The sequence below is a fragment of the Dryobates pubescens genome, chromosome 19 (genome assembly GCF_014839835.1).
Source record: "Dryobates pubescens isolate bDryPub1 chromosome 19, bDryPub1.pri, whole genome shotgun sequence".
Taxonomy (NCBI): Eukaryota; Metazoa; Chordata; class Aves; order Piciformes; family Picidae; genus Dryobates; species Dryobates pubescens.
In genome coordinates, this window is record NC_071630.1 from 21,641,745 (window position 1) to 21,713,833 (window position 72,089).

The following is a 72,089-nucleotide window of genomic DNA, read 5'->3' on the forward strand; positions in this document are numbered from 1 at the left end:
CAATTTAAATAGCCTCTGCTGATCAGCAAACAGCTGAGTTTGTATTAAAACAGACCACAAGTGTTTCTGCACATCTTTGCTGGCAAACAAATACACACATCATACCTTGGGCCAAATCAATATGATGCCCAAAGTTTCCTCTGTAGCTGAAAGTAAACCAAATACTGGCCAAGTCTTGTGGGACTAGTTATAACAAGGCCATGCTCATTAAGAGAAATGTAGAACAGCTTCTCCTGAGTACCTGGTGAGGTTGAGCTGCTCCTTCTCACTGCCTTCATTCCCACTGCAAGTTGCTGCAAACAAAACAGCCAACAAGTCAGGGTCTACCTGAACCTACCACTGTGTACCACCTCCATCAGGGAGCTACCAAACTAAAGAATCAACTCAGGTTTCTTGGCATTACTCTACAACCCTTCAGCAGCTGCGGTATTCACTTACCTCACCTCCTACCCTCAAACTCACCAAAACCCAATCCTCTCCTAGAAGTTACAGCAGTGTGAGGAGTTAAAGAAATCCCTAATCCCTAGGACAGTAGAGTCACTCTCTTCTTTGTGCTTCCAATGCACTCTACTAGAGAGGAGATAACAAGAAAAAGATGAACCCACAATAGACATGCATCTGAAATTGCCATGGAATAAAGTACTTGTATCCCTCCAGTCTTCCAAAAGCACCTCTTGAAGAGAGGTAATCTTTTCCTCTGAGGCTTATAACAGCCTAATGGCAGTCAAGCCAGGAAAAGACATCCACTGTATTTGAGAAGAACCATGTGCACAGCCAGGGCTGATGCTGGATGTCAGTGATGTAAAGCTCCAACTACTCATCCCACCACAAATGAATGGTACCAGTGTGGCAAGCCTGCCACACGGAGTTTTAAAACAGCCCAAGAAGGTCAACAACTGCAGTGGGGGTCCAAGACCCCTGCTGCTGAGCCAGGCCTGAGGCATGATGGTGCAAGATGAGCATACTTTGGTGCCACCTCTTGGTTTACACCCACATACTACTGTACTGTTTGTTCCTGCTCTGCTTCATGTTTAGTAGTTTCAACTACAAAAATTTAATCAAGTGCATACACAAAGGAGAGTGACATGCCAGCCTGGTAGCTTTCCAGAGTCCATATTTCAATGATGCCATTCCTGAATCACCTCTTCTACAGCCCTTCTATGCCTCATTTTCCTTCACAGGTGCCTCTCCTGCACACTTTCTTCTCCCTCAGCCCATTTGGCTCCAGCAAATTGAGCCAGAAAAAGCTCTATTTCCATTTATAACCATTTATATTATAAACAATAATTTTTATGCACCAAAACAGATCTTTAATCCTCCTATTTCCCTCCAAAATACACCCAGACATCCTTATTCTCAGTAAGCCCAGCCAAACCAAACAAATCAAGTTTCTAAGCCAAGCTTTCAGCAGTAAAAAATAAGTCCAAAAGTATTAAAATAAATTTCAAAAGAAAAATTGCAGCCAACATATTTAAAGTATTTCCATTTTTTAAACCCTCCCCAGCTTTTACCCAATGCTGCAGAAGACATTGCTTCAGAAGGAAAGATGTTGGGACTATTTTTTCCCCGCAGAAAGAGAGAAGAAACTACATTGAAAATGAGCTTTAGAATAAAGGAGGTGCAACCTTAATCACAAAATAACATAAGGCAACATAGCAGAAGACTGCTCCCAGTTCCATCATCAAAACAGTGAACAACAAAACAAATGAAATCATCATTTCCCACCTTCATACCTCCTGACACCCCTACACACACCACTTCTCACTGACTGAAAACTGCTCCTACCTTCCCCCTTATGAAGGGCATCTGCGACTGAACAAGCCCAAACCAGCACCTGAAGCCATTTAACTTAATCATTATTAGTTGTTTGGAACTCCCTTGACACTGTTGGCCAACAATGAGGCCCCCAGGTACCCTGTAGATCCTTAGGCATCAACAGTCTTAGGAGGGCACATTTCTACCTGCAGCAAGATTTAAAACTGGCTTTGTAATAATTAAAAAAAAGGGGGGAGTGGGGGGTGTGATGAAAACCTTGGGAGCTCTTTCTACAATTACTAATTTAACAGACAAACTATGTTTTATTGATAGTTCAGTAGTAAAATTGCCTTCCATACACACTGCTGCTGATGCCTAAAATAAGATGTGCAAGAAGAGATAATCTTGTGCCTAAGGCTTTCTCAGGATAATACTCAACACAAGCTTGCAGCAACTCATCCAAGAGATATTCAATAGGGCAAGGGCTGTTCCTTCCCTTTCGGAATCAGGGAAGGAGCTGCGTGTTTCTGCATCTGTGCTGCTATCAGCATCCTGCTCAGGCAGCCCAAAATCACAAGTCAGTCCTGCAGGTGTATTCAGGAATCAGATTTTGCTTTAAGGAAATCCTTAGTGTGACAGCACTGTATGGCTCTTAAGATCATAGAATCATAGAATAGGGGTCAGAAGCAACCTCTGAAAATCGAATTCCACCCCCCCTGCCAAAGAAAAACCACCTAGGGCAGGTCACACAGGAACCCAGCCTGGTGTTGAAAGTTTCCAGAGAAGGAGACTCAACAACCTCTCTAGACAGCCTGTTCCAGTGCTCTGTCAGTCTTACTGTAAAGACATTTTTCCTCATGTTGACATGGAATTTGCTGTGTTCCCGTTTGGATCCATTGTCCCTTGTCCTATCACAGGACACAAGCCATTAGAAACGGAGGTGCAGACCGCAGCAAGCCTGCACCACGAACACGGCACCTTCCGCTGGAGCAGTATTACTTAACAGGGACATAAAATTACTCTGTATATTTTGAGGGAAAATATTACCCTTTAATTCTGCAGGTGAATGAGCAGATTTGGAGTGCCTGGGGGTGAGTGGGATGATTCCAGCCGAAAGTCTTACTTGGGAACTTCCAAGCCCCCTGACTCGTGTCATTGCGGCGCTGACACCTCACACCTCGGTCAAACAGATGCCACAGATGCCAGTTTCATGCGCACAACTGCACCCGCTTTGGCTCTCCTCCTATCCCAAGTGCTCGCTGCCAGCTCAGCTGTCAGGGGGAAGTTTTTGCAGCTGCAAATAACCCGGGTGCTGTTAATCTGCAAACACAGCTTTCTGCAGCCTTTTCCTTGCATTTCAATTAGTTTCACTTGACAAAAAAAAGAGAATGCGTTTGTTTTAGCTAGGCTAACTAGTCAGCGATGTGTTTGGCTGGGAACATGTTATGTTCTGCTACTTTATCATCTTGCTATTTCCATGTTCAAAGGCTAGTTAAATTATTTACGCTACACTTCATATATTGTGTACAACACTTGCCTTGACACAAACAGCAGCAACTGCAAAGCCAGCTTCCTTGAGCCAGTGCTTCAGAGTAACACTCTGCTTTGTGGGGAATGACCTGTTCAAAGCCTCAGCTCTCATTCCACCCCAAAATCAAGAGCCACAGGGATGTGAACTATTTTCAGAGCTTCCGATAGCAATGTTGATTTAATTCTGAAGGACGTTACAAAATAAAGAGTATAAAAGGAATAAGCTGAGCATTAGTACAGTGCAAGAGCCCATCTACCTCTAAAATTCACCCTGAATGATAAATTGCTCTCAGCAAATAACACCCAACGCTATTTTAAAATGTATATTACAGAACATGTACTTCAAGAAGCTCTGTGAATATTTTATTACACCATCCCAATCATTTACACTGTGTGATATAAGTCTCACTGTAGTTGCACTCCACTTTAAGGTACAGTTTGATTTCCTCCCAGTCTTTTTATTTATTTAATCATAACTCAATTGAATCACCATTTATTCGCTCATCAGTGACTAGGCTGGGCAGAAGAAGCTTCAAAAACTCTGGAGGTACTGTGGCCAGAAAAAGAAAACCTCAGAGGCATGAGCACACACTCAAGTGACCATCTCTTGCTAAGGGAGCACAAACACCTCCATCTTGCCTTTTTGCAGTTATCACCTAGCAGCAATGCAAGAGGGCAGGGTTGTGGCAGGGCTCTACAGCTCTGCCACTGCAGCAGCTTACACCAGGGTTCCCTATGGACATCTAATGCACGGCAAGCCCTTGCTCATGCTTTTCCCTGGCCAAACAGCACCAACCATCCCTGCAAACTGGAGGATGCTTTTTCAGTGCCACCACATTTTCTGCTGTACTCCAGCTGGCTCTGGCATTTCCTACTAAAGCCAGAGCAATAAGCTCAGCACAAACACCAGCGCTTGCTCTCCACAGTGGATGCAATGTTGCCTGTCTGGGATGCCAGTGGAGATCAGCAGGGTGCTGTACAGACATGCACTGCAACACAGTTGTTGCCTAAGGAGTTCCCAGCTTCATTTCCTTTCTCTGTTTTTCAGTTTATTGAAAACAGTAACTTGTACATATAGCAGAACAGGGGTCAAAGGCTGTGGAAGGAGATTATAAACAAACCAAATATGACTCCACTTTCCATACTGATCAGTAATCCCAGATGCTGCCATGTGCCTTACTGTGTATTATTAAAATGTAGTTAAGAGGCATTTTACCGAAGCAGGTCAGGGCCTGAGTGCTCCCTCCAGTTCAAGCCTTGATATTGCACAGGTCTTGAGAACTGAGTCACAAATATCAAGAAACATAACACGCCAGATCAATATTTTATAGCCTTCACATAAACTGTAGTCTGAAACTACCAGGATGGTGCTCTGAGCAGAAGCATTAGCAGCAGCTGAAATAATTTACACTAACAAGGTACTGACCCATGCAGTCCATAATGATCATTTAGCTCAGGCAGTATTTTTTACCACTGTTGAGCTGCTTGGGCTTGCAGCTTTTTCCAACAGAAAACTCCTACATCAGATTAAGGACACAAGCAATAATCTAACCATAAGACTCAGTTTTGTTCCATGTAAATTTGTTCCAATTATATGAGCTGCTAAATTAAGAAAGGAGGTGTTTAAAACAAAGGGGTTACAAGAGAGCCACAAATACACAAACAAACATCACAGAAAGTCTTAATTCTGTTTCTTGCCTTGTTTGCCTATTGAAGTGCCATATGTTGCTGCAAGTGCTATGAAAATATCATAAGATCATAATTATAAGGTTTGTTGAATTATAGAGTAAAGAAGCCACTTATTTACATTTAAATATGAACAGTGGTAATTGAAATGTCAGATGCTTCTCTGTTCTTAACTCCAGAAAAATATTTATCTACCAACAGCTTGATGTGCTTTCAACAAGAGCCTGGATTCATGAAAGGGACTGTTACTCACATCACTTACTGCTTTTATTTATCTCTCCCTTCTGGTTTAAGAACTCAAACAGGGGCTCTTGAAGCGCTCAGGCACTGATGTAACAGTGAAGACACCGCAATGCAAACAGGATTGTTACCAAGTTGATGTTCAATAATTCTTTGCCTTGTCAATATGGGAAGCCCTGCCATAGCTTTAGGAAATCAATTTTAAATTGACCTCACTGAACTGATGCAAAAGCCAGCTGCAGATGCATTTAAACTGATTAGCTCTTGTTAACGTCTGATAACAAGTAAACTCAGGTCAGGCTGATGTTGAGTACACACAGAGAGGGTTTACAAGAGTTTAAAATTAAAATTGCATTAGCTGAACCAGGATCTCTTTAAGGGTAAAAAGCACCTAGAGGCAGACCCAGTGAAAGCACTGCAATCCTCAGTAGATTCTGCTGTGCCAAACTGGCTTATGAATGAGACTGGAAGCTTGACCCTCCTTACACTACCAATGTCAGCACAAAGCCTCAAGAGGTTCAGTTGCACTAAGCAAGCTGGAAAAAAAAAAAAATCAAAACCCCAAACCAGAGAAAAGTAGCTCGCTGTGAGCAGTGCAGTGCTCCTTTCCACACAGGGAGCAATGAGCGGCTGGTCCTAGGAAAGCAGAAGCCAGACTTCCTGCACACTTGCTTCTTGCAGATTTACTATCACCTATCCTGAGAAAGGTTCTCTAGAAGAATCCCTCAACTGGCAAAACTTTAGCCTGAGCCTTCTCCAAGGAAGTTCAGCGTCTCACTGAAGGGACTCAGAAAACCTGCTCCCCCTGAGGAATGCCCCGAATCCAGTGTCTGCGGCTGTCGCAGGGAGAAGCTTGCAGCACTAGAGAGGGGCATCAAATAAAAAGAGATCCCAGCTTTCACTGCCTTGGCCTAAAGAAAAAGAGAAATCATCATCTATTTTGCATGATCCAGAAATTTTGCAAGTGATTTTTGTTAAATGTTTTTCTTGTTTGTTAGACAACCATTCTCAGCATGCAAGGACTCAAATCTGGAGCTTTCTTTTGCAGGTCTTTCTCCAAGAGGACTATTCCACTGTACTGCATGAAAGCCTAGGGGGTATTACTAGTTCTATGCAACAGCCACAAACTCCACTGCCAAGTTAATGGCAAAGCTTTCAGTTAACAGAAGCAGGTTTAGGCTAATACTAACCAATGAATGTCAGTCACATGCTCTGCTTCCCTCTGTGTTTCCCAAAACATTCCTTGTTTTCTGGTTTAATAATTAAATATACCAGGACCTTTTCTGAAAACTGAAGAAGAAACCACGCTGACCAGATTGTTGTGAGAACAGGTCACACTCAGGAGAGAAGAAAGAGAGCTCTTTGGGAGCAGTCACAACTTGTATTGACCACTAACAGAACTCCTCAAAGCCATCACATCAAAGAGCAGCAGAGCTGGGTCTCTGCAGATCTGTGTTACCCAGCCTGGGGGAGGGCACAAACTCTGTGGTGGCAAGAACGGCCAATACCCAAGAACAAGAACAGCATCTCCAAAGCAGTGGGTCAGTAAACAGCATAATGAAATGTGACAGTAACTTCACTTGTAAAATACACACTCAAGTTATCAGGGCAAAAGTGCTAATATCAAGGGCAACATTTGCATAATTGCATAATGCATAATGCACACTGACTTTAAGGCTCTGGTTTTAGATTGACCTAACAATGGCTCTCACTGGTGCAAACCACAGCGGACTCTGCTGCTCTGAGCTGCCTTGGGCCTCGGCTGCTCACCATGCTAGATCACACACAGTGATCCAACACTCCAGTGTAACACCAGGCACCACTGGCCAAATCTGACATGAAGGATGCTGGGATTCAAATTTTCTGCATTTCTTTGATGTCAAAGATCAGCCAGATAACCCTCCCTGTTACCCCTCCTTCTCTAAGCTCTGACTGTACAAGTCTGCTGCATCACTATACCACACAGGTTAAGCTGGAAGGACAAACACGGAGCAAACTAACAGCACAAAAGGAGTACAACAGCAGACTAAACTGATGCTACCTTACACCAAATAAACACCACACCATCCTTTGGCACAGTAAGGACAGTTTGCCCACACCAGTTTGAACCATTCCCTGTGGGGTTCACTCGCTGTGTCTACAGACATATGGTTTTACCAGTTTTGACTGCTGCTCCCACAGCTATGGCACCCTTTAACACTAGAGAGACTACCTACAGGCTGCATGCCCAGGCCTTATTTGGCACACATGACCAAACCAAAGGCATAAAAAGTGACAGAAAGCAGCCACTGCAGTCACGGTGCTACCCAGCCCCAAACTTGGAGACCCCCCAAATTAGCAGCCTTCTTACAGGCAGAGTCACACACACCCCTCTGGGCACAAGTTGTTAGTGAGCAAAACCTACCTGGCCAGGGCTGCAGGGACAGATTTACTGACGTTCACATGGAGCTGTAATGCCAAGGGCCCCTGGGAAGTTGATGCAGAGCCCAGCCTGCCCAGCCCCTCCCCAGCACAGCACATGAGGAAGGCAATTGCTGTTTCCACAGTGAAATGCCATGCCAGGCTACAAGCAGTGGAAGCAGGCTGGATAAATATTAAGACTCAGCAGAAGAGTATGGGTAAAACAATCCATGGGGCAAAATTTTTACTGAGTAATTTTACACAGTAAAACTCTGTGGAAAGAAAAAAAGAAGCACAAGTGAGCTGGGCAAGGACCTCACAGCAAGGCTACTCCTGTGCTGCTCACTGCCCACTGCACATTTACTCAGGCTTGTTCTAGCTCTGCATAATCAAGGAGACACTGGGAGCTGATGCACATGGAACAAACTGAACAGAGGAACAAGCCTTTGTCCATTATTTAGGGTTCACCTTGTGGGAGCCTGGGATGCTACATGTAAGTGGAACCCTCGAGAAGCAGCACGTCTCAGGGCCATGGAATGAAGTCACCTCCACCACAGGCTTGCTGATAAAAGTGTTATCCACAGGCATTTTAATAAAAGTTACATTGCTGATTATTACTTCCTAGGAGAAATAATGGGGTCTCCTCATTTTGAAAGTCCATCAGTGAAAACATAACCCAGGTCCTGAGTGAAACTGCTCACTGGAACTTCTAAACAATTATTCAGCTCCTCTGAAATTTCTTTCATGGGATTGAAAGCTTTTCCCTGTATCAAATTATCTGGATTTCTCATGGATTATGCATTTCTCAAAAACACACTGTTTGCAGATTAAAGAGAGAAAGGAAAGTTAGAAAGGACACAATAGAAAAAAGATCAGTAAAGAAAAATATTTTAAATATTAATGACCAAGGGGGAAATGGAAACACATTAAAGGCAAATGTGAGAGCTTTTAAATATGTTATTAAAATTGATTTATAAATGAGACTCTTCTTTAACCAAGTGCTTTAGCCTTCACTACTTATTTCCTTCTGCTGTCTCTCCAAGCATTGGTGTCACCATCCAAAGCCTATGGCACTAAGGAAAGATATCCAGAAAATAATTAGGCTGGCAACGACTATGGCCTGTTTAAACAGGAAAACATCATTATATCAAGAATCTCAGAGAAGGAGATTAAAAGATGGCTATTTTCAACTCTTGCAGAGCCCCAGGCCCTTGTAGGAGATCTGTCCCAGGCAGGGGTGGAGGCTGGGGGGTCACTGCCTGGGACACAGCCAGGGGCTACTCTGCTTATCCTGGAGTCACCGATGAGCCTTGGCAGGAGTTGAGTGAGGCAGAGAACAGGCAGCAGGCAGGCAATGAGCAGGCAGGTTTGGGAGGAAGGATGGACCACCCAGGTCCACAACTACAGACACTTAACTATTTACAAACATGAAAGAAGAGATTTCCCACTTCTATCTTCCTCCCCACACTTCCTGTGCATGGAAGCCAGGCCAATGGCCAGTATGGTTGCGTGCTAGCCCCAGTCAGGCTCTGGAAGCTGCTCCACACACCTTTCAAACGATGCACCATGCAACCAGGACAGCAGATTGCAGCTCACAACTGCTGCTGGCATGTCAAAGAAGAAGCCACTGCAGCTTCCCAAGCAATAGGCAGCAGAAGGTGTATCTCCAAACCAGCAATGAGAAGCACGTGAGATCATCAAGCTCCCGGATCACCTTTTATTGAAGAAGAGAGCAGCGAATGTGTATCACACAAACACAGCCAACATTGTGGAAATTATCCCTGAAAGGAACAAATTCTGTGCAGGAATTGTGTAAAGGGTGGGGGGGGGAGGGGGAAATGCTAGCATGTGTTTAACATAATGGTCTATTTAATTTTTGTTCAGCTATAAAAAATGCTTTATTTCAAAGCTGTTTATCCATCATAAACAGCAACATTAGAGGCAAAAACTCCAAAGCAAAACTAGAAAACATCATGAAAACTATAGATCTCCTTCATTTGATTTTGTGGCAAGAACGGTCCACCAAACTCATTCTGAATGTCCTCATAAGATCCTCTTTACAGCAGGTCATGAATCATCACATGATACCTTTAAATGGATGATCAATACTATATTTTCCCATAAAACGTTTGGTTTGAAATCCGATTTTAAGTGCATTAGAGTTTTTGTGCACCGAATGAGTGAGTGTCATAATAAATTGTCATCAAATATGAAAGAAATACAGCTTAGATTAATTGCCATATTTATTTATGAGTCTATGAAATACGTTGTGAAAGTCCTGGCACATTTTTGGGATACCAGCTTGAACTTTCTAGAAAGTTAAAAGCATTAAGCAAGGCTGAAAGTAGATTTATTATTGGAATGTTTTTAATTGCAGTTTCAACCAGACTCAGGTATTAGAATGGCTGTGCCCTTAATGGCCATGTCTCATGTGGGTTTTTTTCTTTAAAAATTATATACTTTCCATATTTTTATTGATTTTGTAAGATTTACTGTAGATTAGTGCTGCTTGTGTGTGAAATCACAAGCGGTCCCAGCTTCCCCAGAGTAGCGGGCTGCAGATGGCCCCTCGCCACAGCAGCCCTTCCCCAATGCCCCCCCAGCACTCAGTACTGCCTGAAATGCTGTGAAAGGAAAGGGCAGAGTTACCTAAAGACAACCAGCAGTGAAGCACCCAGGACACCCTGTTCTGCACTCCTGTCTGCAGATACAAAACAGAAAGGATCTCGAGGGGAGTCAAGCAGAGCCCCTTCTTTTCTCAGATGTTAACTAATGAAGATGTTTTAAAGCCAACTGACTTGATGGGGCCAGGATGAACTCTCCTGGGCTAAGTAGTGTCTGATTTTGGAATAAGCTATCAATTCTCCATGTTTGTAATGTACAACCAACTCAGCTGGGCTTTTGTAAATTAGAAATGAAAGTACCTAAGGAAGCAGTTCTGCTTTAACAGCACAGATAAGTCAGTGACAGCTCATGGAGAATAAGGTACTGTAGCACATAACCTGCTCACCAATTTAAAAATAGATCCTGGAAATTCCAGCAAGCAGGACAGTAAGGGGATAACACTGTCATTAACTGCCACAGAACAACAAAGGCAAACTACCTTGGAGGTGATATGAAATGAAAAAACGTCAGCTTGGCAGCCAAATGACTCCTCCACACCAGCTGCACATCAGATGATACAAAGGCCACAAAAGCACAAACACAGCTGGGTGGCTGGTGAGCCCAACGTCCTACTCAAGATCTTTGAGGTCTCTTCCAACCTTAGTGATACTGAATACTGAATACTGAATACAAGAGTGACCACTGATGCAGCCTGAATGTGAGTTGTGACACTGCCCTGACCTTGCTGTAAATTAACCCACATCTCAGCAAAGCACAAACAAGTCCTCAAAGGTGAAGCTCTCAAGAGTTTTGCATATATGCATCTTCACTGGCTGAACTGATAGTTTATAGAACAATCTCCAGATAACCCACAAAAACCCCAACCAACAACTGGCACAGAAGTGCTGGATTACCCTGATGCAGAGCACTCTAACACAGGAAGCTGTTTCTTCATTAGCCAATTACTGTTTCAAAAGCCAGGTTTAGTGATGGCCCCGGATCCCAGAGAAAATCCCACCCAAGTGCATGGCAAAGATCCAAGTCCACCCTCTTGGCTGCATCCAGGCATAGAATGGACCAGATTAAAACCCCAGGCCCTTGAACTGCAGAAATATGGAAGTCACAACGCAGAGGACTGTTAGGAAGCAGCAGCTTACTGGCACATAAAGAAGTCCACACACAAGTGGTGCTTAGGGATCCCTGTGAATATTAATACCTTTGTCTCTCTCTTAATTTCCTTTAAGCCATCCACCTAAATGAGAGGGTCTGGAGAAGTCAAGTAAAAGCCCACTCATGTATTTCTTTCACTTAGCAGAGAACAACATCAGAGTGAAATTGTGGAGCTTCTTGGATTAACTAGCCTATGTATACAGCCCTCCAGAAATCCACTGACATCTTTTTCTATGTTCCCTGTCATAAGGAAGGTGCCAAAAGGCAACCAAAGTTATTCCTGATATATTTCAAAAGTGATCTAGAAAAAAAAAAAGAGAAAAAATCTACTTTCAGGCTTAGCCTTCAGCTGGCAGGGTACCACAAGTTATCTCAGCAATTACACCTTGCCCCTAAACCAGGGTATGCCTCATGCTTCATTATGCCAATTTTCCCCTCTATCCTGAAGACAGTTCTTCCTATTTTCTGCTTGTGTGCGAAGCAATTAAAATGCTTTATCTTCAACAAGATATTAATCTTAATTCTGTCCTAATTTGTTTCATCTTTTTCCACCCCTCATGCAGAAATCTGTCTTGACAATAGCCACTGAGATAAGAAGAGTGCCAGCAAGCTTCACAATAAACCATCATATACACTATTTTAGTTTGTCAAAACAATTAGTGTTCATTTTGGCTTTATTCAGTTAAATCTGCAGTGACTGATCAGTATAAATTATGTATTAGGCTGCCCAGCTGTACTTGTTTATTCATGCATGGACTTGAAGAATTTTCATTTTCTCAGTACAAAAAAGCAACAGCCAAAAAATCCTCCCATACTCTCAAATATAAAGACACTTTCTTCTCAGCCACGTTTCTGCTACATGTTTTTGAAGCTGCTTTATTCTTACCCTTCTCAGAAAATTATTCTTCCCCTCCAGAAATGATACTCCAATGCTCATTTCAATTAACTTATTATTTCATTCCCAGTTATCAGCAACTGCATTTGTAATGGTGGGAAGCCCGTACCATTGCTTTCACCCCTTGCAGTCACCTCCCAAGCAAAGCAGAATCAGAGCTAAGCCAAATTACGTTGATTTTACAAGCATCAAACATCACATTGTAGGATATGTTTGAACTCCTGCCGTGTTTCAGGAGGAACCGCTCACAGAAATGTTTACAGTTAAGCCTCACACTCCTCTCTTTCAAGAACAAAAGTTTGTGAATCAAGAGAAATCCTTTTCTGGATTTGCTGGTGTTTCTAGTCCCACAGTCCTTACCAGGACAACTGGGTGAAGGCGACACCTGCTGCAGGGGTGGGATGGTACATGAATGCAGGGAGAGAGATGGTGCAGGTAGAGATAAAGGAAAGCAAAATCGGCAGTGACCACATACAATTGGTTAGGCTCCTTTGAGATGCAATGTATGAGCAGAATGGCAATGCAGCTGTTAAAGCAGTTTCCCTGCAATGGAAAGCAACTGCACACTCCTTCCCCAGAGCTGCCCTCCAATAAGCCAGGTTCAAGAACCTGGTAAGACAGCCTATGCCAGTATCTGCAAGTTGCAGGAAGATGTAGCAGTTTTGCCATGGCGAGTCCAGTCACTCAGTGACAGACTGACAGGATGAATGATGGCACTGCTCAGAACACAAACAGACAGTGTTTGTGTCCTCCTGAGGAGCCGAGGAGCAAGGTACAACTTCTATTTGTTCACAGGAATGCCATTTAACATCCCAGGTTGTAAGGGCAATTAAAAGGGTGATCTAGGGGCCGTGTATAGAGCAAAGTATGCCACAGCAACATCTCCGTAGGACAGAGTGCTGTAAGTGGAGAGATGGGCTGCAAAAGGCCAGCTCCCAAAGCAGGGCTTAGCTCCACCATACCTGACAGGGAACTGACATGCTTTCACACTGATTGTGCACAATATTGTCAAGCACAGCGTTTGCATTGCTCTGCTTTATGTCTGCTGTAAAAGTGCTTTTGGAGAATGAATTCTGCCCTGGGTTTGGTGGCCGCTGTACCTCTCACATTGGCAAGGAGGTCAATAGCCCTATATTCAGCCTGCCAGCAGGCACACAGTGTCAGTAACAGCTCCCACGGTCTCAGAGAGCAGGCAGGATGAGCACACAGCCACCCTTGTTGTTTCTTTCATCAAATAATACGAAAAATGTTCTGGTGAAAAGACTAATTTTTGCTGAATTAAGTGCTTTAGAACAAGTGGGTTTATTACTTTATAATTAGCATAATTTTCCCCATAGGGATTCTTGCAATTAAATAATTAGCAGTAATGTTACCTAAAGGTGTTCTTTAATGAATTTTCTTAAGTTATTGCTCCGGTTAAAGACAACTGAAACAGCTGGGTCTTACACCGCCCGAGTGCTCCTCCTCGCCAGGCTACGGGCGATATCAGCGGGCTATCGCCGCCGAACCTGCGCTCCGGGCCACTCCGCTCACCCCGCTGGGGCGGGCACGGCTCCGGCGCTGCGATCTGCTCTTCGGCCCGGTCCCACGGGCAGCGGACAGGCGCTCTGCTGCCCCGACGGCATGGGCAGCCCGTTCTGCTCCGGGCCCAGTGGAAGGATTGCGACCGGGGAGAAGCCCCGCTAGTGCCCTGCTCTGGCCAGGGCCACTACGGCCTCAAGCTACCCTCCGTCCGGGCCGAGCCGGGACCAGCCGCCCCAAACGCGTCCGGCAGTAGCAGCTCTGTCTGCAAGCTCCTGCCAGGGAGAGTAGCGGCTGCCTCGGCTCGGCCGCGCCGCTGGGGCAGCACCTGGGGCCGGGCCAGGCCGGGCCAGGCCGGGCCCGCCGCTCCTCGCTCGCGGCTCGGCAGCGCCACCCGTCGGGGAGAGGGGCGGCGGACGGCGGAGCAGGACCGCTCTGGCGGGGACGGGCACAGCGAAAGCTGCCCGTGTCCACCGCCTGCCTCCATGGGGCAGGGCCCCAGCCTGCCCGGGACAAGTGCCGCGAGCCGCCCTGGGCCGGGGAGAGTTGTTGGGGGGTTGCGGTATTTTTTGTTTGTTTGTTTGTTTTTCCCTTTTCTTTGTCTCGTTGGATTGCCCCTGGAAGGACATCGTGTCCGGCCGAGCCCGGAGGGCCGTGGCAGCCCCTGCCGCAGGGGAGGCGGGGGGGGTGGGGTGCGGAAAACCCCCATTTACCTCCCGGGGATCTCGCCTCAAAGGCAAATTCGCGATCTGTAAGTCGCTACTTAAACAAGGGCATCTCCATTTGTTAATTGATGCAATTACGCCGCGGTAGCAATGGGCAGGCCGGGCTGCAGCCAGCCAGCCATCACCTCCCCGCTGACCTGCCACCGCCCCGCCCCGTCAGCCTCTCCCGGTAGGACCATTTCGGGTCTAGGAGGGAAGAATGGATTCCCTGCTCAGCACGCCTTAGGGAAGGAGGCTCCACGGCGGAGGAGCTGCCCTCGGGGTCGGCTCTTGTCCAGACCCTAGCCGTGCCCCTTGCCCGGGCTGGCAGAGCACGCCGTGCGGGGCCAGGTCAGACCCCGCTCCCGCCGCTCTGACCGCCGCGAAGGGCAGCGGAGCTCAGGGAGGGGCTCAAGTGCCAAAGTGGTGCCGTGTTGTATAGCAGAGCCCGGCCCTGCTGGTGGGACCCGGGGGCAGCGGGAAGGGCCAGGGGACTGCGCTCCTGCCCGGGGGGCGACTGGCACCATTGCTGCCCCTGACCTCCGCTCCTCCTCCCTGCAGGTGCGGGGCTACACGGAGGCGGGGGGCACACGGGTGGATGCCCTGATATTCCTCCTGTGTATTTTTTCTGGCAAGATAAATTTGGCTTATTTTTAACCAAGAAAGAGCCGGCGAGAGGGAGAGAGCGGTTCAGGGCTGATGCCTGCCTCCGCCGCCTACCGTGACCCACCGTGGAACAAGTGCGGGGAGCGGGCGCGGGGCGCTGCCTGCTCCTGCCCGCCGCTGCCTGCTCCTGCCGGCAGGGCCGTGACGTCACCCCGCTCCTCGCCCACCGCCGAACGCTAAAGACCTATAGAGCAGAAAATAATACAACAAGCAAGCTATCTTGCAAGCCCTACGTGATTTCCACCCCCCCACCCCCCTTCTTTGAAAAAGCCCCTTTGCACTTAAAGTCTCTATACATGTGGAGTGGCTTTTCAAACTCTCGCTATACAAACATATTTATTAAGGGCGATGGGAAGCGGGGGGTAGCCGGGTTTTTTTAAATCCAGGCACCAGCCACCCCTCTGCTTCGGATGTTTGGCTGCTTTTCTTAAGTGCAATCATCTATAATTGAGGGGAGGAAAAAAAAAAAAAGAGGGGGGGGGAAGCCATACGTGGAAATGTGTGTGTGAGAAGGTGCATCTTGAAGCAGGGTTTAGTTACAATCGATCTTGGGGGGAAAATATTGCCTATGGTCCAAAAATAAGGAGCGACTATGTCCTTCTCTCAGTTCGGATACCCCTACAGCACCACTTCACAGGTAAGGCGAGTGAGCAGCACTCACTTTTGTTCAGATTCGCTGCTGCTGTCCAGATGTCTCGTTCCCTCCTCCCTTTTTTTCTTCCCTTTCCCTTACTTAGAATATTTTTTTAAAAGGGCACATCTGGAGCCTTTTTTTAAAAAATGTGCGTGTGTGTTTCTGTCTCGTTTGTGTCGTGTTAGGCTTAAACAAATAACTCGCAGCGTGCACAGCAAAGGCGTTTAGGAACGTGGTAATTCCCCCTCCCCCCTCCCTTCCACCGTTCAGTTTTAAGTGCAACAAACAAATAAATACATTAGTCCCGGCTGGGACTGCTTTTCGAGCCCGCGGAGCTGCCCGCGGAACGCTCGCGGAGCGCCAGGCACTACCCCCGCCGCGCCGGGACCGCATCTCGGCAGGCTCGGGATTTCACTGGCGGTCCTGCGGAACCAGGCTCCATCGCTTTCCCCTCCCTTCCTCCTCGGGTCGGTCCTTTTCCTGTGTTTTATTAGGATCTGTCGGGAGGGCATTTTTCTCCCCCATACGATTTCCGAAGGACACCCCCACCCACCCACCCCTCGAAGGCACCCTGTATTCACTAACTCGTCGCTATAGCGTACCTCGAGTCACGATTTATTTGGGTGGAATTATTTATACACCGTAATCACTGCAAGATGTGCTTCCTTCGCTTGGGAAGTTAGCTGTCCCCTTGAACTTATTGAAATCAAATGCCTTCGATTGCGTTAGCTGACATATTTACTGCTTTGTCTTTTGTCAAATTAACTGTAGTCGCAACTTCTTGCCATTAAATCAATGCAAACGGACCTAGAGGGGGGCGGGAAAGAAGGAGCTGTACGGATCTTTTGCCATTTTCAAGAGCAATTATTTCCCTAAAGTTTTGCCTGCTTGATTAATCGTGCCTCCTTCCCAAGGGCTCCCGCTTTCCATTCCGTTTATTTCCCTGTGTCTATAATTACTTGCTTAAGACCGGGTTTCCTAACCTCCTCCTCACCTCACTCCCCCACCCCTCCTGCACACAAAGACAGACGCGCACACGCTCCTAAATTTCCCCCCGATGGGGCAGCCTCGACAGTAGCTCTCTCCTCTGCTCTCCGCAGTTTTTCGTGCCCGCCAGCCCCAGCACGACCTGCTGCGAGGCTGCCCCCCGCTCCGTGCCGGATGCCTCCCCGGCGCCGGCTGCCGCCTCCCTCTGCTGCGCCCCGTACGAGAGCCGACTGCTGGCGCCCGGCCGCGCAGAACTCAATGCTGCTCTGGGCATGTACGGGACCCCGTATGCCGCCGGCCAGGGCTACGGCAACTACCTGTCCTACAGCGCCGAGCCCGCCGCGCTCTACACTGCGCTGGTGAGTGCCCGCCTGTCCGGGGCCCGCACTGTGGGGCGGGGGGTGGGGGGGGGGTGGGTATGGGGGGGTGTGCAGGGGGGAAGGTGTGCTGCAACAGGCGACAAACTTGGCGGTTCGCAGTTGGTGTCAACGCGGGAGACCGCCGAAGGGCGCGGAACCGACGCCGTCCCGTTGGAGACAGGGGGTGTCGAAGGGACTGGATTGCCGCGGGGACCTGGGGCAGCGGGGGGAAACATTGGGGGTTCCCCTCCTGCTCGACGCCAACGGCTGCCGCTTTCCTTGCAGAATACCCAGTATGAGATCAAGGACGGCGCCGGCACGTTGCACTCGGGAATCGCGCAGCCCGCTGCTTACTACTCGTACGATCATTCCTTGGGGCAGTACCAGTACGACAGGTAAAAGCCCTTTGATCAGCGCCCAGCAGCATTAGCATCCCCCTGCGAGGCAGCGGCCGACATCAAACGGCCACGACGGGAGGGAACTCCGACCTGACAAACGTTGTACAAAAGAAACGAGGCGCCCCGGGAGCACCAGTCAGTTGAAATCAAAGTTGGGCAGCCATAGTAGGCGGAAAGGGGCAGGCGGGAAGATGGGCAGGACCACACCGGCCTGCGGCAGGGCCAGGCCGGGCTGGGGGTCTCACGCCAGACTCCCTCCGGCCCCCTCTCTTCCTAACCATCTCCCAGCAGGTACGGGACGGTGGATTTCAGTGGTTCGGCCAGACGCAAAAACGCAACGCGAGAGACGACAAGCACTCTCAAGACCTGGTTGTATGAGCACCGCAAAAACCCCTACCCCACCAAAGGAGAGAAGATCATGCTGGCCATCATCACCAAAATGACCCTGACTCAAGTGTCCACTTGGTTTGCTAACGCCAGACGGAGGCTCAAGAAAGAAAACAAAATGACTTGGTCTCCCAAGAATAAAGCAGGGGAAGACAGGAAAGAAGAAAGCACGCGGGAAGATGAGGAATACAGCGCAGAGAACGACAGCAGAGGTAGGCAGGAAAGGCAGGACAGGCACCTCGAAATAGCTCGACGTGCTGGCTGATTTCGAGGTTCCCCCGCCTCCCTGCATCCTCACTAACACACTGCCGCCCCCTCCTCCCTGCTGTGTGTCTAAGCAGAACAGAAGAACTGTAAAGAGGACAAGGAGCTGCAGTTCAGCGACCTGGACGACCTGGAAGAGGAGGAGGAGGAGGAGGAGGGGGAGGAAGAGGAGGCGGGGAAGTCGGAGAAGGGCCGGGCCAGCTCCCTGCAGGAAGCCCCTAGCCTCGGCGCGGCGCTGCCCGAGGCCCCGAGAAGCGACTGCAGCCTGCCCGACCGCTTTCGCTCTTTTCCCTGTGCCAAGGCCCCTGCTGTGGACTTCACCCCCGCTTCTCTAGCCGGCCCGCTGCCGCCGTACGCGCCCGCGGAGAAACCGCGGATCTGGTCGCTGGCGCGCACCGCTGGGGCCAGCGCGGCACACAGGGGCAGCCCCGAGGGCCGCGGGTCGGAGGGAAGCGGCGGCTTAGCGGGGGAGCAGCCCCTGCCCGCCAAGGCCTTCAAGAGCTCTGCTTTCAACCTGCAGCCGCTCCCGCGGAGCTGCGCGTCCTACCGCGGCCTGGGGGAGTCGTGCCAGTACGCGGCGGCGGGCGAAGGTACCCGCGGCGGCGGGGCCGCGGGGACAGGGGGGGCCGCGGGACGTGTCGGGACACAGGGCGCGGCGTGAGCCCGCCCACTCTCCGAGCCCCGTCGGCGGGCACAGCGCGATCGTGGCGCTAAGTCGTTCCCAGGTGTCAAGCCGGGCTGCATCCCGCGCCTGCCGGCGGTGCACACGCCGAGGCATAGCTGTTCGAGGCGAGCGGACAGGGGAGGGCGGCGGGGCCGGACCGGGCCGGGCCCACCGCGAGCCGCTTGTGTTTGTGCAGGCATCGGGCGGGGCACCAAGGGCGGCCCAGGAGGCGCGGAGCTGAGTGGGACCTGCCTGGACAGGCTGCGGACGGCGTTCCGGCCGGTGCTGCGGAGGTGAGGTAAGTGACGGGCCGGGGGTCAGGTCTGACCTTGCAAGAACCGTCGGCCCTGGGACATCGGAGGGGCCCTGGCCTGTGAGAGCAGCGGCGGGGCCGGTGTTCTGCCGCGCTCCTGAACCGCTCCCTATAGCAGCATCCGCAGTCTCGGCTAGGGCCTGCGGGGCCCGGCACGAAAGCCCGCCTGAGAAGGAAACATTCATCACTACTTCTTTTCCTGGCAGGGCCGCCCGCCCCTTCTGAATGCTGGCGACGGGGCTCCGGCTGCAGCGAGGCTTAGAACAAACGATGGAGATCGCTCTTTGGGACGGCGATGACCTCTCCGGCCAGCAGGCACGTCCCACGGCTCTGCCATCTCTGCCGTCGCAGGGGACACGACCCGCAGCAGCACAACGTGCTGCTCACATGGGGCCGAGGGGCGCGGCGGGCGGAGCGGCAGCCTGCCGTTTGTGCAACACCCCTTCCTCAACCTCTTTGCCAAGAAAAAACAAACAGGACAGAAAAAAACCCCACAACAACAGCAACCAACCTAATACTTTGTTTCCCTACGTCGTGGTTAGTTTTTCCTTCCCCTCCCAAAGGTACCGCTGGTACTCCGCGCCCCGCTCTGCCAAGGTGGGGTCAGTCGCGGCAGCTCTGCGCTGTCCCGAGGTCGCGGGAGGAGGAGCAGCGCAGGTTATGCCGCGCTGTTTGTGCCCCGTCGATGTATATAGATACCACTGAAAGTATTTTTCAGAGTCTGTAATTAACACGGATGAGTTGAACGCCATGAAGCCGTCCTGTGACCCCGGGAGCTCTGCAGCCGGGAGTCGGCGCAGCCCATGTGGGGCGGCCCCAGGCACTCGCCGCCCGCTCCGGGGCACGGCCGGGGCACCCTCGGGCAGCGGGCAGCGACCAGGCGGCGAAGTAGGACGTTGTTAGTGGGTCACCGCCGTCAGTGAAAAGAGCAGTGCTGCACTTTACAGGACAGATGAGAAAGGGAAACCACGTCTCTGCATTATTTCTGTTTAATTAAAAGTGTCATCAAACACTTGTGTTCAGACTAATAAACCATGCAGGGATGAAGAAAGAATGTTTCTTTGTTCCTGTCTGTAGAAGCAGTGGCAATAATTTAAATTAATAACTGTGGTAATTAAGAGGTCATCTATAGATCAACCCGATACCTGCTATTTCCAAGTTCACCGGGGTCAGCATTTACATTAAGTCATTTGTGGTCAACAGAGTCCAATGAATTCTGCCTTAATAAATCAGGGAAATCAATCTTGAATATCGTGTAGACTTCTATATGTTTATCAAAGGCTACCAAGACAAGTGGGGTGCTAAACTGCTACTCTGGGTTTGCGACCGGAGCAGCAGCTCGCAAACGAAAGAAGCTGCAGGTCAACGCGGAGCGGGGCTAATCTCGACTTTTGCTCCCTTTGCAGCCCAGCTGCAGCCCCGGGCCGGGAAGGGGAGCGGGCTACGGGGCAACCTGTCAAAGAGAACAAACTTTGTCGGGCTTTCCAGGAGCCAGGGCAGGAAAGGAGGTGTGGAGGTGTTAACTGTGCACGAGGGCCAGCAGGTATCGGAGTGGCCGGGAGCGGGGCCAGGGCCGACTGCGAGTAGGGCCGGGCCCATCGTGAGCCCCGCGGCAGCTGCCCGGCCAACGGTTTTCTTCTGCTTCGGAGAAGTCCCGGACTAGCGGCGGCGCAGAAGCCCGCCGCCTACTGCAGTGACCCGCAGCTTAGAGTAGTGGAAATTAAGCTGCGAATAGAGAAACATTATTTCAAGTCGGATTTGAAGGATTAGGGCTTGTCATAAAGAGTATTAGGCCCTTTCGAAGGATTCTTGCAAAGCGACTTTTTCGTCCCTCCTCTCCCACCGGAGGGGACAGGTGTAATCCTGAAATAACATAGCACAGGGTCCCCACGCGTGTCCGCAGCGGCCGGGCCAGGCCCCGCTCCTCGCCGACTTCAGGCGGCAGGAGAGACCCGAGTCCCTCCGCTTCCGTTTGCCTGACAGCTTCGGAAAAGGCTCCCTGGGGAGGCAGCTCCTGCAGCGGCCTTCTGGGCTGCCCACGGGAGAAGAAACCTCCACGATCCCTGCGGCCTGGAGCTGGACAGGAGCTCCCCCGAGCTGCCGGCCCTGCCTACCGGCTCCGGCCCCCATGGCCGTGCCCGAAGGAGCCGCGAAGCTCTCGAGGGTGGATAATTAGTTGGGTGCAGGCTTCGGGGATCTTTAGTAAGACGGACGCGAAGGTAACCTCCCAGGAGTCTTAAGACTTTTATTTTTATTTATTACTTTCATTGCCCCTTTATTAAAGGTCAGGCATGCGAGATGCAGATTATGCCGCCCGCCCAGGACTCCTCTGCAATCTGTCATGCCGGCAAGATATGTATCGCAAATCTCTCAAAATATAATCTCCAGGAATCATGTTCCAGATACTGTTTTGATTAAAAACCAGAATAGAGACTGATGGAGAGCTAATACCGGGAGCAGAGCCTACGAGTGCCGAGGCACACAACAAAAATTATGGGCTCGCCCGGGTGTCAAGACGAACAAATTCGGCGCTTCCAATGACATAATAAACATATTTTAATCGGCTTTTGACGGGGGCTTTGCTACAAGCTGGGCTTTTTAATGCCGTGGAGCTCCGGGAAGTCAACCCAGGCAGTCCGCCGGAGCGGAGCCATCCCGCTCACCCTTCAGTGGGGTACTGGGTGCCTGCTCCTCAGGGGCAGTTCGGAGAGATGAGGCCGCAGCACCTCCGGCTCTTAGTCCGCCCGAGCGAGACGCAAGAGACGCAAGGTGAGGACCCCGTTCCCCGCGGGGCGGGGGAGCCCAGAAGCCGCCGGAAGGCAGCACACCCCCTCCAGACACACTTCATTATCAAGTCCCTGGCTCCCCCTTCTCTGCAGCCCCCTGGGCTGCGCCTGGCACCTACTGCGCTTCCCCCCAAGCCCCGCATCGCCCCCCAATTAGCAGCCGCGGCGGCGGGGGTGGCTGATTGACGCGTCCCCCGCTGGGGTGGGAAGTTTCTCAAACAAAGTTGCCGGGCTAATGGCCCCGGGCGGGAGCGGCGGGGCCGCGCACACTCCATTGCGCCCGCTCAAAGGCAGCGCGACCGCGGGGCCGCCGCCGCCGCCGCGCTCGTTAATGAAGTTTTGTCAAAGACAATTACGGGCTTGGTGGGGGCAAGGGGCCGCGATGAAAAGGCGGCTTTGTGCGGCCGAGACGGCGCGGCTCCCCGGGCACCCCGGTCCTTCCTGCGCCCCCGCGGTGACCCCCGCGCCCGGCCCCGCTACCCGCCGGGCAGCAGCTCCGGTGCCCGGCTCCAGGTAAACGCAGCTCTTGGAGCTGGAGTTTATCGACCTAATCCAAGGAGAAGCGAGGCAGCCCTCGACAGCGGAGGACAGAGAGAACGGGCATCTCCCAGCCCGCACGTCTGCATCCGCACGCTTTCGTCTGGGGGTGTTTCTGGCCCCTAGTCGGTCACCAGACCGGCTACTGTGCCGAGAGCCCTTCAGCGCTGCTGCATTCAGCAGACAGGACAATTCACTCGAAAAATTACTACCGACCTGCCTACCTCTGTTTAAATACAGGAGAGACACAATATAGGGGTATCAGCTTCCTTCACCTGCAGCTGGGCAGAGAGGAAGTGTGGAAGCGCTGGGCAAATCCCGGTTTTCACCACTTTCCTGCTGGTCCTCAGTCACCCGCTTCCAGCTCTTCACCTCGCTCCCATCCCTCGCCAGCACAACTGGGACAAAATATGCTGGTGCTATCCTACAGAACATAGGGAACCATCTGGAAGTCATGAGAAGGTCCAGACCAGCACTTCCAAGCCTTCAGAAGCAAAACCCTCCTTTCAGAAATATAGGAGAGAAGACATATTCCTTTATTATTACACTAGCACATGTGGAGAGTGGCCCTGACACTGCAGAGGTGTGGGATCCCTGCCCCCCAGCTGGCTGATACATCACTGTGGCCTCACACACGTGGTCCTGTCCTCCAGCAGCAAGTTTCCCATCTCATATTAAAGGCATGGTTCTTACTGGCCTTGCAGCAGCAAAACCCTTGGAAATGCCTCTTCAAAAGTAACTATAGCAGAAGTTTTAGTATTGTGAGGCTATGTAGGTTATGGAGCAATTAGCTCAGGATGGTCTCAAAAGCTGCACAAGCAGCTCTCCTGGCCAGGTGTCATTTCAGGATCAAAGCATCTGTTGGGGGAAAATAATTTTTTACCATTGTATTGTTTGGGTTTTGTTTTTTTACCTACTGAAAATAAATTACAGGCCAGAACAGGTGGATAACATTCTAGAATGATTTAATGATTTATTTAAGCTGGATTCTCTTTCAATCTACTTAAGATGAATTTTTTTTTTAGCCTGAATCCAAAAGCCAGGCTTTTCATCTAAAGAAAATACCCTAATACACTGCTCTGCTGCTGTCAAGGTGTACTCCCCACTGCCATTAATGACCCAGCTGGAATGCCTGCCCAAGGGGAAAACCTCCAGAAAACTGCGCAGAAAATTGTAATTTTCTTTTCTTCCTTGCCATCTTCCTAGTGCTTTGGATGTTGCCTGCCCTTCCTGTGTCTGGGTAATAAAACAAACTGACTGGAGTGTTCAGTCACTATCCCTTAAGTCTCAATATGTGCAGGTTTAAAACCAAAGGTAACTGCTCATTTTTTTTCTCTCTCTCATTAGGAGAGCTTTGTGTACTGCTGACTGATAGAGCAAGTGGCACAGTAGAGCCTGGACACACACAGGGAAGACCTTCTGCTACAGACATCTATGGACCCACCAACATGAAACAAGGTCAGAAATCCTTCTTTCAAACATGTAAGCTGGCCCTGTTCCTTAGCAAGCACACCCTAACACAGAATTTCCTTCTCAAGCAGACATGCTTTTGCTAAAGAGGGATTAGCAAAAGCATTGGCTGCTTACTCAGGTGTGGATTTCTGATGTTTGGTTTCAGCCAGAATACAATCTTATATGGGAAAGGTACTCTCAGGAGCTGCATTCATGAGATATCTCCCCAGATGCTGGTGCTCTGGTCCCACTGGAGCAGTAACACAGATGTGCAGAGTTGCGACAGGAGCTGACAAAATGCTCTTAGACACAGGACAAGGTTACAGGGTATGGGAAGGGCTGTAGCTGCCACTGCCAGGACATTTCCAGATCATGTCCCTGTCTACTTTAGCTTAAAAGACTAAATCCAGCAGATTCAGTATGTGTGCCAGAAAAAGCATGCTGGTTTTGGTGATTATTTTTGTGTGTTTGTTTTTTAACTTAGTTTTCTACTAGACACGTCCTAAGCTCATGCCATGGCACCAACTCATTCAGAGAAAAGCACATTTGGAAAGTTCCACGTTGTTAGACAAGACACAAGCAGGTGAACCTGCCAGCCTGCTGCCCCAGGCTGCCTGGGGTGTCAGAGAAGGAACTTGGTGTGACTGCCTTCCAGACTTGTGGGTGAAGGATAGGTGCTCTCAGCCACATGGGCCATTCAAGAAACCAGACCCACAGAAACTGGATTCGAGAGTAAATGTAAAGTGTATGAAAGTTAACTTCAGGTTTTGACCAAAAATATAACAGTATGATCCCCTCAACCTAACTAGGATGACTCATTCAAGAGGATTCACTTCTGATTTTTAAATACACATATAATCTATGTACAACATCTAAAAGATGTCCTCCACAGCCATCAGCTTAATGAAACTTCTTCAATTTATTGAACAGCTAAGAAACAAACAATGACTGGAGCTCCCTGTTGCCACAACTGATCCCACTGTTGTTCCCTACATGTAACGAAAAACCCATGTTCTATGTCACTATGCTTGGGGTTTATTGACACAAATCACGTGAAGGGCAGTGGTAAGTAATCATTTAGATGCACAAGGAACTGGCCAATGAGAAACTCAAAGTCATCAGCCTGCTGGGGATTCAGGCTTCCCATGTAAATCTTGTTTGCCTGATGATGTGCTTTGCAGCTCTGCAGCCACCACCCGCAATTTATTCTGGGAAGGTCTAACCATCCAGTCACCATGGTCAGGCAGTACAAGAGCAAGTGCTCCACCTACTGCAGCAGGGTAACTTGCTGCTAGCAGCACTCGGTCCTTCCTGCTGATGCTCTCTTCCAGCATTCACAGCAGAAGACCTCTCCTGGGGTTCAGTACTACATGTGGAGCATGAGTCTCCATGGTAGTGCAGCTGTGGAGCAGCGCCCCAGAATGAAAAGTGGGTCAGTTGTTACACCCGCAGGACAACAGGACAAACAAAGCTCTTCTGAAAAGTGTCACTGGCAGCAAAGCTATGATCATATCAAGAATGGACAATTCTGCTGCAGCATCGTATCAGCAGCAAACCAGTCTGATAGCCTATGATCCAAATCCAGCAGTAACCAAGACAGGATGGCTGATTTTTCCTCGAAGAGGATATGCTTCCTCCTGCACTGAGGAGATGCACTATCAGCCCTGACTGGGTACCACAGTCTGACCATTACCCAAACAACAGGCAGGCCACTGCTGTTTCAGGGCACCGCTTTATATTGACAAGATCTCTCTGCACATACAGCAGGATAATTCTGAAATGGCCTAAAGCCACTTGGAGTGTGAGAAGATGAGTGAAGGAGACTCCATGATTCACTGCAGCATGAAGAGAAGACACAAAACATGAACAACTCCTATCACTGTCCATCCACTCCCTTGACATTTGCCTGTTCCTTCCCAAAGAAAGCCTCCTGCTGTCAGAGGGGAAGGTAGTACCACTGACTCAGATGGTTTCAGCTCTTCTACACTGGTGTTGCTACTTTGACTTCATCAACTTCATTATCAGTGTTTCTGAGATGTTCCCACTCAAAAGAAGAAAAGGGATATAGCAACCACATTGTGTATGTCACATCGTCAGGTTCCTATACAGCAGGTGTTTTTGCATCCAACCCCAACACACCATACTGTTTGTGACTACATAATGCAAAGCAGTGGCAGACTGCAGCACACACATAACAAGCATGTAAAACCAAAAGTGTGAAAATCTCTCCACTAACTCTCCTGTAAGAACAAGCACTGGCGCAAGTGAAAGTAGAAGGTCTGTCATCTGCAGGGTCAGTCCTTTCTGCTCCTTTCACTGCTGCTGCTTCCTCCAGGGCTTTAGCAACCACCCTCCTCCCTCACACAGAGCACAGCACAGGAGCCCCAGTGAAGGGACGTGTTGCTGCAGAGAGAATCGCCTGTTCTACCCGAGGTGATTCTTCCAAAGGCTACACAGCCAGGGGCATTCCACAGACCTCTTCACAAAGGCCTGTCAGCTCCAGAGCTCAGCATTTACCAGTGATGAACATCAAGTGTGAGTTTTACATCTTTAGCTGATATTGCACAGAGATACAGGAAGGCAAAGACTTAGGAAAACACAGCACAATTAGAGAGTGGTAGAAAACAATGGCAGGTAGACGTTAACAGACCAGGATAAAGTAGTGTGCATGAAGAGGAATGATTTCTTAGAACACATGTCAAATTACCAGTTTTCTAATGAGATACTCATATGCTGAATATTTCTGTGATCTTTCAGCATTTGGAGCAACGTAGATAATGCAGCAATAGCTGCCTTGGTGGAGGGAAAGGTAGCTTCTACAGACAGGATTTCCAATTTCTCCCTGCCTGTCAGCAGAGCTGATACACCATTTCATTGTACCCTCAGTGAGTACATCTCAGTGGAGACACTATATTCAGGGGCACGTCTGCCTAGCGAGGATTACAATTTACCTGTAGAAAAATCAATTGCCAGTAAAACTTCAAGCAGCCTCCGGAATTCAGGAATGTAACATATATTACTCTTCTCCCTTAACTTTCCCATAAAATATTGTCTTACTCAGTATTCTGTGGCAGGAAATTAATAAAACTTGTCCTAGTTCCTCTCAATTACAGCAATAAGATAACCTCATTTTCTCTTCATACACACTGAAAACTCAGGCTACAAATAAAATACACGGCATCCCATAAATGAAGCAGATGTAATCGCAGTTGGGAGCGTAGTCTCGGGGACAATTGTACATAGAGCACAGCTCCAAGAAGTAATAACAAAAATAATCTCTAGGCTGCTTTCCATCCCAAGTCCTGAGGCTGACCAAGGGCCCACCCTCCAGCTTCACTCAGCATGGCATTAAGATTGGTTTCATTTGCAAAGGCTCACAAATGACATTTTAAGGGCTGAGGAGAAGCAGGACACAGCCTGACCCAGCGATGCTCACTACTTTGTACAACTACACACTCTCTTTGTACAGAGATGCCCAAGTCTCAACCTGAAGGCTTCCTGGAGCCTGCTGCAGTGTTAGCTGCTCACAGCCTCTTTCACTGCTCATGGTCACATCAGGCTAACATAGCCACTAACTCAAACCTGTAAGAGCTAGTACAAAATTAGTATCACTTGAATGATAAGTTACAAAATTCAGTGCTCTGCAGCTCTTTGCACTATATTCTTCTCAGTTTCACTGATACACTGTGATTTTTCCCTCCTGGGAAAAGGCTGATGAAGTCTGGTGGAGGTTTTTTTGTCTACCATATCCATGATACCAGAGTTTCACTAAACAGACCTAAATTCAGGTCTGCATTTTTGCTTATGGTAGGCCAAATAGACTGTCCATGAGTGCATCAGTCTGTGAAGGGATCTGGAACATCATCTGTCGTACGGTTAGTTTCCTCAGTGTCTCCCCAGAGTAAACTCTGCACTCTGTTGTTTTTCAGAACACACTGGGTTTTTGTTCTCCAGAATAGAACTTTTGGCCTTACTTCTTATGGAACCAAAGCTCCTGTAATCACTGCGGGAGAAACAAACATCTGCCTGCCCACCACTGCATAATTTCTTAAACTGACTGGTGTATCTCAGCTAACCCTTAGTGTGAAGATGTGCCTCCAGTTCAGATAAATGGAGAAAAAGAAAAGTCTTTGCCATTGACAATCAGAACAGTTGTAGAGCTGACTTCCTCTTCTGAGGAACATGGGGCAGATGTGCTCCTGAGGCAGGCAATACACTCAAATGCCTGAAGTCCAGGGGGATTAGTCCTGGCCTCACAACTCTACTCGTGCCCCATGGTCACTGCAGCTGGTTGGGAATGGAGTGTTTGTTTCTTTGTTCACTCCCACACAATTACGATAACTGATCATGCAAATCACGGTAGTGATGTGCACAATCAAAACCACAACCCAAAGGGCATTTTTTATAAAGCTCTGATGTGCATTACTTGGGGGAAGGGGGAGAATTATACTTTAAAGGACTAAACTGATTTTTCAACAAGAATTGAGATATAAAATAGGGGAAAGAGAGGGGAGCAAGAAGTCCCCCAAACCCAAGAGGTATAATGAAATCTCTGCGAGTGCTCACTCGTTTTCTTTCAGCCTTCCAGCCAGGTACACCAACATGACTATACAGCTCTGCTAGCAATGGCTTTTAGTCCAAAGCCTGGATCACCTTATAGAAAATTTTCCTCCCTAAGATGTTAAGAGAAGTTAGCATGACTGAATTCCCTGCTGTAGCTCAGCCATTTAAACTGCACATTGGCAGCCTTGTGGTCAGTCATGCTATCTCAAGAAAGAAGCACTACAGAGAATTCCTACTTAGTGCATTGCAAAGGATATGGGTTGTTTGCTCTGAGGTATGGTTTCAAGAGAGCTCTCTGGGTTTAGGAGCAATATACCTGTTTATTATACTGATCAATGACACATTTTTCCTACTTGATTTGTTGGGGACTGAGTGACCTGGCAGTAAAACTGACTTGATATTGCCACTTAACTCTTATTGATGCCTTTTCCGGTTCACCTTTTGTTTGCATAAATGAGAAACAGAAAGAAACCCCTGTTCTGTAACAGAGTCACATGGGATTCCCCGAGGAAAGTTGATGGATATTGCAGACACACATCTCCCCAGGTGCCAACCCAGCAACAACTCTTGTCCCCGCACTCTTACAGACCCCTGCTCAGTGACCCCTCGCCCCGTGCTCACCTAACACTGAGCTGACAGGCCGGCCGTGTTTGCTCAGGCACAGGTTTGACACTTTTAACATGTGAAGTTTGTGAGGAGGAACAAGAGACTGGACTTTAAATTTAAACTTTTGTATTTAACCTCTCAAAAGGCAGGGGGCCCAGAAATATATAACTATAAGCCTAAATAGAGAACCATCAACCTAAATACATACCTATCCATATAAATAGGCATTTTCATATACTCAACTATTTGTGATGGGAGGGACAAGAACTGCTTCTAAAATGAAAACCAGGAAGACTGCTAGTACTTGTGTATCACAGAGGTTTGTCTCACTGCTGCAAAGATTGTGACAATATTCCACTTTACAATATCTTAAATAATAGCTCAAAAAAACCCCAAAACCAAGCAGCATTTTTTGTTGCATCATTTCACAAGGGAAAACCCCAGTGAATATATTAACTTGAGCTTCACAGAAATGAGACTTCTACCATGAGGGGACTTTGCCAGGGTCAAAACAAAACCTTCAGAGACTCTTTCTCAGAAACCTGATCACTACCATAAAATTCTGGTAGTTGACCCTGAATAGTCCACAGTTTAAGACTTTTCAGATTTAGATCCATAGTACTCACTCACTGACATCTTTGCAGAAAAATCCTGTGGAATTAAATGGGGGATGAAGTTAACACATTAATTTCTATTCCTCTTCCTGGTCCATATTCTCCTGTTCTGTGCTCTCCACCATAGTCTATGCATCTATATCTATATCTATAAATCCATAAACTGTTATCAGACAAAGAAAAATTCTAAGTGTCTTCATAATTCATAGGATTTTCCCCCCCAAAAGGCACTTCTCTTCCTTTTCATTCCATGTTGGGAGGAAGCATTAGTAGAACAAAGAATTAGTGCTGCACAAAAATGAAAAAACCTACCCCAAATGAGATGCTGCAAAACAACAAAAGAAATGAACACAACCAGAAGGAGAAAGCTCTGCAAGAGGGTCCCTGGTGGAAAGAACTGAATAGAGTTTTACATATGAAGACTCATAATTTTTTGATAACCAGATATTTATTCCCTTAAAGTTTCTTTCCATTTGAGTCCTCTCATTTAGGAATCCTCTTCTAGTTTTATACCAGCAGTTGAAGCAAGTTTATTGTTTGTCATTGTTGACTGCTGGAGTGGGACTCAGGAACTCAGGGAACATAGGCTCTGCCAGCCCTGCATTCCTTCTGTTCAGAAGCTCACCTGGTTTAAAAATCAAACCAGGATTTGGGGGAAAAAAAGAGGGGAAAAAAGAAGGGGCAAAAATATACACAACAAACCCCCAAGCCCCAAAGTTTGTGCCTTTCTGTGACATTAACTTTCTCCTGACCCATTTCACATGTGCATCATGTTCTTACAGGGCAGATAAGTAATGAGCATTGTGACCCATATCTATCTATCTATCTCTCCAAATATATATTTAAAAAAATAAATAAATGGATAAACCAGAATGGGACAGAGCCAGTAGAGAAGTTTTGGCTGTTTATAACTCCAGTCCTTGGAAAGTTTGCAATTTGATGAAAGATATGAAGATGACAGGAGCACTCTGCCCTAGCCAGCTCACTGTACACAAGCAGAAGCTGTCTCATGCATGGCTTTGGGTGTCAAGATGACCAGACATATTATTTTAACACACTCCATCAATTTGCTTGGTCATTTTTGATGGCACCTAATTATGTCAGCACTGACATACCAAGGGGAAGGAAACCAGAGGACCCTTTGCTCATCTCAATCTTTTTTTTTTTCTCTTTTAAGAAATCCCACAAACCACTGGCTGAGGTGGAACATATTTCCCCTGATCACAGGCAGTCTGGCACACACCTGAACTCTCACAAACTGCATATACCCTGGTGGACCAGACCCCCCGGGCTCAAAGGTATCTCCAGGAACACCTACCAGTGAGACAGTCTATCTCACTATACCCAGACCTAGGTCTCCACAGTATCAGATTGTGACCCACCAGCTCTGCCTCTCAAGCCTGAAAGCTCTCCTAATAAATGTACAAGCAAGAAAGAGCAGCAATCCAACAGCAGGGCACTGCAATTAGCACACCAGCAGAATCTTGGAACAGATCTTGAAAGATTAAAGAGCACAAACAACCTAAGCTAAAAAAGAGCTAGAGAGTATGTCTCATTTCAGTCTGCACTGCAACAAGGAGGCAGGATTTTGTCTAGTTTGGCATGGTAACACCAAGAGAGATCTCACAGCTGCAGAAGGCTTCAGCATTAACTGTATAAGCCCACTCATCACGTGGCTGGCTTCATCCTGTCATCATCCTTTTGCTGCCTCCATGGCTTTTGTTACTAAGTGGACTGGATTAAGCCCAGCAGAGATGCACTGCACACCACCAAGTGCCACACTGATGGCTGCCTGAAGGGCTGGATGAGCTTAGCAAAACAAAAAGGAGACAAAGATAGCATGGCGCACCACAGCCAGTTACCAGATCAAACCATATCAGGCCGGAAGCAAAGCAGGAAAGGCTAAACAGTACGGAATACATTTGAACAGAAGAGTGATGAAGCACTAGATCAGGTGATCAAAGGAGAAGGGAAATTTTCCTTTACACCTCTAAACCAGGACTGAGTGCCTTGCTAGAGGATGTATTCCAGCAGTTCCACACAGCTGCCAAAGCATCATCTGGCCTGTGATGTGCACAGGGAGCAAAAGCAGAGACTCTGACTGTCCTCGACTTGAAACATCCACAAAGCAGCATTGTCAGGCCTTTTTGGAAAAGTCACTTTCCTTAATGCCAGGGTGTATAATTGCTAGCACTTTTGGGGTTTTGCTTCGTTTTCACCTCTCATTCAGGGACCTGCATGCATAGTACAAAAGAGCAGCATTCCATGCTCCTGTGAGTTAAGTAAAGATTACTCTAGAGGGAAAATAGTGCAGAGTGTTTTCCACTTTAACCCGTGTGTGCAGCCTGATGGACATCTTTGCAGGTATTGCAGCAAAAGCAAATGAATAGCAGGAATATCTGCAGAAACTGGAGCTCAAGCACATAATGAAAAGCCTGAAAGAAAGCAAGTTTTAACTGTGCACTTTTGCCTGTTAGCCTTGGAGTCATATTTAGCCATGCAGTGAACAACAAAAAATGACCTAAACTGATTGTTTACTGCTCAGACAACAGCCTATTAAAATCACCCTTGTTATACAGCAACAGTACATATTTACAGGGATTGGGGATGATTTGGATCAGCCATACCAAGCCATGCCTCAACTCATTTCATACTGATTAGAGTCTGGTCATATTTTAAGTGTCTATGAAATTATGCAAATGGAATCTGTACCAGAAAATCAGATTGCCAGATAATTGACCATTAATCTTTGATAAAAGTTTAAAAAAATTAAAGCAATCAGAAATCAGCTTAGTGCACTGTCTCTTGGGCCTTATTTTGGTCTAGTAAGTCTGTGCACTAAGCTGATTCCTGATTGCTTTAAGTTGTAAAAATTGCTTTTTAACCCACGGATATCAATGAGATTGCACCTGGTGTAAGTCGGGGCTGAATTTGATCTGCTGTGTGCCTTAATCACAGTATATTTTTGTTAAAACCCAGCATTTGTGTGGATCTGTGGATACTGATTTGTTCAAGCGCCTGATAATCTCCCCCTAAGCCCGTCAGAATACAGCAGGTTAATAATGCTGTAAGTAGAATCCAATTTATTCATAAAACACCGGAACGCTTTAACCAAACTGTTCTTTTGTGGCAAGCCCCCTCCTGCCTGGCTGCCACAGACAAAGGTTCCTGCTGCAGCCACTTGGAAAGGGGCAGGATAACAATAGCATGGTGTCTGTCATGCTGTCCATCCCTCTGTCTGTCCCTCCACTGGTCAGCCCCTTCCCTCTTCATCCATCATTTTGCACAACTGAAGGCACTGCAGCGACCAGTCCTGCAGTCCATGGTACCTCCTTTGGTGACTAACTCCAGTTCCATGTCCACAACTGATTTTGGGAAGTGCCCCAGTGTTTGTGGTGGCAGCAGGAGAGTGTAATCCTGTGACAACATCCTAGCCCATTAACATTATCTCTTAATTAGCATATCTAGCACTTGCTGGGTGTTTATTGGAATTCAATGAGCACATGCTGTAAAACATCCTGTCCTTTGTGCCCGACAAAGTAAAGAAAAATCCCACATCCTTCAGTGGGAAGTTAGATTTGCTTTGCATGGACTTCAGAAAAGCAAAGTATTTTCTACTTAAAGACTCCCTGTGCAAACTATTATGGTTCATGAACTTTGGGAAACCCTCCACCTCTCTGTGATCCTTGCTCTGTTAGCATCAGGAGCCCTTGCTAGGAATCGCCAGACCTTCGGTGTGGTGTAAGAACAGGGATATCTTACAGCCGAGGGCACTGCAGCCTGAGTAAGAAAAGGAAGAGAGAATGGCAGAGGGGCAGACAGCTGGAACAAGTAAAGAGTAAAACCACACTGGCCAAAATGACAGAACCACCCAAACCACCACAGAGAGATTCAAGTCAAAGGGGACATCCATATTACTTATGATTAAATTAGCAAGAGGATGGTTTATTATGGGACTTTGATTTTTCATTAAGCTGGGGTTTAGGACGTTAACCAAATGTGTGTACAATTCTTTGCTGGGAACTGTTCACAAGCCAGGGGCACATCCCTCTGTCATGCCCCCACCCTCCTTCCTTTTCTCACAAGGGCTAGTGGCAGACAGAAACAGCCTCATGACACAGAGGGTTGTTGCTCACTTCTTCAGACCTCTTTTTTTTTTTTAACTAAGCCCCAAGATGATTCTTCTTTCTAGAGCTCCCCTCTGTAATCCTGCTCAGGAACACAAGTTCATAGCTGGCAGGTACCACAGGTGGCCTCCTATCCTCAAAGGGCAGGTACACAATCTGTAGGAGTTATCCTTGCAAAAACATCTGCAGTCTGCTGCATTGAGCCCTTCCATGATCCCTTGGGAGAGGAAACAACCAACCTGCAACACAGGCTTTGGATTCACCCACTACCCACAGTAGTGACCAGTATGGATCACACGACTCAGTGGGGGCCAGGGAATGTGTCAGCAAATGCACAGGTTTCAAGAATGAGCTGAAAATGCCAAAAGGTTTATTAGCCATCATGGATGATTTCCAGGAGTCTGCCACTCCAAAGCAGAAGAGCCCTTATCACCTAAGAGTTATTAGATTTCTGACTATGCTTTTAAAAGAATTGTACTATTGCAAGCATTTTCCAGCAGCATTTCCTCACGTGGACAACAAAGAGTAAGAGGGAAAACACTATCAAATACCCCTGCGACCTCAAAGCCTCAGGGAGGTGACTGGTTTCAAACCACTTTCTCCATTCTCATCAATATGACAACCGTATCTCACCTCTGCTGGACTTTTCCTTTCACCTTCCTTCATAATATTGTCTGCTCAATTTTACAGCCATTGCTCTATGCACATAATAGGGGTGAATGTCTTGCTGATGATTTTCCAGTGCTAAGGTGACTAAAAGCGAATATAAGCCAGTGCAAGATGAGATGATCCAGCGAGAAAGCAGGCAGTTCAAAACTTAAGAGACTGAGAACATCCATCTAGTTCAGCACAACTCACTGATAGCAGAACATAATTTTCAGTTAGGGCAACTACATTGGTGAGTTTTGAACGGCTAGACAAGGGATAATACATTCGGCCAGGGGTAACCCATGTTCACCTTTTTAATTTCACTTGCTTCCTAAAAATTCCAAGGGACAAACCACCTTCATCCTCTGGCATGTAGCAAGGATCCAGTGGATGGTTTCTGCTGGCCACATAAAGCTCAAGTTGTGAGAATGCATGAGCCTCCATACACAGAGCAAAGAAATCAGTCTCCCAGTGCTCAGACATGGCAAAAAATAACTCTCCTGATGTGGGTGGCCAACATTACCACAACAACAGAGTCAAGGCTGTTTCTCCTCAGGCTCTTCTCCAGTTCCAGGCCTTGGCTTCAGCCAGGTGGATGCAGTGACTTGTACACGCCCTGCTCCATGAACGACGACTCTCTTCTGAGTGCATTAACTGAGCAACTTGCAATTCTGCTCTTTCAGGTACTTCATTAGGGCAAAACCCCATCATCTAAAACTATTCCCTACTGATAAACAGCTCTCAGACCTCTGCAGCTTGAGAGTTTGAGCCACTTCGAAAAGTGCTTCAAGACTGGACGCACTTCTGGATTAGCAATTCAATTTGATCTGAAGATTTCAAACTTTCAGAATCTTCACAAGGAAGTTCCTCTTGTATGAATAAGTTTGCTCATTCCTTGCCTTTGCCAGAACTTCCTTGTGAAGCTTTTGAAAGTATGGGGCAGGCATTTCTCCCCACCTGCTAGAGCAAGACCACGGAAGAGGAAGAGCTATTGGCAGAAAGCTTTTTTAGAGGAGGGGAACACATAAGGCCATAAAGTGAAAGTTTACAGTCCTAGGAAAAGGTTCTCCAGATTTACATAAGTGGACTTGGCAGTGAATATGTTAACAGTTGACTGTAACTGTTTGGAGAGAAACAAGCTGTTTGGATGCTGGCAGCAAAAATGCTGCTTTATCCAATTCTTACAGTGCCAAGCTCCTCCACCCTCTCTCAGAGCAGCATTTAGACAAATGCCAACACTTTAAAATTAAGTGGCCCCATCATTATTAATTCATTTGGTATTCATTGTAACAACATTAATCATGGTAAACTGCAGCAGCTTTATTGCACATGTAATGGGTAGTTTCCTAGAATTCCCTGTAAAATCTCTGACATTGCTAACAATGTAAAGACAATGAGACATTACAACCAAGCAAAACAATAATAAACACACAACTTGATAAATCACTATTCTGCCCACAAGTATGTTAGAAAATAAACTCATTTCAAAACTAGAGGAAAAAACAACAGGCAATAAGTGACATCAGTGAGTCTGAGGCTTTTGGTTGCATCAAAGAACCAACCCAGCATGCTAATATGACATTTACAAATAATACCTAACCGCAGCCTAATTAACTTATTGTGTGCTTACTAAACTAGCATACATATTGTATTAGAAGAAAAACACTTATTTGTTCTGTTGCTAAGAAACTTAAGACATTTGCATATTTAACAAATTGTTAGAGGGTTTTTAACCAGAACCCATCAGTATTTATAAAAGACAAATTTAAAACACGAGATCAAAGACACAACATTAATTTTTCTTTTGTCAACTGTCTTTGTTCAATGGCTCAAGGAAGCAGTTTTATAGCCAGCTGATACATAATGAAACATCTGGTATTATTCTGAATTACAGCAGAACCCACTAATAGGCAAAGGCTTTTCTTTACTTCATAGAATCACAGAATTGGTTCAGTTGGAAAAGCCCTCTAAGATCATCAAGTTCGGCCATCAACCTAACACCACCATGGCAATTAAACCATGTCTCAAAGTGCCATGACCACACATTTCTTCAACACCTCTAGGGACAGTGACTCCATCACCTCCCAGGGCAGCATATTCCAAAGCCTGACCACTCTTGCAGAAAAGAAACTTTTCCTAATATCCAATCTAAACCTCCCCTGGCACAGTATCAGGTCACTTCCTCTCATCCTGTCACCTGATACCAGGGAAAAGAGACTGACCCCTACCACAGTACAGCCTCCTTTCAGGAAGCTGCAGGGAGCAATGAGGTCTCAACTCAGCCTCCTCTTCTCCAGACTAAAAACTCACAGTTCCCTTAGCTGCTCCTCATAAAATTTGTTCTCTAGACGGATCACCAGCTTTGTTGTTCTCATTCACCATCAATGTACTAGAGGGACCAATCCAGCAGCACCTGGATAACGTGCCTTTGAAATCACAGCAAGGTTTTCCTGAGTAAGGACTTTAGGATCCATGCCTAGAACAGGAATGCTACTAATGTTTTATTTTGAAGGTTCCAGATGTCAGCCAATTTTAATTGGTCTTGTAAATTGTGCAAGAGCAGGAAACGAAAGCACAGCATGTGGGAGCAAGGCCATGAATGAATCCCAAGAGTTCTCCACTACCTGGGAGCCAGTACAGTGACACTGCTGCTAACCATGCCTATGGGGATCCTGTCTGCAGTGCAGCAACCTGTGGCTCCCTGGGCATTAATCCAGGACAGCACTGGGTCATTATTTTACACACTGTGATCAAGGTCATTGGCCAGCTCACTGGCAATTAGTACATTGATTAGCAGAGTGGAATCCTCTTCTTCTACCCCATCTAGACACTTGCTGGAAAAGCAGGATGCCTGGGCCAGGGATGCTCTGTGTGTGTGTGGGACACCCAAATCACATCCAACGGCCACTGAGCACACTGTGCCAATGTGACCAGATCCAGAAATGCCCTTGGGGTGTCACTACCCTGCTATTCTACCTCCAGTGCAAACAGAGGCTAGAAGGAGCAAGATGAAAAGAAAAGCAAAGAGACACTAGAAGGAAATCTGAAAACTCAAGGAGCTGTAACAAAACCAAGGTAATCCTAAATTTGCTGTGTCTAAAACTCTCTTCACAAAGCTAACACAGGGGGATTGTTGTCCCAGAGTTGCTTTTTCCACCTACCAAAGCTAGTCAGGTGTCTCCTTCCTTACTTACCCTCCCTGCTCTGCCTATCTTGCTATAAATCCAAGATCAAGGAATTCCTGTGGTGGGACAACATCCTGCTGCACTCTTGGGAACAGACTAATAAATTGTGTACTTCCTCCACAGTCAGCTAAATACTTAGATTTATCATTTGAAACAGTTTCCAAAGAAAATATGTGACAATCAAAGTAATTATTTCTGAGAGTAAAACACTGAAAGAAATTAATTCTGCTAAACTGTAGCAGTTTACCACAGTCAGCAACAGAGCTTTCTGGAGGATTTGAGAGTTCCAAGACAAGAATCTCCTTGCAAGGGAAAAAGGGTTGTATTGGCTTCAGTAGCAACCAGGTGAGCAGAGTGCAGACAGCAGTTTCAGCTGTGCAAGGCTGAAGATGACTCTGCTACTGAGAAGAGCCAGGTGTAATGGCAGTGCCAGCCTTGGTTTGAAAGTGACCAGCTGTGGCTCTTTCATGCACCCAAGGAGCTCTCAGCAATGGCACACAGAGGGGAGGCTGCTGAAAGATGCCACATTTTGGCAAGCCTCAGCATGTCCTGCCAGCTCGTTCCCTCGGGAAGGAGCTGCTCTTACCAGCAGCTCTCCCTGCTGCATCACAAACTGCCTCACAGCAGGCAGCACATTTGTCAGTGGTCTCCACCACAGGAACATGTTACTTCACACCAAGGGGTAGAGTTGGAGGAACACGTACAAGAAGAATGTGCACGTTTTTAAAGCCTTTGTGGGTTCAAAACATACACAAAGTCTATGGCCTGCAGTGACATTTGTCTGTTAACATTTCTGGCAGAGGCTGTTTACGACACGACTTCATCTGTGACTCTGCTGGCTGGTTAAAAGCTCAGCTTTTCCATGAGTGCATCTCCTGTGCTTCCAGCCCAGCACCTCTCTGTGTTAGTTAAAGCAAACTTTGGCCCCAGACGCTTACAAATGCTAGAAGGTGTCCCCAAGGGACACTGATGTCAGGTTGTAGCCCAGCTGGGCACATTCATGCTGGCTTTAATGTGCCCAATTGTTGGCCCATCGCTCCATGCCTTCACTGCTAAGAACTTCTCTCCCTTTTACCCATATTGCCATACATGTACTGCAGCAGCAGGTACTTTCATCCCTGGCAGTCAACCCATGTTACAAGTACCCCTGGATTTGGTGCACAGACATATGCTGAACAGGACGAGATTGCAATCCTCAGCAAGGCAGGAGAGTGCTGCCCACAGTCTTCTAATTACAAGTAAACAGCAGTGAAACAATTGAAAACTGGGCAATAAATGGGACATGGGTAGCCTTAATAGAAAGCAATACCAACAGCCTCTGTACCTGGAAAATGCACATAAATACAAAGCTTTTGCTAACAGCACCAAGTGCTGTAGTTTCTGTCTGAGGCAGAGGACTCCAGCTGTAGCCATTTCTGGCATTCTTCTGGGATGCAAAAGGGAGCTGACAGACAAAAGAGCATCTAATGAAAATTCTGTTCAAAGTATTACTATTACAAAATGTTGGTAGATAAAGTCCCAGAAGACTATTCATAATCACCAGTCACTTATGGTGGAAAGTGCCAAGGTTTTGCAGTCAGGTGTTAGGGGATGGGCTGCAGCAAAGCTTGACTGAACACAAAAAGGACGTGTTTGCTGCTCCCCTCAGTTGTGCCTGGTCACAGGTAGTCTGCTGCCTGTTTCAGCAGGTCTCAATTGCTCTTGGCTGGCAGCACAGTTTGAGAGGCACACAGGGAGTCTCAGGCGACAGCCAAATTCCAGGCATGCACTGGACACACAGCCAAGTTCTGCCAGCCACCCTTAATGGGAAGGCTACCCCACCTCCAAATGACTTAATCCCAGTTTTAGGTTACAAACATGCAATACCTCCCTGCTGGAGCACCACAGCATTTCTAACCCAGTGGCTTGCTGCTTTGTTTTCTGCAGAAGAAGAGAGTCAAAGGTATGTTTTGGCCATGATGGACAGCTGTAGCTAGTAGTGACACCACCACCAGCATCACAGGAAGCAGAAGGAAACAAAGCACCACAGAGATAAATTCAAGAAGTTCCATTTTCAGTTTATGATATTCAACACTCAAACCTGGTTTGGGAAGAAAACCAAACCAAACCAAAAGACAAGAAAATGGATCTATTTCAAGCAGGTAGGTACAGGAGTAATCTCCCAGTCATTTGGTAGGGAAAGTAGGGTTTCAATTTTCAAAGGGCTTTAATTCCTACTAACTTCTGAGCACTGTGGTCTCAGGTACAGTTCTCAGCCCACTGGTCCCCTACAGGGCAGGATAAATTTCACTTTTTAAAAACGTACTGGATCCCGATTAGTGCAAATAACTACTGACTTAAAAGCAGCTTGTGGCTTTACCTGTCCATAATCCACTTTATCAGGCCTTGAATAAAGAATATACATTTCAGAGAGCTTCAAAACATACATTTTTTAAAATGGCACCTTTACAGTAGTCCAGCATGGGTTGTGTTACCTACTTTGTCAAGATTCCAACCTTCCAGGGAGATTTGAGTTTTTGTTTTACAGCCCCTCACCTTTTCTAAAGCTCCCAGCCAGCCACAAGAATAAAGGTATAAAAGAGCTTTCTAATATTTTCCACCTGTTCTCCCTCCCTTAAAGACTATTTCTGTGCTCCAACTTCATCTGCATAAGGGAGGTGCAGCTCTGTATGAGGGACACAGTACCACTTCTACATGTAACCCATGTGAATGTAAGGCCTGGTGGGGGACACCGATAAGAGGAACAGGAAAATTGTCAGCTGAAACTCTCATCTGATACTTAGATCCTCCAGCCCAAGTATTCTCTCCCATCCTCTACAGGTTAGTCACATCTCTCTTGCAAGCTTCTGTTATAGACTGCTATTGCTATAACTGTTATAAACTGTTATTACTATTAGTCTACAGACTTCTTATCATTAGACTTTTTTGCACCGGCTCTTCCACCTCTGAGATACATTGTCCTTGCAACAGCAGCACAGTTTATTGCTTCTCAAAAAAGGTGTGGGATGACAAGCTGCAGTTAATCAACCTTCAAAGAAAGCCAAAAATCTGTAACATTAGTGTCAAAGACTTGGATCCTTTCCTCCTAGAGTAAGGCAGTATCCAGTGGAGAAAATCTCACAGTGTAAAGCAGAAACTCTGGAGGCAAATTGAGATGATCACATTGTGATGTCAAGTTAGTACTTAAGCACGGAGCGGGCTGTGTCTGCAGGGTGGAGGTTGTGTGAAAGTCTGAGAGGGGAGCCTCCTCCTTCACTGACCATCACAGGAAGCACTGCAGAGAGGCCTTGCCATGACAAAAATCTATTACTGCACCCACTGATGGGTAAAGAAGTATACAAGAAAGCAACAGAATAAACCCTTCTGCAGGATCCAGTTCAGATGCGCAGGACTGAGACTACCAAAGAGCAAGAGGAAAAATTGATTAGTGACTGTGGGCACTAAGACAGTATGAGACGGCTCTCGGCACGTGTACTCACTGGCATACCCAGCCTCAGCAGAAAGCCAGCTCTCCACCAGCTGGATTCAACACTCAAATACATAACCTAAAGCTGTCTGGGTGGTGTTAATTTATCCTCTCAGTGCAAGTGTGTAATGGGTTTTTAATGGGGGCAGCACTGCAGGGGCAGAGGAAAATGGTGCTGCCAAGTTTTTCCTAGAACTCTCCTCCTTTCCTAGAACTCTGCCAGCCCTGGGGCAATAGCACTAAAGGCTGTGCACAGCATTACCAGAAAAATCACAAAGTGCTACCTAAACTTTCACATTTTGACTCCACACAAAACTGGGTCACCAAAGTCCTTGCTTTTGGAAGGCAATGTTCTCAGTGTCAGAGAGAGAGGTTTTAGGAGACAAGGAGTGTGCACATATGTACAAATTAAAGTAAAAAAAGAAGTCATTGGGAGAGTGCAGAGAAGGAAAGGTGAAAACCAGTTAACATGAAATCAAGTTGGTAATTGCAGGAAAATCACTGGGCAATTTTACAGAGGTTCCTTTTCCCCACATTTATAGCTCTGTCATTACATCTCCTGGAGATGACACCTAACCCAGTAGAGTTCCAGCCCTGTCCCTCTGGCAGTTAGCACTCAGATAGGCAGTTAGCCTATCTTTTACACTGCAGGTATTGCCACAGTGCCTGGTTTCCCTCAAATAAAGATTAACCCTTTCCACACATGACCAAATCCAGACACTCCAGGTTTCCTGGCAGAAAACTGTTTGTTTAAAATCCTTCATGACGGGCTTCCTGCGACTCTCCTTCAACCCAAACATGAACTCAATTTGACTAACATTATGGGCAGAGATTATGTAATTTATAGTCCATATACAAGGCACAACAAATGTTCCTGCTCACCAGTCATTATCAAATGTACACACTACAAGGTATTTGCATTGCAACTGGGAAAACTCACTGTTATGAAGTGCATCACTCCAGGGTAGGGGTGGGTTTTTTTTAAGTGGCTTATAAACACTTAAACACATTCTCCATTCAAATTTACTTTCTGCCAGCGTTCAAGTTGGGGCAATTTGATCGTGTGGCTGTTTGCAGGCAGTGGGCAATAGGGCATCAAGAGGACAGAAACAAGCCAGTTAAAAATCCTCTTGAATATTATGTGACCAAATGATACCACTGATCATTCATCTCTAATTGCCCCACTATTTCCCTTCCCTATTTTTATTTATGTGGTCTACTATGTCATTCAGGTTTTCTGAAGCTTTGCAGTAAACCCAGAGCAAATAGAACTTTATATTAAATCAATATATTCAGTGGTTATTTGATCATTTCCTTTGGCAATATCACATGAATTGGGTCTTGGAGCTACAAGCAAGAGGATGGCACTTCTTGTTTGGAAATGAAGAGCCATGTTGCACATTTTAAAAATCCATAATGAAACCTTCATTATAGAGACATATATCTCACCATCCATCATCTCCAAACATGAAGGCTTGGAAATGAAAACCTGCCTGCCTTTAATTTGATGGGCTGTGTGTGCAGTGTTTCCATCCTGCTGGGGGGAGGGCAGAATCATTTTACTTATTCACATGCCTGCAAACAGACAGGTAAATTTTGGAGCATCATCTCACCTCAAAATCCTGGAGCCACATATGTGGGAATAGCCCTGAATCACATGCCCTTGTTTCCCCTTGCACCAAGCGCTCCATTGTTTGTTTGCTCCCATTAGTGCAGTGGTAGGGGGGCCCTGGGCTGTGCTCCCCTCCCAGGCTGTGCTCCCCTCCCAGGCTGTGCAGCATCTGTTACAGGGTGGGGGTTATTTCCTTTTCTATTTATTTTCCCAATTTTGTTTCTAATCTCTACTTCTTTGTGGTTTCCTGGAGTCCTTCTGACAAAGCCACATATTCTGTCCCTGTCCTTTACAGCACTGGAGGGCACTGCAGAACACATGAAATTTGTTTCTAATTTTAAATCTGCCAAAAAGCATTCCTGGGTTACAAATACATGCCAGCAAAATTGCTAGGGTCTATCCCACTAATGCCACAAGACAAACAAATCGAAAAGGAAATAAAAAAGACTAAAATACAGAACAAATATTTTTGCACTTCTTTTAGCTTGTCTAACCTTTCCTTTTCCCCTCCTTCTCCTACACTTTACCCAAGTTAAGCCTTTTGGCATTACATCTGTATCTGTTTATATGTAGAAAAAAAATTTACAATACAAGCAACTGAGGAGGAACAATTTGGTTTTTCCTCTTCTGTACATCCTGTACATGAGGAGAAGGCTAGAAATACCTTCAGCCAGAAGTATAAGGAGAACGCCTCCCTCCTCAAGGTATCAATGAAACACTGCATGTTTCAAGCAATGGGCCAAAATCCTGAGGCCCAAAAATCAGTTTAAACTGAAAGGCTGATCTCAGCTGCATTGCTGAAGTGTGCTTTACAGAAGATATTCTCATCATCAGTTTCCTGAATAATACTTCAGCTAAATCATCCTAAACTTTTGTTACCAGAGCAATGCAAGCTCTGAGGTAGCCTCTAAGGCAGTAAGAGGTCTGCATTTCAGGCTCTGCGTTGGCATCCCCCTGTTGTCTGCATTTGCTTCACCAAAGTTCCACCTGCACGTAAGCAGAAGCTCCCAGCCTGGCTCAGATTTCACGTCTGTAAATGTCAACAGACCAAGGAACACAACTCTGGGTTTATTTCCATTAGTAGTAGCACAGAATCATGGCAGTTCAATGCTCTGCAAGTGCTAATTAAAGACCTTGTCATAAGGAACTTGAAAGAACATTTCAGAGCTGAATCCAGCTTCGCAGCTTATCAGGTAAAATTCAATAGGACAGATATTCCAGCACTTCCTACAGACCACATTTTCACACTTACAGAATTTTGTACTAGATAAAATATATACAGTTCCTAATGGAGAAGATCATAATTTGCCTGGCCCGGTGATGCCCACTGGCTGTCTGTAGGCACGTTGGCCATGCAGTGCTGCCATTAAGAGAGCCAAAGCTACAACTAGAGGCACGTTTCAGCCAGCTGCCAGAGCAGGTTGGATGGTTATAGGCAGACGACAGAGCAATTGCCTTCATCTGATCCACAAAAGCCCATGTCACAAAGTTAAAGACTCAATTCCTACCACTAAAACTTTGCCTGAACTACACAGAATTCACCAACTTGTGCATGATTCACATCCAAAACTTCAACCATTCCCACAACATTTCCCCAGATACCAGTATATGTGATCCAACATCTCCATTTCAGACCAGATCTGAAGAACATGCTGCTTTTCATACTGCATTACAGAACGTTTACAGGGCTGAACTGAGAAAACAGGCTTTTTTCAGTTGTGTTTGGCCCTTCATGTTCTAACTTCCCCAGTGATCACTCTGGGTAAGAAATTTCAGCTATGCAGACTTGCTAGAGACTAATCTACCTCCATCTGCACATGCACAGCATATCTTGTACTGTACAAATGTCTTTTCCAATATGGATTATGGGCTAATAAGCTCTATGGTTCTGCAAATCTTCCCGGCCTTTACTTTTTAGCTGTTATATAAGAGTCATATTTCCTAAAAGGAGAAACATATGGAATGTATCTATACAGCACTAGATGATCACAGTATGCTGTTGAAATGCATTGAGAGAAAAATAAAGCCATCTATTGGAAAAGGGCAAGAACTGATTTTAATTGGGTTGTTTGGGTTTTTTTTGGGGGGTGGGGTGTTAGGAAGTTCTGTTGTCTGGAATGAAATATAATACTAAAGGGAAAAAGTTAAAAAGGTTTTGCACTGGATTAAGCTAAGCCTACATGTTCACTGATGTAGGTTTATGTACCTAAAAAATAGTTTCATTGAGCTTGTAAAATTCTGAAGTGAAAATGTTATTTCAAAATGCCTGGTTTGGAGGATGCTTCAGGCTTTTGAAAAAAGGCTGTTGGGTTTTGTTTGTTCTTGAAGCATTACAATACCTTTCATTGAAAGTATTTCTCTTTGCTTTCAGTCATCTCTCACTCCCAGTTATTTTACACTGCTTACTGTAAATACTCAAGTAAAAAAGGATAACCCACGAGGCAAGGCTATGTTGAGCCTCCACAAGACAGATTTAAGAAAGTTGCAGATACCAAGACTACATGTTATATGCAAAGCTTTGCTGGTTTAAACTTTTTATCCTAACTTTGACATAAAAATACGTCCTTCTGCTAACTATTCATCTCAGTTTTCTGATCTGTAACACAGGGATAATAATACTGGCTGCACTTGCCTCAGTGGAGGGGATTAGTTGGTATCTACATGGATCCTGCCCGTATAAAGCACAGTGATTATTGCCTGAATGTCAGTATCTCCTCTGCTCATTATGCCTTCTGGCCTCAAAATTTAAAAATCAGTTCAGTATATAAAATACTTCAACTTTGCCACCTCAAAAAGAAGATTTACAGCCAACTGGGAAGTCTGTAGTGTGACCAGCACAGCAGCATGCAGCATCCAAAGGAGGAGATCACAGATTACGATATGGATACATAAGTTGCTTCATTTCTTAAGTGATCAGTACCGGACACCCAGCACACAAAGCAGGGTGTCTGCCAGATTTCAGTGACAGCAGAATGTCCAATCCTGCCTGTTCAGAATGAAAAAGTAAAACCAAACCAACCCAACCCCGCCATGTTCCCCTCCATACTTGCCTACTCATTCTACTTCATCTCTTCTCTAACAATTTGCTTACAAATTCTATCCACTTTTAAAAAATAACCTACAAGTTATGGCACTCTGTATTTTTACATCTGCAGTTCCAGCCTTAATTCTGGATGCCCAGCTTTTTGTCAGTTTATCCTGGGAATGGGATATGAAATACATATATAGTCTATTGATAAACGTGATTTGTAAGATGAGTCAAATTAACAATTGATTACACACTAATGGGCTCTAATCAATACATTAATTTAACTAAAAGGGGCGGGGGGAGAGGAGGAAAGATGGAACAGTAATTTAAAATAACAAGGCCATTCTGCTGGTATGGAAACCACAGTGTATAAAACAAAGATGAGCAGCCCTTTGTGGAAAAATGCAATATCCTCTCTCTCGTTCTCTCACCTTGTTTCTCTGTATGATGTGGTGTGTTTTTATTAAAGAATAAAAGAGCAATTATTGCATTTCCAGCAGATTGCAGCCCCGGCTGGCGCGGTAGCGCAGTGTCAGCCTGCTCTCTAGTGTTGTGGGAGGTGTGCGGCAGCCAGCACCCACCGCGCAGCCCGCCTGCGCCTCCAGCTGCACCCGCTTAAACACGGCCGGGCCCTGCAGAACTCTCCTGGGTGGTAAGGAAATCTCAATTATGCACACAAGGGATGTGGTTAGGGGACGAAAGAAGAAAGAATGTTTAAATTGTATACGTAAACTGTTTTGTTTTACAGGCTGGAGTAAATCAGCACATTTGTAGGCCATATTTATCTGATCCACTTAGTAACAATCTCTCTCAGTGAATACCCTTGATGTGGCATTTATGCCATGCAAAACATAACCAAGTCCTTACATTCAATTAAACCATTAGTGAAAGAAAGAAGAATTTTTGCTTCTGGGCAAGTCCCTAGTGTAGAATGGCACAAATCTCTGCCATGCTGCTGCCAGGAGTTGAGATGAGCGCACATGCTGGGAACAGAGGTAAATTCAGCATTCCCCCTGCTCTTTGCCTTCTGCATTCAGCTCTCACCCCCACACCCAGAACACTAATACAGGGGCTGTGGTCTAAACAGCCACCAATCAACTCTCCTCACAAAGAGACCAAGAAAGGAATCCAGTCCTTTTAGAACAGGTTTCCTACCAGGAGGTGCAATCCAGCAGGCTGATGCTAATGGACTCTTGCACGGACCCTAGTGAGAATATGCGTACAAAGAGAGACACAAGTAGATGAGCAGCTCCATCACCTGGTCTTTCTTTGGATGGCATAGTTCAAGGCTTGTACATTCAGCCCTTCTTAGCTCCTGTAACACAGGGCCCTTCTACTCTTAAGTCTTGTTGCACATACAGAGAAGGGAGATGGCCCTGATTCATGTCAAGTAATCCCAAGAAACTTCAAACAGAAGCAAGAGAGCTGTTACAACAGTGTACAAATTTGCCACCTCCTAGCAGAAACTTGGAGAGAAAAGGCAGCAAGTGCACATTACACACTACGCTTTGGGGCAGAGCACTTTGAAGGCACAACTAGTCCTTGAAAAAGATGCTGAGCTCAGTCACACTTCTGTAAATCAGGATAAATGCATGTGGAGCTACTCATTTGCTACCACTAAAATGTCATGTCCCAGACTTCAGCTCAATCACAGTAACACAGAAGGCCTCACTAGGTCTCTTTGAACATTATTCCACCGATTCACTCTGAAATGTCTTCTTCAGAAGCTGGTTAATACCAGCTGAAAAAAAAAGAATACCCTGTCTCTAGAAAATGCATTTTGTCAGCTCAGGTGAAGGTGTGGGTGTGGGTGGCAGTGGAGAGTTCATCTACCAACTAGGATGCACTCTGACGGGAAACTCCTCTCTCAGCAGCAGTCTGAGAACTACAGGCACCTCCAGCAGGTTACCAACACCAACAAGAGTTACTCCTCCTGGGCTGAAGGAGGGAGAATGAATGAAAGGATGCCAGCGCAGTACATTCATAACCAGTGGTGCCTCTGCAAGTAGCACTTCTCAGACCCTTCTTAAATACAAAGTTTCTTGCCAGCTGAATAGCACCACAGTGATGCCTAAGCACCAGTCTCCTCTGGGAGAGCAGAACTACCATATGTGTACATGCTAGCTGGTGTAACAGAAGAAACTGCTACAACTGCCTGGGTTTCATTAGACATAATCAAATATTCAGTTAATATCCAATGTATACCTAAAATCGGCTCGGTCTTAAGGAGCTTTCCCTGATATATGCACAGCTGCTGGAAATGGATGACTTCTTTCATTAATATTTGCTTCAGAAAATAGCTAATTCACTTTGGCTGTGTTTATGTACTTTCTACAACTACAGCAATAAATCAGTGTGCTGGGAAGACCATTTCATGGAAAAGGCAAATCTTGGGTGGATATTAAACAGCACTCATTCAGAATGAACTCTGAACTTGTGAAATGAAAAGCTGCAAATTATATGGAAAAAATCTACTAATCTAGAGGGTGAGAGCAATATGATGCTAGAACTTACAGATATTGAAGATACTAGCTCTGATTAAGTGCAGCCACAAACTATTCACAGCTAAACAGTCAGAGCCAGTTTGCTCAGAACAAACTAATTTTGCTCTGTAGTAACTACTGTCCCTATACACAAATGCACTGGTGTTATTCATCACTTCAGTTGTTTGTTGAAAATGGGTGATCAAATTCATGAACTAAATTTAGCAACCAGTGGCTTAGTTCGAGTTAGCTTCTCTTCTTAGTGTAAATTTTTACAAAGGGTCCTGAAATCCACACAGACTTACAACCATGCAAGCAAAGAAGTCGCTCATGACTACTGTAGATCAGCCTCTGGCTGTGCAGGGTAATTCCCTGCCTCACTCCAGTTCTGCTCACCAGGCACATTTTCCATAAGTTGGTTTTGTAACAAAAAATATGAGAGGTGTATAAGCAGGGAGCAGAAGCCTCTTGTTTTGCTTGTTTTACTGCTAGACCTATGGGGCATTACTCTGATTCGTCTGAAATTGGATAAACTTTATCCGGTGAACTCTGAACCTGTAGGTGTGAGTATTTTCAAAACAATCTCTCTGTATAGAGAGTGAGAGCAGTGAGGACACTGTTGTATTTACTAATGTGCATTTAGACATTTCCTAAATTTATTAAGCTTCTTTGAGTTCACCCAAAAGACAGGTGTTTTCACAAGAGTACAAGCATAAAAGAGTTAAAACTCTAGGAGCATTCATGACGTTAAGACAGCCGTAAACACAGTGCCTGAATCCCCCTGGTTTATTTTCCAGTAGGAAAGGCCACAAATATCCTTGTGTGTGTATGTATACACACACACAACTTTTATGTCAGTACTGAGAAGTTAAATAACCAACAGTCACTCCCTGCACATCCTAGCTAGGTACCAGGCATATGCTGATTATTCTGCCCAAATTAATTAGTATTGTCCAAATCAATTAGTATTGTGCAACACCACTTTTCAGGCTCTTTTATCATTAATTCTTACTGGCATCTGTCTTCTGACTGCACACTCTGACCATCCCTGTGCCCACTAGGCCACTCAATCTCAGGAGAACTTTGTCTTCTGCTAACTGTGAAGATTTATCCAGTTTTATTTTATTAAGTAGAGCAGAGCTAAGCTTGGAGCCAGCAGCAAAGGAGGGTTCCAGAGCTCGGAGGAGTGACAGATCCCACCGACTAGGCTTCAGCTACAGCAAAGCAGCTGCATTATTCTGCAGCTCCCTCTACTTGCTGCATCCCATCATGGCAGTGCGACAAGTTGCCTCTCTAGCATCCCCATCACTCTTTCATGTCAGACCATATGATCAATATAAACAAGAAAAAAAAAAGACCTGGACTCTTGTAAGAAAAGCCAGGAAGTTCAAAGTTACAGCCAACAGTCTGGATTTAACTCTGACTGATCTGGGAAACAAAACCAAAGCAGAAGGGTGACCCGAATGAAGGATGAAGTGTCAGACTGGAAAGCACTTGAGTTTTATCAGTCTAAGTTAAGCCCTTATGATTAACCCCAAATTTCTCATATTACCTAGAAGAAAAAAAACAACCCAACACACTTTAAAAAGGAAGAAATAATGATTTCATTAATGTTTACACATGAGAGAGTCCCACAGGTCTGAAATGAACACACTGGCACTCTAGCCATTTCAAATTTAGAGCAGCCCATTCTGTACAACAGACATTTCTCCCAGTGACAATAGGTGATGATACCCAAATGACATTGCTAACAGCAACAGGCCAGTGCTTCCCGTCCAGTTCTATCCCACTTGCCTGCTTGCACAGCATACAAACATTTCATAGGTATAAACACGACAGTGAGTAACAGCTAGTCAAAAGGTGAAGACCAAAACCCACAGTGCATGCCAACCACAGCAAAGAAGAGCTGGCTCTTCAAATCCTGAAGTTAGCATCTGTGACAAACGGTCTCAGCGGGCACACACTCCCCAGTTTCTGCCACCAAGCCTGACTAAGCCTGCCAGCTGAAAACACTTCCCTTACTGTTGCTCAGGAAAGGGACAGATGATCAGAAGTTCAGGACTGAATTACTGCACTAGGACCTGGGGAAAAGCCTGGCTGACATCACTGAGTTTACAATCAAATCCCTTGTTAATTGCCTGCACAAGTGCAGCAGCTCTGCACACACACTACCACAGTGCTCAGGATGCCCAGCAGCATCCCAGCACAGCCCTGGCAAACTGCCTTCTGCAGCTGTGCCACTGGAGCCGAGGGATCTCACTGCACTGACTGTTCCCAACTCATGGTGTCCAAGTGGTGATGCCACCCAAACTCGCGTCCTCGAACTTTCTGATAACACAGCCACAGATCCCTACAGCTGAATTTGTTTTGGTTTTCAGAGGTAGCTTCTGGGTATTTCACAAACATTTGGATCAGGCATTCACTAGTTAGCAAATGAACTTCTTTACTGTATTGATGGGAAAAGATAAAACAATCATAAAGAGTTTTTACGGCAGCTGCCTCAGTTTTGCATGGTTAAAGGAATCTCCTGAAAGAGTCCTTTGAGTCGCATGACTCAATGAATATTTATATTGTTTTAAAGAAAACTTGAGAGCCTTGTTTTGCAAGATTAGCAACAAATGTCTTATATTTCAAATGAACTGCTCAGACTTAATCCTGCAATTCTTTTCTAATCCGAGCATTCCTTAGGACTACGATGAGATCAAGGTCTCCTGACAGGAGCATGTTTGCAGGGTCAGGGCTTTCATCTGTGCAAAATGTAGGCAGCCAGTCACCAGGTGAACTCATTTTGCCCAATTTCTAACCCACTTCAGTATCATGGGTTTGAAAGTTCAGACAAATAAAAAATCTTTACAAAATAAATAAACTTTATTGAATTTCCTTTCTGCTTAGACAATGAAATAGCAAGGGAAAAGATGAAAAACGTGTTCACAGAGAACTGTGATGAAAGTTGTGATAGGACCCAGAAATGGAGGTGCTGATCCCGAGAGTAAAGCAAGTACAAACTAACCTCCTTATGTATTTCCCCCTTAAACAGAACCTATATATCCATGTCCAGTCACATGCACACATATATGAAATTCCATCAAGGAACTAAGTATCAGTAGGATCCTTTCCTGCCATGATACCAATTCTTCTGCTGTTACCTTCCAGAAAAGGTGCAATGTAGCGGTGAAGGACAGAGCTGCTGTGCTCTACGCTTGGGTTTTCCTTACAGGCATCAGACTTGGCATCAGAAACTCAGGTCTACCCAGTTGGCAGCTTAACAAAAGGCTCTGCTACACAATCCTCCACTCCCTCAAAAGGGGCTACCCCCATTTCCCCCACCCACTCAGTGGTCCCAGAGTGGGGCACTCCCCACAATGCTGCCAGAAGCACAAAGTAACACAAGCACCTCTGAGAACGGACTCACGCAGAAATAAGCATTTGTAAGAGTGTTACGAAATCTTACCTGGGAAGGATGGAGGCATGGGCAGTGCACAGGGTCACCTGGAATGGCTGATGGGGATGACCCCTTGCAACTCCTGCTCCAGCTGCAGTTTACTGCAACTTATGTTTTACATTAGGGTTTTTTTAAAATTAGGAGGGGTTTTTTGACACTCAGGAAATTTGTTATCCCAGCTACAACATTTTATATCTTAAACTTAACATTTGTATATTACCTCAAAGACTTGTATGTTATAGACAAGTGCAATAAACAGGCTCTTACAGGCTTTGGTCATTGTTAGAAAACCTACTTGATTACTTGAAAGATTTGCTCTGAATTTGAATCATTACAATGCAGCTGTAATAATTTATGAGGTTTTTGTGTTCCTTGGTCTTTTGAAAAGTACCTGAGCTTGTGAGTACGTCTCCATCCACTGGCTTATACTGATTGCAGTTGTGACTGCAGCTGTGTCACAGGGTAAAATCATTAATTAGAGTACCTAATAAATTGTTATTGATATTGTTCAGTTGTTTGTCAGCACCCGAAATGGTCAATAGTGTCAACAGCAGAAACAGAACATGGCAAAAGCCAAGATAAGCTCACATAAATTAGCTGAAGAAAAAGCCCAGATGAAGGCAGTGGCAACTGTAGGACGAATGAGGGGAAAGCAAAGAGGTGGCCAGGGGATTTCTGTGCCCTAAAACACCACATTCAGCTAATATCTTGAATGGCACTTCACAGGTTCCCCCTCAGCTGTAGCAGGAGAGAACAGATACTGACTTTTAATCTCCCTGCATCAGAAGCCAATACTTATTGTGAGCTGCAGGAGAACTGGGCCTTCTCTGCTATACACTGAGTAGGCTAGATTCATCTTTGCCTGAGGAAAATCAAGAATGTGGTGTAGCTGAGAGTCATTTTTTGTTCTGACTTTGCAGATGTGGCTGGGGGGAATGCTCCTGTGGAACATCAAAGCCTTTCATGAATACATGCTATTTTGGTGAAGAGCCTTCTGTAGTCTAAAACGTTCAAAACAATCATTTTGGGGAGGCTTACTTTTGCTTTCAAGTGTTTTCCATGAAATAAGAATCTAAATCTTGACACTAAAATGAAACATTGCTTTTAATAATATATGTTCATAGATAAAAAATAATTCTCCCCCATAATACACTTGATGATCTTTGAGGTCTCTTCCAACCTTGGCGATACTGTGATACACTTTAGCTTTTTCAAAATCGAGGAGTTTTCCCTCTGAACCAGAATGCACAGTAAACTTGAAACCACTGCTCAGCAAGACAAAACTCAGTTTTCAGCCAGCAGCAATGAGTCTCAATTCAAACTGTGTTGCCCTTTTTCAACCTAGAATGTGACACCTGTATCTGTTTATTTGCACCACCTTCAGCCATATCCGCTTGAGGTGGGTTTTGCACTGTCGTCATGCCAAGCAACTCCCGTTGCAAGGAAAAACCTGTCTGCTTGACATTGCCTTTCCTTCTCACCACACTTTCATCAGTGTGGCTTGAAATACAGGCTGTCTAGAGACGCAGTGCTCCTGCAGTGGTTCAGGTCTGTGCCTTTGAAGGCTTGCTTCTCGCTGTAGTACTGGAGTGCTTTTCACTAACCCAGTTAAATGTAATGAGAAGCAAGGAGGGGAATCACCTCTGGGGCTCAGGGAGCTAGGGTGGCCCAGCTGTAAGATAAGCCAGGGCCTGAGCATCCTGCTCCTGTAGGACTGTCAAATTGTGTTGAAACAGACAAAATCAATGCCTAATTTTATGTGACTGAAAATTGCCACAGCCAATGTTAGGATAAAAAATTTGATTTAATATATTTTAAGTTTACCAAGGAAGGGGTTTTTTCCCCCCCCACCAGTTGCTCTCCTTATGGCTCCCAGAAGGAAACAACGTTTCATAAGCAGAACTGGAACAGCCTGTCAGAATCACTCATACCTAATGATGGATACTTATTGCTGTCACCAGAGACTTAAGGTCTAACAATCCCATCACATAAAACTCAAAAAGAATGTAATGACTTCACTGATCCGTTGCTGCTAAAACTGAGGTAGGTGCAGAATTTGGATTAATTCACCTGTTAAAATTGATAAAAGATGTTGGATTGACCTTGGTGGCTCCAGCATGGAATATCTGGCATACTGCATGTATACACAAGCATGTGCTTGACCGTAATGTTTTGTAACTCATTGTCAATTTGCTTCAGTTTGTTTCCACTCAGCTGCTGCAAGGTTCGTAGCTGTTATATGGGAAATGGATCAGCAATGCACTACAACTACATATTAGGTGCCCACGCAGTACAAACACAGCCAAAGTTTTGGGGGCCTGAGTTATTCAGGGATGACAGTTATGGAGGATTTTGGTGAATATCCAACGGACGCTATTTACTAGGAGTTCCCCTGGCACTTGTCTGATTTAGCAGGGCAAAAGCAGTAGCCCTTCTCTGAGTACTTCCCAGGCACATCTGAACTGCTGCAACAGACCCAATTGAACAGCAGACACTGAAAGGCACAGAAGCGTTCCTAGGGGCAACAGGGACATCATTAGGATGTTCTTTTGAAAACAACAGATAGAGATACAACTCCTTTAGACAACAGCACCTTTCAGCTTGCTTTCTTACATTTTACACACCACATGTGAAAAATATCATGCTTGTTACTGAACTGAAGAGCATGCTTGGGTACCTACACTAGCTCGGGCTACTAAGTGAAAAACCGCATTTGGAAATAACGGTTTGAAAACTGAAATAACAAGAAAAATACCTGGAAACAAGGAACAAAGCAAAACTAGACTACAGATAAGAGGGGAGAGTTCTGCTTCACATCATTTTTTCATAACAATAGTGACAACCCTTCTAGGTCACCTATTACATCTGCTTTCATTTCTTTTTTCTCTTCACCTTTTACTTCATTAGCACTCTTGTACCGATACTTTATTTTAGCTGTGGACAACCAATGGGATTCCTACACACGTTTTTAAACCTTTCACTCGGTTATAGACACAGACCTGCATATGAAGACTATGCTCGTGGCCATGGGCAGCCTGTCCTAGTTGGAGGTATCCCTGCTCAATCCCTGCAGGGGGGTTGGACACAATGACGTTTGAGGGTCTCCTTCAAGCCAGTGCAATCTGTGGATTATTTTATTCTCTGAAATAACAAGATGCTTAAAAGACTTTCTAGACTTTTATCTTTGGCTAGGCTCATCCACTAATTTGGGGAGTTCTGACTCATGGAAGTCAAAGAACTTTGGATCAGGGCAATAATTTACACCTCAGCAACTTCGTTGGACTCACACTCAAGTTTCCCAGTGGTCCAGTGATGGCAGGCCCTGAAGTACAGACACAGCTCTCAATCCCCTATCATCTCTTTAGGAGTAGAGCAATGTGTGAACTCTTCTCATCCTTTTACCATATGTGTCATTCCCTTTTGTCTCTAGGAAAATAGTTTCCTGCTATTTTTAGCTCAAATCACAGCTTTGTTTTTCAAAACATTATCCAGAGTTCACATTGATTCTTCGTAGTCCCCCAAACACAATTTCCTAGGCTGCAAAGAAAGCTGAAAAAGGTGAAAATATCATTGACTTTTGGTCTGCTTTAGTTAAGAGCTTGCCAGGCTTCTCAGATCCAGTTCATAGCCGTCTTTTAAGTACCTTAAGGTAAAGGATGCAAATCACAGCTATGTCAGAACATGCTTTGCTCACCTTTTCTCCCCCCCCCCCCAACCATTTCTGACCCTGCTTTGGGGGACAATATTGAAAACAGTGAAAATATAACCCTGCTAAAAACATGAATCAGAAAGTCACTGCTTGTGGACATGTTTTTAAAATTGCTTAGTTGCATGGAAGTCCCTTTAGTGCTTGAAGGACTTTAATAAAATTGATTTTCTGAGTATAGCCTTTTAGCAGCTACTGTATAAGCTTGAAATATGAACCCTTCATTGTTGAAAGTGTTTCATTTTTGCCCTGTAACTAATGATCAAGGGAAAGAATGTGTTCAGAATTCTCCATGGTTGCCATTTTCATAATTAAATCGTGCTAATAATAAAGCTTTGCAGACTTTAAACAAACTGGCATTGGAGTGGAATGTGGTTTGTAGTGTTTCATTTAGAGACCTCTACAATTAGCCCTTAATGAATAAGCACACCACAGTGATAAATAAGACATCTCTGTAAACTGGTTATTCACCAAAGCACAAAACGGTGACGTTTTCATTCCCATGACTGAAAACTATTCTCCAGATTTCTTCTGAAGGCTCTTAAGTAATTTGGAAAGGTAAAGCCTGTTATTTGTCTTTAATGCCAGCAGTACTGCAGTAGTCTCTCCATTGTTTATCCTAAGTATAATGGATCAAAAATAAGCAGCCAAGTCAGTAAGACATGTAGCTGAACAGGAACTTCATGCACTGCTGGTAGTGAATCTCTACTGGTTTTGGTAAGCCACAGAAAACTTTCAAGGACCTGAATCACATTCAGTGAAGAAACATAGCTGCAGGTTATGTTTTCCCCTTGCATATACTTACTTTCCCCTCCTGTATACTTAAACTAAGATTCACATTGAAGAGTTCTTTCTTATATTCACTCATTGATAAAATATCCTTTTATGAGGCAGTCCCAGCCAGAAACATCTCTGCATGTTTTAAGGCAGTGTTGAGCTAGGAGCGATGCTGATGTACACCAGCGAGGAATCCAGCTCTGACTGAACACTCTATACCTTTCTTACACAGGTAATACACTACCTATAGGAGAAAGCAATCTTTTTCTGGCAAAACTCATTTCAGCATCTAATGAATCAGATATAGTGGACTCTCAGAACTGTTCTTTGGCTCACATAGCACAGCAGTGTATAGGACCCTGGGATTTTTGCCATGGACTTCAGCAGGTATTGGATCTGGCCCTAGAAAGAGCAATGTGGTGACTGCTGATAGAAGGTAGTATCAAGAAGAACAGACAGACAGCCTGACAGACTGTCAGCAGACAGTTCTCTCATATAGTTATCAGAAGGCAATAGGAAGATAACACAGTATCTCCAAAAGTAACTGCTTCAGCCTAGGTTATCAAACTAAGTTTTTCTAAGTTGTGTTTTCCTGACAGGATCACAGCCACTACTGATCATCTAAGTGTGTTTCCTGTCTTTCCTGTCTCTCAAATATTTGGGTAGGCAACTTTGTGCTATCACATTTCAACTCTACTTGGGAACTTCTTTTTTCTGCTGTGCGCAGTCATCTTTCTTTTCTTTTGCACGTACACACAAAGTTGACGTACATAAAAACACTGGAGCCTCTGGTATATTCTAGGCTCCCTCCCATAACAATCTCTCACAAGTCTTTTCCAAAAAGAAATACAAGATAAAGACATGGGGGGATATGAAATATGGAAAAGATTTACACATGCAATCTCTAGAACCACAAAGAAGAGACTGCAGTTTTGTGCAGTTTGCAGTAACTCTTGTGACAGCGCTTGGTACAACCCAGCACAAACACTAACCTGGACCCATAAAGAAACCTGCCGTGTCCCAAGTCCTCTCTGCAGTATTGCTTAGCCCAGGCTGGTGCACAGGCAGGTATGGCATATACTGACCAAAGGACATATGGAATTACTTGCCCAGATACTTTGTACTTAGAAGATGCGAGACCACGAGGTCTCTAGGGTTACTGCTGCCTTACACAAAATATCTTAGGTTAGGCTCCATTACCCATGCAAACAAGGGATGCCAGAATGGGAAAATCCTGGAAAAGATAGGTATTATGGGACACAGTGTAGCTCATGGTGCAAAGATACCCCAGTGCCCCAGTACAAATGAGCTCAGGTCCAGCAGGGCTTAATTAATCACCAGCAGCAGGACAGTTATGTCCATGTCATCCCTGTGCAGCTCAGCTGGACACGACCTGGCTCTTTAGAGAGTCAGCTCAGATCCCTCTGTCTGTAGTACCATTAATGTGAAACTCAGTTATATCATGGATTATTAAATTTGGGCATCAGCTGGACTTTCTGTTTCAACTGTTCCTCTTGAAGTTGCTGAACTTCATTCCTCAGATTGGCACAAGTCACCTGCTTTAAGCCTGAATCTACACCTGGCCATCTCATACCCATTTGTTATCCTGCTGCTGTTGCCTCTTTAATACTCTTCTCCCTTTTTTCTGCTGTTTATATTCCCAGCATGTTTGAATACAGAAACTTCAATGATGCTCATTAAATGCAGACCCATCATCTGAAGCACACATTCACATTACCCACTGCATTAAAAAAAAAAACAAAAAACCAAAACTACCACCAAAAAAACCAAACACCACAAAACCAAACAACAACAAACCCTTGATGTTATCATTCTGGCTGGTTTAATCATGTGGTTTTGGGTTTTTAATTATATGTATCTCTCTAAATTTTATTGCTGTGTCTTTCTCTCAATGTTGGGGCAACAAGCTCCATAGACTCCTTTAGGAAAGTGTGAAAAATTATTTACCTTGCTTTTTTTGTTGCTCTTTAAAATCTTTAAAATGCAGCCAACCACCAACAAAACAAGAGCACACAGTCTCAAGCTGTGCCAGGGGAGATTTAGGCTGGATGTTAGGAAGAAGTTCTTCAGAGAAAGAGAGATTGGCCATAGGAATGTGCTGCCCAGGGAGGTGGTGGAGTCACCCTCACTGGAAGTGTTTAAGGGGAGACTGGATGAGGCACTTGGTGCCATGGTTTAGTTGATCAGATGGTGTTGGGTGATAGGCTGGACTTGATGATCTCGAAGGTCTTTTCCAACCTGGTCTATTCTATTCTATCTCATCTTAAAAGCACTCAGTGTTAAATTCTCTATCTACACAGAGAGGAATGATGTGCTATAGCCCACACGTCAAGCACTGGGTCATTGTTGAAAAACTGACAACACTGCAATGGATAAACTTACCTTATGCCAAGGGATTTCATCCCCACTTGGGACAGGGATAGTGTCATGGCTCTCTAGACATCACTCCCCAGGTATGAGAAGCTGGGTATGTTGCTTTGGTGACATGTTATCATGCCAGGTGAAAAACATCTTGTCAAAATCACACCCAAAGACCCTTGTGAGCAGCCTTCTCTCATGAGGACAGGCAGCGGATGGATCAGAAGAGCTCTTCCACAGTCATCTTAATTCTACCTTCATACTGATTCACTAGATCCTGGATGTTAGCAGGCTTGGGATTGAGACTGTCTTGAGAACAGCACTTCTAGTGATGGTGTAATGTTTTCCAAGACTATTACTAGGAAAACAGAATCCACCATTGTGCCTCCAGATAGTGTCTTCTTAAAAATATAAGAAAGGAATAGAGGTAATGAAAATGTAGAACTTGGAACTAACATTCCCATCATAAAACTAGTGTAGCATAGACACAAACTTACACACTTTGCCAAAATCCAGCCCCTATAGCCAGCCAATATCTCATACAGCCTGCAGGGTCCAGCTTGTCGAACTGCACTGATGTGACCTTTCAGAGGTCTCCCATGCAAAACTGATATCCCTAAACTGCAGCCCTGAAAATGCATGAGGTGGTGACATGTTTCATTTGTACCAAAGTTGTACCTTGGCACCCAGATAGCTGTTGTGCTTATTTTCGTTTGTGGAAGTGTCCCAGGAGTGCCTGAGAGTACTCCTGCAAATAGGAATTCTGTGACTGATCGTGCAAAGAAGCAAGAGGCAGGAACCTCCAAAGTAACTTCTTCATCCCTATTATAATGTACAGACTCCTTCCTATTTACATTTTATACATCAGACTAAACTATTTGGCACATAGAAATAGGACAAGCAGAAGTGCTTTTCTTAAACAGAAACCTCATACAGTTATTCATAAAGCAAATCAATTGAGGCAGGCAAAGAGAATACACCTCAGATGGGCCCGGGTGGAAAAAGGAGAAGTAATACATTGTGTTCATTAAAGCAATATCAAAATTAAATTTAATACAAAGTACCTGAGACAAAACCCCAAAACTATTAACCCCAAAGCCACTAACTATTCATTAGCTAAGTCAATTTTGCATCCCATTATGATTCACAATGTGTAAATTCCCATTGAAATTGATTTAGTAAACCAGGTCTTTGATGGGCCTGAAATTAAAAGGATAGAAGAAAAGATACAACTAATTGAAGAACATAATTTGATGGTTGTACAGGGTGTGAAATTTACTGAGAGCAGACTGGAGCTTTAATTAAAGACAACGGGCCAAATTCACACCTGGGATAATGATTGAGGAATTCTGCTGAAGTCAGAAGAATTGCAGCCATTCCTGGCAGGCCTCAATGTAGCTTCTGGTAGTAGCTCATTTTAAAAAGGAGCTAAGGAAAACAGCCTTAAAAAGAGAAAAAAGGTTGGGGAGGAAAGTACAAAGTATGCATTTCCTTGTCTGGATGCTACCCAGACTGGGTTCAACCTGGCTCTACATGGAGCAGCACTGGGAACTTCTAGCAGCTGATTAGATGAGGACACTCCCACTTGGACTCCCAAACTAAGAGTGGTGAAAAGAGCTGAACTTTCACAGAACTGCTAGGAAAGGCACCTGTCTTTTGTATTGGGAGCACAGAAATAACACTGCAGGGAAAACCACAGCCTTTTGAATAAGGCCTTTCCATTCATGTTATCAGGGATGTTCAGACTGTTTGAAACAATTTCATGACTTCAGTTTTCTCTGGTAAAGTGAAACATTTGAGCACAAAGTTTTGCAATTGCTTTGTGATGTGTATTTCTTTGAATATTCATACTTGGGAATCTGATACTTCCACCAATCATTTGGATTTTGTTCTGTGAAAGGTCTCCCCTTCACTAAAGAAGGAACAGCTGAAAAAATTATGCTGGTCTGTGGATTTCTGTAGAAGAGTGTACATCAGGACATGAAGCCATTTCACATTGTTTTCCGAGGAACGGCAGGACTGAGGACAAGACTCTAATTAGCAATTACAGAGTATGAAGAGCAGGATTAAAGAAATATGTTTGAGCTGCTGCTAGATCCTGATGATGAATTAATCTTCTTTTTCTTATTGCAGATAAACTGTAAATAAGACAGCATTATCTCTTGTTTATGACTTACAATTACTTGTTGAACTCATGTACCAGCAGGAGTCACTAATTATTAATCAGTGGTTGCTCAGAGGATTATTTTTCTGCATAGATGGTGCAGTTCCCAAAAATGGCCCAAATCTGAATATTCTCAGGGAAAAACTACTGACCAAATGGTTCCTGGCAGCATCACATGGGAGAAAATATGGCTGACACAGTTTTTCATGTAATAAGGCAAAATAATGCCACATTTAAATGTCAACAGGAAAAAAAATAACCCTTGCTATGTCATGTGGCTCTTCAGTAGGAATTTAAGGAGTAAGAGGCTAAAATGGCATCAGGAGAGAAGCAGCAAATTTTACCAGCAGTGGTATTTTGTGTTGGTACTTTGCCTCAGTTTTCAGTTTTTCAAGTGATTTAACACTGAGCTTTCTCTTGCTATAGGGTTGATTACACATTCCTGAGCTGGGTCTGTCTTGCTCAGCAGACTGGAATGCTCGCCAGTAAAGACCTGTGGAATAATTTGCTCAAGAAGGTGGTGAGGTTTTTTGAGTAAGCATAAATAGAGGATTACAGTTTCAGACCTGAAGTTTCTGAGATCCTATCTGAAGCCATGTCATTAGATTGTTGTAAAAGATACAAAGCAATATAAGGAGAAGAACAGGCATGGTAAAAAAACTAAAAATCAGAAAATCTTAATCTACCATAAAATTCACAAAAAGCTTAGATTCTGGGTGTCCAACACTCAGACCATTTGGGATGATCCAGAGATGATCTAACACCACTACTGCATACATGGACTGTGCAGGAATGGTATGAGCAGATTTGGGTTGTATTGCCTGCATTATTTGAGCCCTGCCAGCCCAACAGAGTTTATAACAGGCCTTAAGCAAGTGCACAACAAGTAGAAATCTGTGACTGTACAAATATGCTCTTTATCTCCTTTAAAATACACAGCAAAATCTACAGAAAGAGACGTTTTAAAGTGGGAGTATTTGGAGCACAACTCAGCGGCCTGCAGTCTTTGGGGGGTAAATCTGTGCTGACATGGATGCACTTCTACCTTTATCAGCTGCTGAGGATTGTCATCTCCACGGCAAAAGAAGCTGTTCCTATCCAGCAAGTATTATCAAAGCTAGGAAGGGGTTGGAAGCCAGAGTCAAACTCAGCAGTATCTGTTTGTGCCCCATCAACAACACCCACATAAAAGCTGTTGTGCAGGAGCAAATAAGAAAAGTTGAATTCTTTGCTGAGTGTAATTCACTTCATTTATTGACTTTTTTTCCCCTTTGGTTTGTCAGTGGTTCTGAGATGCCTGGCATTCAGGATGATTTGTAATGTAAATTATATAATTGTACTTTCACATATTTTAACATCAAATGGAATGATTGACTACAGAATTTGAGCTGTCTACAGGTGGGGGTCAATTATCATCTGAATAATCACACTGCCACACAAGAATAGCATGGCCATGGAGTGTGACATATTTTTATCTCTATGCATTTCAATGAAGTCAGGCTGGTACATAAAAGGTTATCACCTAGGAAACATATTTTCCTAAGCACAAGTTAAACATGCAAGCAAGATCAGCATAGATATTCAATTTAGCCAGTCAACCCTAACCTATTAATATTTTAACAAAATCCAGTGAGGATAATTTTTTTTCTTTGATCCCATTTCATTTGAGCAGCCTGGAAAGGGAAGAAAAATTAAAAACAAAATAGTCAAGCATACAGAATGAGGTTATGTATTAAGTGGGCTATTTAATGTTTTTGGCATATTATAGCCCTAGGGAAAGTGTGGATGGATTTAACAATCAAGATCTGTGTTCCCTGGGCCCACAAAGTTCGAGAAACATAAAATAATCTATACTTCTGAGCTGACAAATCTTACCTGACACTCTGCTTCATCTCACTGGGACTCTCTAGCTCAGTATTAATCATATGTTACAGGGAGTAAAAAGAAAAGTAAATCACACTAAGCTGGAAAGTGAGATGGAAGGTGTTTGGGCAAAGCTTTTAATCAATAATATGTGGGATAATAACCAGGAGCTATTGTTTGAATCTTCGGATATGAAAAGGCAGCAATGCAAAACACAAAGCAGCTACAAACTGCTGTGACTTCAAAGGGGTCTGATGCAAACAAAATCAGCTTGGTTTGCCCCAGACTCCCCCCACCCTCCCACTTCACAGTCCATTAGCAAAATTCTGTATTCATGGTTCACCAGTATTTTGATCTAACTCCAAAACTGCAATTAAAGGTGTGTATCTGATCCTAGAGATAGATTCAGAGGACGCAGTGGTATCATGTGAATTAATTTTGGGGTGTCTAATCTGAGATCCTTTGCTAGCCATTGAGATTCAGAGAACATTCCAAAAGGAGGTCTTATTTTTCATGTCAGACAATTCCCCTCTTTCCCTACTACCTTCTCTTCATACAGTTACTACTAAGACATAGAACAGGCATTATTTTGCCCTGAATTCTACCTCATTTCTAAGTACTACATCTACCTCTGTCTGTTCCTTCCTTCCCACACATTAACAGGACAAAAAGAACATATTAGTTTCTTATCTGCTAAACACCAAAGGATTCTGTAGTTTATGTATTTCCTTGCTCTTTAATCTGCAGTTTAAATCAGAATATGTGATCAGCTGGTAGAAGCAGTATAACTAAACCAGTCTCTGTGGGCTGAAGCCTCAGCCATAAAATACATGGCAGTGATTGATCTGACCTCCAGCTATTCATACAGCCCAGTTCATGACCTCTAACTTTCCTCACCCCTTCAATAATGTATGTAATAATATTTGGTTTGCTCGGTTATGAACAGGAGGTGGAGACGCGAGTCCTATCTCATACTTTTGTAATTATTAGTATTATTTTAGGGGGTGGAGAGAAAGCATTACAGCTCAGAGTGAAACCTAACCCAAATCCAGTTCAGGCTGTCCATTAATGCAAACCAGTTTTGAAACTGTGAATGGAGCTCCGGTAATTCCCCCACTGCCGCTTAGCAGGAGCTCAGCAACACACAGCTTTCCTCATTAGAGTATTAACAAAAAAAAAGAAGAGGAAGAAGATGATCTTACAGCCATGAAAACATTCAGGGACCCTTTTCACAAGCAGTCCTATCACAGAAGCAATATTGTTTTACCACCAAGCGTGTGGTGACATGCTCTTCCTTCTACTTTGTCTCTTTTTGGTAACAGCAATACTGTTTGTTACCTTTCCTTTTTAATCTACACAACAACAACAAAAAGAAATACACTGAACAGACTTGCCCTGCGACAGAAGATTTTCCTGCTTTAGACACAGCAATCTCTACAGTTGATTTTTTAAACAGCTCTTTGGTGAAGTATAAAAAACCTTTCAGTGTAATCATTTCAGGACGCTTTTAAGCTTTTCCCCAAAGTGAGAATTTCTCACTCTAAATAAATAAAATAAGAAGGCACATTTTTTAAAAGTTTAAATTAATCACATTGTTTTGGAGGAGTCAAGACAGACTGCTGAAAAAAACCCCGTCTCCACTCTTACAGAGATTTAGTTGGCTCATCAGCAACACCTTCTATCTTAGCTTCAAAGCTCCCAGATCAGCTTTCTTTCATTTAACCCAGGAAAAACCAGAGGCAGTCCCAGTGAATTCACATGTTCTTACAATGACACCAGTCTAATGGCCTCATTAACCCACCACTTTTTATTAGTAGTTAAATTAATTTGTAACAAATTGTTTCTCTGATGACTGTGGATTTTTCTCTGCTCATCATGGATTTCTAAGAGCAATTAATCCACCTTCACTCTGGCATTGTCTAACAGGTATTTTGGACGGGTTTATCACACCAGCACCTGCTGACACACACGTACTCCTCCAGAGCGGTTGGCACTCCTAGCGTGCATCTCCTTGGCAAACTGCACTGGTGACAGACAAATAATCTCTGCGTTACCCTGGGGCTGAAGCAGATCCTGCACCCTGGACAGGAGCACACCTCACTATTCAGCATTAGGAAAGGCAAAGACACCCTTTCTCCACCCTCCAGGAATTCCCAGAGCACTGCCATTCCTGCCTTTTTGCCCAGGTAAGTGGACCATTGCTATCTATTCAAATACACACACAGACACACAACTTTCCTGGAGTTTAGTTTTCCAGGTAACACCAAACCAAAAGGAGCAGCAACCCTCTGCAAGGAGCCATTGTTAGTCTTGGCTGGTGGCCTCACCACCATGTGCACAAACTTTTGTGTGTTTCCATTTCTTGCCACATTAGACAAATCTCCAATTCCCACGCATGCAGCTGACACTGCTCTTCTCACAACACAAATTCAGGAAGGAAGAACATTTCATTGTTCTTCCATAAAATAAGGGTAACAATCTCCTTCAAGTGCTTTTCTACTGATGCCAAGTAAAGAGAATTTGTATGCACCCCAAAATTACTATGTGAAGCATGAATTTGACTGATTTTGGTAAATTACAAGACGACAGGAAGGTGATGCAATTCAGAAGCCTTCATTTTTCAACAGAACTTGCACGGCATCACCCACAGTGATTGCTTGCGTGTCACCCTAATGGTGACCCACCTTTTTCATTTCCTTGGAGCTTTAATTGCAGAATAAGTGACAGATAGGAGATGATGCAGTAATCCCTGCAATAATTTATTAATACCTGCAGATACTGATCAGCCCATGCTGCTTTATGCCATGGGATGTGGGAGCGTGACAGGCAGGCACTTTTCTGCACGTGGCCCTTCCAGTCATTTGCCAGGTAGCCCAGCACAGTGGCTTTGCCAGGCTGCAGTCACCCTGGGTGAGCATCACCAAAGCATCAGTGCTGCCAACAGGATTTTTTTTAAAGGCTATGCAAAAAGGATAGAGTTTTGAAAACAAACAGCAAGTTCTTGGCCACTTCTCCCTCCCTTGTGTTTGTACATGTTCTACAGTGGTTCCTATTGTAGAGTGAGCGTTTGTTAACAGCTACTTACAGAAGCCTTTAAAAATGGAGCCATCATTCTCTGGTGTTACATTCTAGTGAAAGCTGGCATTTTCATGATGACTAGTATATATTCAAAGCCACCATTTCTTAATTTGCTAATAGATATCACTCCCCTGCAGCCTTGGTCTCATTTGTGTGAACTCCAGTCTGCAGTGAACCAGTCAGGATAGTGTGTACAGTCAGAAATGCAGTCAGAAAACTCATCAGGGTTTTCTGCCAGCTTTTATTCTGCATAAAGGAATATCCAAACCCACTAATGTCTCCGAAACCAGACTGAACTGCTTACAGTGAATAGATAGGGGGAAAAAAAAATCAGTTTCTTTACAATACAATAGACTTTTGTATATCCTTTGAGGAAAGTGATAGTGTTGTCTGAATTTAGGCTCAGTGAAATGCTGGAACAGTTAAATTTAATGGTGTTTCCTGCTCTAATCTCTACGGAACTGGACTTGGTAAAGACTAGTAACCAACTCTTTGAACTTCAAAAGACACCTAAGGTTTCATTTCTTATTTCTGGGGGGGTGGGGTGGTGGAAAAAAAGAATGAATTAATAATTCAGTGACCACAGACAATTCACCAGTGTCATTTACATATATAGCAGGGTTCCCAATTCCTAGAATTACTCAATACTACAGGCAAAATTAACCCAAATCCGGGACGACAGCTAAACTCAAGGCCTACTCCATTCCAGAGTTATCTTCAAAGATTCACAATATTCTCTGATGTTATTTAAAATCTGTAACATTTGGAACATGGAGAGTTAACACAGGCTGGAGAAACCAACAGAAGTAGATAAGCCTGTAGTATGTTACAGGTCAACATTCACTTGGTTGCAGGAAAGTAAAAGGAACAGCTGAGCAAAATAACCTCCAATGTTTTCCAGAAAATATCTATTTGCAGGAAATAAAACTTTTACAAGAACATACCAGTTCTGACAATCCCTTCTGCAGGAGAGTTTTGTTAACTTTCAGATGAATGAACTTCCCCAAACCTAGAAAGCCCAGCACTGTTGTAGCAGCTGGAACAACTGTTCGAAGTGTGATAAATCAGGGTTTAAGTCCTTCAGTCAGACCAGGGACTTCAACCTGGATCTTTTCCCACCTCACACAACTGCCCAGCCATCAGGTTTTTGCTTATTCTGGGCTGAATCTATGCATCTCTTTGGGGTTTTATTTTTCATTTTCTATATGTTTGCTTCATCCTTATAAGAAATTTTTGCTAGAGCAACATTGTTTGAAGATGGCAAAAGAATTTTGCAGACAGAGGGAGCAGTGCAGTAAATGCAGCGCTGGAGCTTATTTTGCTTTTATTTACATACTTTGTGAGGTAGTAAAAAACCAGAAAATTACAACAGCGTTGTAGTAAAAAGGCTGTGCTCACAAAGCAAATTTTCTTCCTGAAAAGCAGTTTATTGCAATGTAGAAAGCTCACTAATTAGATTTACAACAAGCAGGCAGTGATGGTAAAAAAGGAATAATGCGAACAGTGAAAAATAAATGCATATTAAATCTTACACACAGCTCCATGTTTCCTGTGCTCTTCTGAAGACATACCGAGCACCTAGTGCTTCCAGATTTAGTTTACTTGGCAAAAGAGAAGGAAGGTGTTTACATGTGAAGTAAATAACCACACAGCTTGTCCACAATCAGCAGAAAGGCTTATCTAAGCTAATATGGAGATGGCCATGTTCAACTCTAGAACACACTGTACTGACTTTGCTGGAGCCTAAGCATATGCTGAACTGCTTTGCTGACCCAGCTGAAATGAAGGATGTAAGAAATCCCTGACTGAAATACTCGAGCAATTTTACCAAGTCTCTCTTTAGACAGTGTCCTGCAAATGCGGTATTTATCTGCCTTGCGTACCAGGGCATCTGTACATTTTACCCTGCTTTATACACTCTGGCAGAACTACCTCACCTTCTAAAAGTTAGCCTCTCCTTTTGAGGGTTACTGCATTTTTACAGTTCAGCATAGGCTTGAGCAAACAGCACGGGGCAGTTCTGTGTTATCTTGAGCTGTGGTGTAACCTATCTAATCTTGGCAGGCATAAATGTTTTAAAACATAGCTGAAATGCTGCGAAGGGTGCTACTGAAAGACTGTGACTGCAACAGTCACCTCGAAATCCTGCACTTATTTCTCACTTCCATTTGGTGTCATAAAAGACCTCGGCATCAATCATTAACAAGCTATTAACACATGCAGCTGATAAAAGTGCCTGAAGTCCTGTCAATAACAACGGCAAAAATTCCTGGTTTACAGCTGGTTTCATCCAAATCTGCAGAGCTCATGCCACTTATTTTCTTGGCTAAAAAGCGCTTCTCGGCTCTTTCACCTCTTCCTGCGTTAACACACAGAGAGGCTGCCTGCTCTCATGCCTGCCCTGCAAAACTGGCCATTTCTCTCCACTGCCTTCCCCCCTCCTTCTTAGAGCAGTCTGCAGGCGAACAGAGCCAGGAAACGATCTCACTCAAATGCCATATGATTTTAATGTACTTTCACTTTGTAGCGAAGGTACTATCAAAGGAGCGAGACATCTCAGCTCAACTTGCAATCTGTACACACAATAAATCGGTGCCTATTAACAACAATAATTGAGCAGGCTGAAATTTAGGCAGCATCCTTCTAAAGTGCATTCTTCCAGTTCTCTAAATTGTTCCAAAGCTCACCCATGCTTCTAAAATTAATAAAGCTACAAAGAACTTTGGTTAACTGAACACATATATATTCATATATTTCATAATTCACAAACACAATCTCTGACACCATGAAGCCTGGACAGCTGCTCAATTAGCTCATTACTCTGTATGTGCAAATGTCACACACTGTGTGTGTTACTGACGGTTTTGTCATTGCGCCCTGCTGCTAGTAAAGCTTGTCAATAATTGTATTTACTTGGCAATAGCTTCTTTGCTCTCCACGAAGGAGAGCATATAGAAAATGCATATAGAAAATGACATAAGAAAGACAATATGGGCTCAAGAAAACATGAAAACACCTAGCTTCCATCTGCTCCAGTGCAATACACTTCAGAGCTCCCATTTTACATTTAGAACAGAGGATGATTTATAATTTATACCTAGTTGGTGCAATCCCTCTTGAAGAAAAAAAAAATCTTAGATGAAACACTGGCTTTATGTTATCATGAAACTATTGAGAAAAATCACCAAGCATTTGGCAATTTACCTCTAGTACAGGACATCTGAAATTTGGATGTTTACATTTTATGCACTTTTTGAACATAGTCTATTGCTCAACACCAACACACAAAAACCTGAAGCGTGAGTCGACACCGCAATGTAATTGCAGCATTAGCAGCCCTAAACTACTGCAGATATTTACAGACCTCCAGACAGCAGTTAAGGATCAGTTCTAATATGGTTTTAAATATTCTGTGCAGTGTGGAATTTATACATTTTTCTTGATTTATTTAGATTTTGTGATGTAGGAGAGCAGCAATGCATCCCCCAGACTCTGCAGAAGCATCCTTCTTGCTTATAAGCTGTGATGCTTGTTTTTTTAATAAAGCTACAGATTTTGGGGAGCATACCTGGGAAAAGGTTCTGCATCCCTCATGCCTGTGAATCATTTCAGTGCTTAGCAGTGATTATATGTAATAGGGCGAAATTAACTTCTGAATAAAACAACCTTTAAAAGGTTTAAATTAGAATTCTACTGGGTCACAGGCTGAGACTGCACAGGAATGAATTACTTCTGTGAAAAGCCATTTCAAATCTACAGGGTTATTTATTAACATAAACAACATAGAACCAAGAAGCAAATGGGGATGCAGGGTGTTGAAATCGGCAAGGAACAACCTCCTGATCAGCCATGTGGTCCTTCACTTAAATTCTGTAATTTTCAAAGCACCTGTCCTGTGATGTCTCAGTTACAATCGTGACTGCCCTGCTCCAACAGGCAGAGAAGGCAGAGCGGTTTGTCTTGGCTCTGACAGGTTCATCAGCTTACTACAACTGAGAGAAACACTGCACTCCTACTCTATTTTCAGTCCATTTACAAAGAAACACATCGCTCTGGTGCGAAACATTTCACACCACTGGCTGCTTTTTAAGGCTGTGCTGAGTGGCAGGCAGAACTATAAGGATCAGAGAGGGGTGATTCTCTGGTATCTCTTTTTGCTTGTGACAGAACTAGTCAGAAGAGCTATTTGAAAAATGTCCAAATCCTGTGGGTTGGATTCATACAAATGGCACTTTTTAAAAGCACCACTTAAATTTCCTTTAGTGAGCCAGCAGTTTGTGAGGCTGTTGAGACATTAACCTTTTGATACAATCATGGAATGAAGAGAGAGGAATTTCCTATGTACTGTGACACATTTGCAGTGAAGAAAACAAATACAAAAGGATAAAGGCCAAACCCCAAATTAAAAAGCCTTTAAAATACAAGGTTACAGGATTGTTCTAATTATGATTCTTTGTGAAAAACTCTTTAGGAGAGAAATTGGGCAGAGATGACAGCGTTTACCAGGAGGCACAGTTCAGGCCAAAGACAGAACGTGGACAACACAAGGGACAGGCTCACTCCCTTCCACATCCAGTTGCAGGCTGTGCTCCTGGAGGCTGCGGCAAGACTCTGGGCTGTGTGCCATCAGCACCAGCGAGCTGAACATGATTACATTCCACTGAAATTGGAGTTTGTTCATATTTTACAAAAACATCTCTTTATTGACACAAGGAGTCAGGTAGTAGCCTACAAATTCCTGCAACATCTGGATGGACTTTGATTTTACCATATGGATCCCAACCCTCCTGTATGGGATGAGATTTCCAAAGGATCCTAAACAACCCAGCTACTCAAATACTGTTGATGCTAGTGGCATCTGTGAGCCAGGTCACAAGAAGTGATCTAATTAGAGCATCCTAAGAAATTTTTACTCTTCATGTGGAAGCTGCCACCTGCTCAGCTGGGAGACTGCTCTCCAGGCTCTCCTAGGCCATTGCTACATGAAGTGAAACAGATTCACAAATGCTTTGATTATACTTCAATATCTTACCCACAGTGCAAACTAGTATGGTCCCTGTGATATGGGCAAAACTCTTCAGAGTTGGAATAATTTAGCAGTATTAAGTTTCAGAAGGCCAGCTGGTCTGGAAAAGGAGAAGGTTCTTAACTCTCATAACCAAGGAATTTACACAAAACCTTCGCAAGTGTTTCAGCTTTTGCTTTGTGAGTCACCATGCTTGCTTACATAAAGACTGAAGACCACAACAGATGTCTTGCTCTCCAGGTGACAAGTCTTCACAGAAAGGCCCAGAAGCCATCCATTGACTGGTGTAATTGTGATGTTCAAAAACAATGACAATTTGATGGGTGGTATTGTAAGACAAAAAAGACTTCATATGACAGTACTGCAGCCTCTCTCTCCTCCTTTTGTACAGTTAAAAATATTAACCCCATCATTCATAGACTTGCAGCTGTTCCACTGAATGTTTCAGCCTTACAGAGCCATGGTTTCTGAAGCACACTGGGACAGTCCCAGCCGCAGCACCTGTACCTGGGCAGGCCACCACCTCCTGCAGGGCGGACATCTGCGGGGCGATGACAGTGCTGGAGGCTCACGTCTTCATAAGAGATCAAAGGAATTCTTGCGGGGTCAAGAAAGGATGACACGAGGGCCAGACAGCCATACTGCTTGAGGCAGGTGATCCACTTACACTGTCAATTTTGGTCTATGTCAAGCAAGCATTTTTTAAAGTGGCTCTGTCTCAAAAAATGCCTTCCCATAACAGCAGCAGCTTTCATCTGAGTGCTTGGCCGCTGGGTTTGTATGTAAATGGGAACTGCAAGAACTGTGGACAAGGTTTCAGAAGCCTTGCAGGGGGTGTATGTGTTTACAGGTGACTATTCCTCCATAAAGCATGAATGTGCTGATTGATTTAAAGGACCTAGGTGTTAAAGGACGTGTCTGAAATGGCTCATCTCAGTAGAAACGGCAAGGATTTTCTCAGACTCCCTAGGCATTCCATACTAATGATTTAGTTTTAGCAATGAACCTTCAGGACCTTTTTTGCTTACACCCCTATAAAAAAGTCAGTCTTGGCTGGGCATGACATCTTTACTCAAAAAACATTGCCAAATCACCAACTTCTAATTCAGGTAAGCCTCAACCAACTCCAGCTAATGGAAGCCTGCCATACAACCTGAGAGTTACTAAATGCAAAGTGTGGTTCTGTCCAGCCTCTGCCACTTGACTGCCAGAAAAAGAAGCTCATTCAAGACATAAACTTATTTATCAGGTTCTTGAAAAGCCAAGCAAACCCACCATGAACTTCAAAACACTAAGACAACATTAACAGCTAAAACAAATTTGAAGAGCATATGGACATTATTTAGGTATTGTTTGCATTTGTATTTCAT

General features: G+C 44.8%; 1 protein-coding gene across 1 annotated transcript; it reads left to right on the plus strand.

The window, feature by feature from the left end:
* The first annotated feature begins 15,739 nt into the window (after positions 1–15,739).
* IRX6 (iroquois homeobox 6) lies at positions 15,740–19,217 on the plus strand. The gene is given in 6 exon segments (XM_054170105.1): positions 15,740–15,808; positions 16,906–17,151; positions 17,437–17,546; positions 17,841–18,148; positions 18,278–18,790; positions 19,061–19,217. Coding segments are annotated over 6 exon segments (1,347 nt in total). The 3' UTR covers positions 19,162–19,217.
* Positions 19,218–72,089: the final 52,872 nt, after the last annotated feature.